Source organism: Eriocheir sinensis, chromosome 57, assembly GCF_024679095.1.
Source record: "Eriocheir sinensis breed Jianghai 21 chromosome 57, ASM2467909v1, whole genome shotgun sequence".
Taxonomy (NCBI): domain Eukaryota; kingdom Metazoa; phylum Arthropoda; class Malacostraca; order Decapoda; family Varunidae; genus Eriocheir; species Eriocheir sinensis.
Genome location: NC_066565.1, coordinates 6,078,930 through 6,150,323, shown reverse-complemented (window position 1 = coordinate 6,150,323; position 71,394 = coordinate 6,078,930). Strand labels below are relative to the sequence as shown.

At 46.4% G+C, this 71,394-nt stretch overlaps 1 protein-coding gene, 13 non-coding genes and 2 pseudogenes across 14 annotated transcripts; all 16 read right to left on the bottom strand.

Moving 5' to 3' along the window:
• Positions 1-3,106: 3,106 nt before the first annotated feature.
• LOC126984345 (uncharacterized) lies at positions 3,107-5,779 on the bottom strand. Its single transcript, XM_050837959.1, has 4 exons — positions 4,899-5,779; positions 4,267-4,750; positions 4,001-4,204; positions 3,107-3,127 (listed from the first exon to the last, which is right to left on the bottom strand). The coding sequence occupies exons 1-4, from the start codon at positions 5,777-5,779 to the stop codon at positions 3,107-3,109; spliced, it is 1,590 nt and encodes a 529-aa protein (XP_050693916.1).
• Positions 3,290-3,482, bottom strand: LOC126984942 (U2 spliceosomal RNA). The gene has a single exon (XR_007738242.1). It is a non-coding gene; the product is annotated as a U2 spliceosomal RNA (small nuclear RNA).
• A 7,326-nt stretch (positions 5,780-13,105) lies between the features above and the next one.
• Positions 13,106-13,298, bottom strand: LOC126984941 (U2 spliceosomal RNA). The gene has a single exon (XR_007738241.1). It is a non-coding gene; the product is annotated as a U2 spliceosomal RNA (small nuclear RNA).
• Positions 13,299-18,652: 5,354 nt separating this feature from the next.
• Positions 18,653-18,768, bottom strand: LOC126984906 (U5 spliceosomal RNA). The gene has a single exon (XR_007738207.1). It is a non-coding gene; the product is annotated as a U5 spliceosomal RNA (small nuclear RNA).
• Positions 18,769-23,868: 5,100 nt separating this feature from the next.
• On the bottom strand, positions 23,869-24,048 carry LOC126984954 (U2 spliceosomal RNA; annotated as a pseudogene).
• A 133-nt stretch (positions 24,049-24,181) lies between these two features.
• LOC126984894 (small nucleolar RNA U3) lies at positions 24,182-24,379 on the bottom strand. The gene has a single exon (XR_007738196.1). It is a non-coding gene; the product is annotated as a small nucleolar RNA U3 (small nucleolar RNA).
• An 11,721-nt stretch (positions 24,380-36,100) lies between these two features.
• On the bottom strand, positions 36,101-36,293 carry LOC126984940 (U2 spliceosomal RNA). The gene has a single exon (XR_007738240.1). It is a non-coding gene; the product is annotated as a U2 spliceosomal RNA (small nuclear RNA).
• Positions 36,294-42,484: 6,191 nt separating this feature from the next.
• LOC126984908 (U5 spliceosomal RNA) lies at positions 42,485-42,600 on the bottom strand. The gene has a single exon (XR_007738209.1). It is a non-coding gene; the product is annotated as a U5 spliceosomal RNA (small nuclear RNA).
• A 2,607-nt stretch (positions 42,601-45,207) lies between these two features.
• On the bottom strand, positions 45,208-45,370 carry LOC126984928 (U1 spliceosomal RNA). Its single transcript, XR_007738228.1, has one exon. It is a non-coding gene; the product is annotated as a U1 spliceosomal RNA (small nuclear RNA).
• A 1,991-nt stretch (positions 45,371-47,361) lies between these two features.
• Positions 47,362-47,554, bottom strand: LOC126984930 (U2 spliceosomal RNA). The gene has a single exon (XR_007738230.1). It is a non-coding gene; the product is annotated as a U2 spliceosomal RNA (small nuclear RNA).
• A 2,739-nt stretch (positions 47,555-50,293) lies between these two features.
• On the bottom strand, positions 50,294-50,473 carry LOC126984956 (U2 spliceosomal RNA; annotated as a pseudogene).
• Positions 50,474-50,648: 175 nt separating this feature from the next.
• Positions 50,649-50,846, bottom strand: LOC126984896 (small nucleolar RNA U3). The gene has a single exon (XR_007738198.1). It is a non-coding gene; the product is annotated as a small nucleolar RNA U3 (small nucleolar RNA).
• A 4,479-nt stretch (positions 50,847-55,325) lies between these two features.
• On the bottom strand, positions 55,326-55,488 carry LOC126984927 (U1 spliceosomal RNA). The gene has a single exon (XR_007738227.1). It is a non-coding gene; the product is annotated as a U1 spliceosomal RNA (small nuclear RNA).
• A 5,708-nt stretch (positions 55,489-61,196) lies between these two features.
• LOC126984939 (U2 spliceosomal RNA) lies at positions 61,197-61,389 on the bottom strand. Its single transcript, XR_007738239.1, has one exon. It is a non-coding gene; the product is annotated as a U2 spliceosomal RNA (small nuclear RNA).
• A 1,266-nt stretch (positions 61,390-62,655) lies between these two features.
• LOC126984904 (U5 spliceosomal RNA) lies at positions 62,656-62,771 on the bottom strand. Its single transcript, XR_007738205.1, has one exon. It is a non-coding gene; the product is annotated as a U5 spliceosomal RNA (small nuclear RNA).
• A 6,484-nt stretch (positions 62,772-69,255) lies between these two features.
• Positions 69,256-69,418, bottom strand: LOC126984910 (U1 spliceosomal RNA). Its single transcript, XR_007738211.1, has one exon. It is a non-coding gene; the product is annotated as a U1 spliceosomal RNA (small nuclear RNA).
• Between the last annotated feature and the right edge of the window lie 1,976 nt (positions 69,419-71,394).

The following is a 71,394-nucleotide window of genomic DNA, read 5'->3' as shown; positions in this document are numbered from 1 at the left end:
GGAGGAGGAACAAGGGGTGCAGCTGGCGCGATCACGGGGGGGCGCGGCCCGCGGTTCCTCCGACGCCTTACGCGCTGGGGGAGGGCCGGTGGAGGCACTGCGGGAGTGAGCTGCGTGGAGGGGACCGAGGCGGATGCCGGGCGTGGGGGAGGGGCTTGTGTTGAGGAGGAGGCCGGGTGGGGTTGCGTGGCAGGCGGTGGAGGAGGCGTAGCTGGCGGCGGCACAGCCGGAGCAGCGTTGCCGCGAGACGTGGCCGGTGGTGGGAGGGCCGGGAAGTGCTCCCGGGAGGCGAGCGTTGTCTGACCGGGTGGGGCAGGCCGACGCTGGGACCTCGAGCGGGAACGCCCGGTCCACGCCGGCCGAGAGGGGTTGTGGGCCGCACGCCACTCCTCCTGACGCTGGATTCCCCGATCCACTATGTTCAACCGGGAGGGGCAGCGCCGGCTCCACGCGTGGTGGTGCTGGCGGCAGTTGGGGCAGAGGGCGGTCACGCTCTCGCCGGCCTTGTATTTCGCAAGGCAGGCCTCCGTCATGTGCTGCCCCGAGCACATGCCGCACACTGCCTGGCGATTGCAGCGGGAGCGATGGTGGCCGTATTGCTGGCAGCGATAGCAACGGAGGGGCTCGGCGTTGAAGGGGCGCGTGTAAAATACGCCCCAGCTCCCCAGGTCGAGCATGCCTGGCAAGGGGCCCCTCACCGAGATGAGGACCTGCCTCGTGGCAAGGTTGTCGCGCGTCATACAGCGCTCTGCCGTGACGACGCTCGGGTGGCGGAGGAGAGCCTTGAGAGGCATGGCAACCGGGTAAGTGGTCACCACCCCCTTGGTGGTTGCGTCGCCCATCAGCCGCAACTGCACCGCCTTGCCATGCACCGACGTGGTGTTCATGAGGGCACGGAGGGCTTCCTCGGAAGGCGGGGTGACCAGCACGCTGCCGTTCTCCAGGAAGCGCATCTGGAGGCGTAGCCCGAGCTCCTCCTCCAGGGCCTCCGCCAGGTCGAGGGCAGTCTCGAACCCCGGTGTTGGAGGGACGACAACCTTGGGGTTGGCAGGAGATGCAGCAGCAGCGTGGCGGGCAGCCTGCTCGGGGTGCGAGACGGCACCGAGCAGGTTGGAATGGGCAGCGGCGGAGGCAGATGTAGGAGCAGCGGTGGAGGCAGTAGAGGTGGCAGCAGTGGGGGCAGTAGCAGTAGAACGGGGGAACGGCGTCGGGCGTGAGCCGCTGGGCAGGGTGGGGGTAGCGGAGGTGCCAAGTGGTGAACGGGAGCGGGGAGGCGAAGGTGGCGGAGGTGGGTGGGAGCGGTGGGCACGGTCACGCACCCTTCCCACTACCACCCAATCCTCATCAGAAGAGTCGGGGAGTGGGATAAGGGCCGCCTCATCACTCTCACTCCCCGACTCAAGGCGTAGCTGCTTATCAGCTGGCGACTCGGAGTCGGAGCTCTCCGAGTCGCTAGCGGGGCGGACACGCTTGTCCGAGGACATCCTAGCAACAAGACAGCACTCGGGCTGGACCACAGCTAGACATTGAACAAAAAATAAAATAAAAAAGTAACAAAATCTAGCCTACGAGGAGCCGGCTTGCCTACGGCAGCGGAGGGCTAAAGCCTGCCCACCCTCTAAAGGGCTCGGCAGGCGCTGTCGCCCCTTGCGGGTCTTGGGGGACCTAACACTAACCCTGGTTGTTCCTCTAACCACCCCTTTATCCTAAGGGGCCCCCTCGTGGCACTGCCCTCGGGGTTCGGCGTCGTACTAAACCAGGGTCTAAGGCTCAAACACACAAACAAAAGACAAAAAAAAGCACAAAAACAGAGCAGCAGGAAGGCTGCAGTCGCGTGTAACGAGCGACGCCAAGTCTGGACCATGGGGTCTGTGTGGTCTGATTTTCTTTGTAAATCTATGTAAATCTCATGAGAAACCCACATACATATATAACTGGTTGCGCAAACACCCCAGGTTAACTCTATTTACATGGGGAAAAATACCATTACAATTGTAGTACATTTCGGGCCATTACACGACCTTCCCCTTCGATTTGGTATTTTTTCCCATAAGTAAATCTAGAACATAGCCATAAGGTGTCAGGGGTCAAAACAGGGTATCGTTGCCAAAAGTGGTCAATCTGCCTATTAATTCTTTTAATTATTGCGCGAGAACGGTAAATATTTATAATGGAAATAAAATACCAGAGACCTTATATTGATATTGGAGGCCTACCAAGGAAATCTCAGGTCTCAAGCAGGCCTAACCTGCGGTCAGTTTGTCACTCCGTGACGTCACACCAAGGCATTTTGGGGCCGAGACTAACGCCCCTGCCTCGGTGGTAGGTTGTGGAGCGAGCTCATTCTCACGAGCGACATCGCCCCTTTCAGGTGAGGAAAGAACTGTTCACGGTCTTCAACTCACTTGGCTATAATACTATAACTGAGACTGCATTCTCACGAGCGACATCGCCCCTTTCAGGTGTGCCAAAGGCAAGCCTGACAGATGGGAAGCTGGGCGTCGTCCAGACCAAGGCCAACATGCAGCAGTAAACACTTTTGAAGCTGCGTTGTGGGGGATTACCTGTGGCAGGGTGTGAAGAGAGAAGGAAGGAGGAGGCCAAAAGGGTGGTATGTGTGTTGTCCTCAGGGGTAACAATGGATAAGCGCAAACACTCACTAGTTTAGTTAGGACTTAATTAAGGTGTGGAATGGTGGAGTCTGTGTTTCCCCGTGTGGGCGGAAACAATTATGTTGGTGCTACTTATTGCCATGTGTGCATGCTAGGTTAAGGTGTTAATGTCAACCTGTGTTCAGGGTATTTACAAGTGTAATTAGTGATGTAAGCTAACCTCTAATAAGGGAACCCTGTCCTATGACCCTTAGTTCACCATCAGAATCCCTAAACAATAATTACCTCAAGTAACTTTCTTAAAGTCGTGTTACCTATATCACTTGGACAGGTGATGATCCTGTGTGCGATAATGGTGCCTTATAAGACTGGGTGAATAAACTACTAATTTTACTCTGTGGTTTAAATGATCAATAATTAATTCTACTTTGAGGTATAATGAACCCACATAATTAATTAAAAAGAGTGCCCATGAACGGCACGACACGGTCAGGTCACACCACACGCTCCGCTCCCTGCAGAAGGGTGTGCTGCAGCGTGTGGTCAGCAATAAGGAGGAGCGGTCTGCATCATCTTCAGGAGCCGTGACATGGCCTTCTGAGCCCGCCAGAGCACGAGGGCGGTACCTAAGAACATAGCCTTAGGCAACTATCATGATCGAGTTTATTCCTCCCCTGGGGGAGTGGACCGATCCCGGAGGTACTGCAATACCGGGCCGATCCGCGGCAAAGGTGGAGCAAGCCCCTAGCACTTCGCCATAGTCCAAAAATCAGATTAATATCGTAGATCCCACATGGGGATCGTATCAGATATTAAGCTGATAAGAACAGATACTACACTTTGATCTTAGCCAAAAGGCCGAGAAGCGATGCCGCCCACCTTCCTCCTTCCTTTAAGATTAACCCCTAAGAAGGGGAACGGGCCTTTGTCGACTACGACGGCCCGTCGCAGTCATGGCTGGGGCTATATATGTGCATACACGGCACGCCGCGCGCACGTGTGCAGGTACAGAAATACATACACACGCGCACACACACGCCAATGTACGCACATATAGACATTTACCCTTCCACTAAGTGGTTATTGTTAACACCCCTTCCCACTAAGTGGGTTGGGGCACAGGCGCACCAGGCGTCCTGTAGCTGACTTAAAAATTCATTCACGCACATACTCACACACAAACACCCACACATACATACACGCACTAACACGCCCATATATACAGAACAGAGAGCCTACCTGGGCGGCTCATATGCCCGCACTAGGGCAGTAAGCGCCCTGTCGTCCAGGGCCCCCACCAAGGCTGGCGCTGAGAGCCCCTCCCGGTTTTGAAGCAGGTTGCGCGTCGCACCGCACTCGAGGAGGTAGTGGAGGAGCGGCTGGAGGACCTCCTCCTCGCAGTACGGGCACTCGACAGGGACAGGGTCATCCGGGTGAAGGACCGACGCACATTTGTAGCCGAGACGGAGGCGGCGGATGTTGGATGCCTCCCGTCTCGGCAGATTTGGCGGCAGCTGGCGGGCGCCGGTGTTAGTGGCCGCCGAGTACCAAAACGCGGACGGCGAGCCCGCAGCCAGGGCCTCCTCCAGCTCCTGACGACCCCAGTAGCAGATCGTGCGGCCATGGCCCTCTTCACTTGGGCAAGGCTAACCACAACAGGCCGCGTGACAGCAGGCAGGAGCGTTGCCTCAGCAGCAGCGCCGTCCGCCGCCTCGTTGCCTGCCACGCCCGAGTGGCTGGGCAACCAGTTAACTTTTACAGGGCGCCCCGCTCCTCTCAACTCTGCCAGCCTCGCAAGGATGGAGGTGAGGAGAGACACGTTGTCGCGCGGGGGGTCCTGTAGCAGAGAGCGGATGGCAGGGACTGAATCGCAGTGGATCAAGACAGGGCCCCGACCCCCTTCCACTGCATGATCCAGCGCCCCGCCAATGGCTGCCAGCTCAGCCTGGGTGGAGGAACAACCGTCTGGCAGACGAAAAACAGCAGTGACCCCACCGCACACAAAAGCAGCGCCGACAGCCCCCGTCTGGTGGTTGACGGAGCCGTCCGTGAAGTACACGGAGGCTCCAGGGTGCGCTGCTTCCCGCTCTCTGCTGTCTGCCTCCCTGGCCAACTCCAGAGGGGTGAGGAGGGCCGTCCTGGTGGCGAGCGGGCGTATGGTGGCTGGTTAGGCCGGCGGCTCCACGGGGGCGGCCACCGTAGGTGGGGTGGGGGGCGTCCACAGCCGTCACAAGGGCGTGGGGGAGTTCGCTATTGCGAATCGTGGCCGCCGCCACAGTCGCCCACGTTCTCTTGCGGAACAGGAGAGGGTCCTGCAGGAGGGCCTGCCCGACGGAGGCACGGAGCTGCTCCGCCCCCATGCATCTGAGCAGCGCCGCCAGATGCCCCACTGAGAGTTGGGTGACTCTCGCGGCGACGCTGCACACGCGTGCCTCCGCCCGGAGGCACACGCATTTCGTCCACATGGGGGCGCCAATGATGACGCGGAGGGCGGCGTTCTGAGCTGTCTCCAGCGGCCTAAGCGCCGCCGGACCCACCGTCAGCAGGCACGGCGTCCCATAATCAATACAGGACCGAACGCCCTGGATGTAGAAAGTCCGCAGGACCCTGTCCCCAGACCCACCAGCTGTTCTGGCAAGGGCCCTCATCACATTAGTGCGCCGCCGGACCTCGTCCCGCACACGGGCGATGTGCGGGCCAAAGGACAGGCTGGAGTCAACAGTGACCCCGAGGTACTTGTAAGTGTGCACCCACGGCACGGGCGTACCCTCGAGGTCGAAGGGCTCAGGAAGGTGGCCGTGGCGGAAGGCCATGGCCTTTGTCTTAGTCCTGTTGACGACCAGCCTAGGGCGGCGCACGTCTGAGTCAGCCGGCGGAGGAGCTGGCGGGCGCAGGCCACCTGGTTGGGGCCCCACCACCAGGGCCACATCGTCCGCATACGATAGGACTCTGGCGGTTCGGCTCGTCGGAAGGGACGTGCCCTTCGCGACGAGCAGATGGAACAGCCCGCGGCTCAGGACGCCACCCTGAGGCGTGCCGTTCTCAAAAGTCTCTATCGCGGACGTATGGCCCTGAAATCGGACGGCCGCTCTCCGTCCCTCCAGATAATGGCCCACCCACGCCAGCAGGCGGCCACGGACGCCCCGTTCAGCGAGAATGGAGAGCATGGCTGGGGCTGAGGCGAGCTCAAAAGCTTTCTCGAGGTCGAGAAATACCACCACCGCCCGTCTCCCCAAGACACCAGAGAGGAGGTGGAGATGCAGTCCCTGGTGCCCCTGCCCCGGCGGAAGGCAAAGAGGTGGTGATGGAGGGGCCCATCGCCCACTGAAGGCGCGGAAGCAGGACTCGCTCCATACACTTGCCGAGGCAGCTTAGGAGGAGATCGGGCGATGTTGGAGCCCGTCTCCACTCTTGGGGATGGGAACGATGGTGGCCAGCTTCCAGGAGGCTGGCAGTGCTCCGAGCTCGAAGGACCTGTTAAAGAGTCCCAGAACCTCCGCCAGCATGTCCGGGCCAGCGTTCGCCAGGAAGGAGTAGGGGATCCTGTCGACTCCGGTGGCGGTGTCCTTCCTGGGGATGGCCCGCTCCAGCTCCCAGAGCTCTATAGGCGCGTCAGTGACATGCGCCTGTAGGCAGGCCTCCATGAAGGCGGCTCATCTCCCGGGGTTCACCTCCCTCAGCAGGTCGCGAGTGTGGGCCGGAAGCCGGGCGGAAGCAGCACGGGAGGAGAAGGTGGCAACGAGCCGCTCCGCCTCGGCCTGGGGCTGTGGGTGTAGAGCTGGGCGCGCAACGGCACCCCCGGCGACGGCCCTCAGCTTCCGCCAGAGGACTGCAGCGGACGTACAGCCGTCAAGTCCTCGCACCACGCCAGCCAGTGCTCCTCCTGCACCCGGTCGGCGGTTTCCCTGGCGCGACGGACAGCAGCGCGCAGCAAGCCTCGCGTCGCCTCCGTGTTGACTCTCCTGTTAAGCTTACGGGCCTGGTTGACTCGGTGGTTCGCCTCCCTCACCTCCTCGGTATAGTACCACCTGTCACGGTGGACCACCGCCACAGGCCGGAGGAGGGGGATCGCCTCATCAGCAGCTGCTGTGAAGGCGTCAACCAGTCGCTAGTCCGCCGCCTCGAGGTCGTCGGGTCGGATGGTGGCGGCCAGACGACGGGCGACGGCCCCGCGGAACCGAGGCCAGTCAGCCCGGCGCAGGTTCCAGCGAGGAGGCCGCTGTGGTAACACAGGCGGCGGGACAGGGAGTGCAACAACGGAGGCGAAATGGTCGCTCGCGAGGTGCGGGTGGAGGGTCCACGTCGCGTCGACTGCAAGTGGCTGCGACACAAAGCTGAGGTCCAGGACGCCACCAGCCATGTGCGTGGGCACCCCGGTGTTGAGGAGCGCAACCCCAGGAACGTCCTCCAAGGCCGAGGCAAGGTGGCGCCCTGCGCGGTTCCTCCCCCTACTCCCCCACCTTTCATGGTGGGCGTTGAAGTCACCCCCGATGAAGATGGGTTCGTCATTAGCCAGGGAGAGGAGTTCAGTGTAGTCGGGCTCGGCCCGCGGCCCACTGTACACGCAGTAGAACGCGACACACGCGCTCGGCAAGGTCACCTTGACTGCCAATACCTCCACACCGGCACCGCACAGCACGGGGCGATGCACTCGAGAACAGGGAAGTACATCCCTGACCAAGATACAACACCCACGCGCCGCACCGGCGACGGCAGGGAGGTAAAAGGCCCTGTAGCCCTTGAAGGGCACCGACTGGCCCTCCCGAAGGAGCGTCTCCTGTAATAGGATGACGTCAAAGCCGTCGGTGCCGATCGCAGCTCGCAGGAGGTTAACCTTGCCGCGCACGCCGCACACGTTCCACTGCAGAACACTTAGCGGTCGGTCGCCGAGGAGGTCCCCGGGGCGATCACAGGGGCCGCCGCGCGCGAGGGGGCCGGCCCCCGGCGCTTCGGGGTCACAATGCCTTTGGGCTGCGGGATGCGGGAGCGGGTCGGAGCCACCTGCACTGGGATGTGTGAGCGGGGCTTGGCTGTCTGGGACGCCTGCGCTGGCTGGGCCACCGAGACGGCAGGTGCCACTGCTGCCCGGGAGGGCGCGTCGACCTCCATGTCGTATTGCAGTTGTTGCTAGCCTTGTACTCCCAGGGTAGGTGTGTCACCAATCTCCTGTACTTAGTATTATTCCTTATGGCTATGTTCTAGATTTACTTATGGGAAAAAATACCAAATCGAAGGGGAAGGTCGTGTAATGGCCCGAAATGTACTACAATTGTAATGGTATTTTTCCCCATGTAAATAGAGTTAACCTGGGGTGTTTGCGCAACCAGTTATATATGTATGTGGGTTTCTCATGAGATTTACATAGATTTACATAGAAAATCAGACCACACAGACCCCATGGTCCAGACTTGGCGTCGCTCGTTACACGCGACTGCAGCCTTCCTGCTGCTCTGGCGCGTCAGTGACATGCGCCTGTAGGCAGGCCTCCCTGAAGGCGGCTACTCTCCCGGGGTTCGCCTCCCTCAGCAGGTCGCGAGTGTGGGCCGGAAGCCGGGCGGAAGCAGCACGGGAGGAGAAGGTGGCAACGAGCCGCTCCGCCTCGGCCTGGGGCTGTGGGTGTAGAGCTGGGCGCGCAACGGCACCCCCGGCGACGGCCCTCAGCTTCCGCCAGAGGACTGCAGCGGACGTACAGCCGTCAAGTCCCTCGCACCACGCCAGCCAGTGCTCCTCCTGCACCCGGTCGGCGGTTTCCCTGGCGCGACGGACAGCAGCGCGCAGCAAGCCTCGCGTCGCCTCCGTGTTGACTCTCCTGTTAAGCTTACGGGCCTGGTTGACTCGGTGGTTCGCCTCCCTCACCTCCTCGGTATAGTACCACCTGTCACGGTGGACCACCGCCACAGGCCGGAGGAGGGGGATCGCCTCATCAGCAGCTGCTGTGAAGGCGTCAACCAGGCGCGCGTCCGCCGCCTCGAGGTCGTCGGGTCGGATGGTGGCGGCCAGACGACGGGCGACGGCCCCGCGGAACCGAGGCCAGTCAGCCCGGCGCAGGTTCCAGCGAGGAGGCCGCTGTGGTAACACAGGCGGCGGGACAGGGAGTGCAACAACGGAGGCGAAATGGTCGCTCGCGAGGTGCGGGTGGAGGGTCCACGTCGCGTCGACTGCAAGTGGCTGCGACACAAAGCTGAGGTCCAGGACGCCACCAGCCATGTGCGTGGGCACCCCGGTGTTGAGGAGCGCAACCCCAGGAACGTCCTCCAAGGCCGAGGCAAGGTGGCGCCCTGCGCGGTTCCTCCCCCTACTCCCCCACCTTTCATGGTGGGCGTTGAAGTCACCCCCGATGAAGGTGGGTTCGTCATTAGCCAGGGAGAGGAGTTCAGTGTAGTCGGGCTCGGCCCGCGGCCCACTGTACACGCAGTAGAACGCGACACACGCGCTCGGCAAGGTCACCTTGACTGCCAATACCTCCACACCGGCACCGCACAGCACGGGGCGATGCACTCGAGAACAGGGAAGTACATCCCTGACCAAGATACAACACCCACGCGCCGCACCGGCGACGGCAGGGAGGTAAAAGGCCCTGTAGCCCTTGAAGGGCACCGACTGGCCCTCCCGAAGGAGCGTCTCCTGTAATAGGATGACGTCAAAGCCGTCGGTGCCGATCGCAGCTCGCAGGAGGTTAACCTTGCCGCGCACGCCGCACACGTTCCACTGCAGAACACTTAGCGGTCGGTCGCCGAGGAGGTCCCAGGGCGAGCACAGGGGCCGCCGCGCGCGAGGGGGCCGGCCCCCGGCGCTTCGGGGTCACAATGCCTTTGGGCTGCGGGATGCGGGAGCGGGTCGGAGCCACCTGCACTGGGATGTGTGAGCGGGGCTTGGCTGTCTGGGACGCCTGCGCTGGCTGGGCCACCGAGACGGCAGGTGCCACTGCTGCCCGGGAGGGCGCGTCGACCTCCATGCGGGACTCCGCCGCGGGAGGTGGAGCGTCCTCGCGGACAGGGGCCCGCACAGCTGGAGGCGCAGCAACTGGAGTTTGCAGCGGGGTGGCGGGAGACGCGACCGGACTGTCGATGGTGGGGAAACACTCCTCCACCGTCGCCTTCGCGATGACTCGCAGCTCCGCCTCGTCCGGTGTTAGCTTTAGGAGGCCGGTTAGCGCCAGAGCGAAGCTCGCCAGCATCCTCTAGTGCAGCCCTGGTGACCAGGACATGGCCGGGAGGAGGAACAAGGGTGCAGCTGGCGCGATCACGGGGGCGCGGCCCGCGGTTCCTCCGACGCCTTACGCGCTGGGGGAGGGCCGGTGGAGGCACTCCTGAAGAGAGCAGCGTCGAGGTGACCTAGGCGGATGCCGGGCGTGGGGAGGGCTTGTGTTGAGGAGGTGGCGGGGTGGGGTTGCGTGGCAGGCGGTGGTGTAGGGGTAGCTGTCGGCGGGTCAGCCTGAGCAGGTTTGCCGCTAGACGTGGCCGGTGGTGGGAGGGCCGGGAAGTGCTCCCGGGAGGCGAGCGTTGTCTGACCGGGTGGGGCAGGCCGACGCTGGGACCTCGAGCGGGAACGCCCGGTCCACGCCGGCCGAGAGGGGTTGTGGGCCGCACGCCACTCCTCCTGACGCTGGATTCCCCGATCCACTATGTTCAACCGGGAGGGGCAGCGCCGGCTCCACGCGTGGTGGTGCTGGCGGCAGTTGGGGCAGAGGGCGGTCACGCTCTCGCCGGCCTTGTATTTCGCAAGGCAGGCCTCCGTCATGTGCTGCCCCGAGCACATGCCGCACACTGCCTGGCGATTGCAGCGGGAGCGATGGTGGCCGTATTGCTGGCAGCGATAGCAACGGAGGGGCTCGGCGTTGAAGGGGCGCGTGTAAAATACGCCCCAGCTCCCCAGGTCGAGCATGCCTGGCAAGGGGCCCCTCACCGAGATGAGGACCTGCCTCGTGGCAAGGTTGTCGCGCGTCATACAGCGCTCTGCCGTGACGACGCTCGGGTGGCGGAGGAGAGCCTTGAGAGGCATGGCAACCGGGTAAGTGGTCACCACCCCCTTGGTGGTTGCGTCGCCCATCAGCCGCAACTGCACCGCCTTGCCATGCACCGACGTGGTGTCCATGAGGGCACGGAGGGCTTCCTCGGAAGGCGGGGTGACCAGCACGCTGCCGTTCTCCAGGAAGCGCATCTGGAGGCGTAGCCCGAGCTCCTCCTCCAGGGCCTCCGCCAGGTCGAGGGCAGTCTCGAACCCCGGTGTGGGAGGGACGACACGCTTGGGGTTGGCAGGAGATGCAGCGTGGCGGGCAGCAGCCTGCTCGGGGTGCGAGACGGCACCGAGCAGGTTGGAATGGGCAGCGGCGGAGGCAGATGTAGGAGCAGCGGTGGAGGCAGTAGAGGTGGCAGCAGTGGGGGCAGTAGCAGTAGAACGGGGGAACGGCGTCGGGCGTGAGCCGCTGGGCAGGGTGGGGGTAGCGGAGGTGCCAAGTGGTGAACGGGAGCGGGGAGGCGAAGGTGGCGGAGGTGGGTGGGAGCGGTGGGCACGGTCACGCACCCTTCCCACTACCACCCAATCCTCATCAGAAGAGTCGGGGAGTGGGATAAGGCCGCCTCATCACTCACTCCCCGACTCAAGGCAGCTTATCAGCTGGCGACTCGGAGTCGGAGCTCTCCGAGTCGCTAGCGGGGCGGACACGCTTGTCCGAGGACATCCTAGCAACAAGACAGCACTCGGGCTGGACCACAGCTAGACATTGAACAAAAAATAAAATAAAAAAGTAACAAAATCTAGCCTACGAGGAGCCGGCTTGCCTACGGCAGCGGAGGGCTAAAGCCTGCCCACCCTCTAAAGGGCTCGGCAGGCGCCGCTGTCGCCCCTTGCGGGTCTTGGGGGACCTAACACTAACCCTGGTTGTTCCTCTAACCACCCCTTTATCCTAAGGGGCCCCCTCGTGGCACTGCCCTCGGGGTTCGGCGTCGTACTAAACCAGGGTCTAAGGCTCAAACACACAAACAAAAGACAAAAAAAAGCACAAAAACAGAGCAGCAGGAAGGCTGCAGTCGCGTGTAACGAGCGACGCCAAGTCTGGACCATGGGGTCTGTGTGGTCTGATTTTCTATGTAAATCTATGTAAATCTCATGAGAAACCCACATACATATATAACTGGTTGCGCAAACACCCCAGGTTAACTCTATTTACATGGGGAAAAATACCATTACAATTGTAGTACATTTCGGGCCATTACACGACCTTCCCCTTCGATTTGGTATTTTTTCCCATAAGTAAATCTAGAACATAGCCATAAGGTGTCAGGGGTCAAAACAGGGTATCGTTGCCAAAAGTGGTCAATCTGCCTATTAATTCTTTTAATTATTGCGCGAGAACGGTAAATATTTATAATGGAAATAAAATACCAGAGACCTTATATTGATATTGGAGGCCTACCAAGGAAATCTCAGGTCTCAAGCAGGCCTAACCTGCGGTCAGTTTGTCACTCCGTGACGTCACACCAAGGCATTTTGGGGCCGAGACTAACGCCCCTGCCTCGGTGGTAGGTTGTGGGAGCGAGCTCATTCTCACGAGCGACATCGCCCCTTTCAGGTGAGGAAAGAACTGTTCACGGTCTTCAACTCACTTGGCTATAATACTATAACTGAGACTGCATTCTCACGAGCGACATCGCCCCTTTCAGGTGTGCCAAAGGCAAGCCTGACAGATGGGAAGCTGGGCGTCGTCCAGACCAAGGCCAACATGCAGCAGTAAACACTTTTGAAGCTGCGTTGTGGGGGATTACCTGTGGCAGGGTGTGTGAAGAGAGGAAGGAAAGGAGGAGGCCAAAAGGGTGGTATGTGTGTTGTCCTCAGGGGTAACAATGGATAAGCGCAAACACTCACTAGTTTAGTTAGGACTTAATTAAGGTGTGGAATGGTGGAGTCTGTGTTTCCCCGTGTGGGCGGAAACAATTATGTTGGTGCTACTTATTGCCATGTGTGCATGCTAGGTTAAGGTGTTAATGTCAACCTGTGTTCAGGGTATTTACAAGTGTAATTAGTGATGTAAGCTAACCTCTAATAAGGGAACCCTGTCCTATGACCCTTAGTTCACCATCAGAATCCCTAAACAATAATTACCTCAAGTAACTTTCTTAAAGTCGTGTTACCTATATCACTTGGACAGGTGATGATCCTGTGTGCGATAATGGTGCCTTATAAGACTGGGTGAATAAACTACTAATTTTACTCTGTGGTTTAAATGATCAATAATTAATTCTACTTTGAGGTATAATGAACCTACATAATTAATTAAAAAGAGTGCCCATGAACGGCACGACACGGTCAGGTCACACCACACGCTCCGCTCCCTGCAGAAGGGTGTGCTGCAGCGTGTGGTCAGCAATAAGGAGGAGCGGTCTGCATCATCTTCAGGAGCCGTGACATGGCCTTCTGAGCCCGCCAGAGCACGAGGGCGGTACCTAAGAACATAGCCTTAGGCAACTATCATGATCGAGTTTATTCCTCCCCTGGGGGAGTGGACCGATCCCGGAGGTACTGCAATACCGGGCCGATCCGCGGCAAAGGTGGAGCAAGCCCCTAGCACTTCGCCATAGTCCAAAAATCAGATTAATATCGTAGATCCCACATGGGGATCGTATCAGATATTAAGCTGATAAGAACAGATACTACACTTTGATCTTAGCCAAAAGGCCGAGAAGCGATGCCGCCCACCAACCAAACGCCCCCTTTATCGCCGCCAGCTACACACACGCTCACCACAAAATATTCCTCATGCTCTAGACTGTTACACTGCAGACACCGGCCTGAGCGCTGCTACCCTACGCCTAGACTCGAAATTCAGATTTGGGGTATTGTCAGAAAAATTTAAACAAACCCCGCATGAGTGCTCAAGACACCCAAAACCATCTAAAGACGGCTCCGTCGGCCACCAGAGACCTGTCACCAACAAGCACGCCCTTTACGCCCCAGAAGCGGCAAACACAGGCTTGCACCTCCTACACAAAGATCGCAGCTCAAACAAGAATTTATCGGGAATCTACCCATTACTCGAGAACTACATAGCACAATCAATAGGTAAATAATATACATGTTTGTGAGTAATACCCACTTAAATCATGACGAAAAATGAAGAAAACTTTTTAGTTGAGAATACCATAAAGTTATTTAATAAACAGAAAACTTTTGAAAGAGTAACTGAACATTTAGGGGGATTAAATCGATCGATCGACGATGGTGTACGTAATAAAGCAAGAGTAATTAATTTGGTAAGTCACATTGTAGTTCTGAAGTCTACGTAAATGTTATCTGTTCTCAGACGAATATGAACAATTTTAATCTCTGGCAACACTCTAACCCCCTCCCCCCCTCTCCCTCGAGATCTAGCCAGGTGATATGACTGCGCCATCCCTCTTCTATTTACAAGGACCCGTCTTAGATCACTGATCTGGCTGGAGAACCCGCGTTCTATTCACCATCGAGATCTGGATCCTCGTGATCTGGGTGATTGTTGATATCCTAGTTATATACATAAATGCTCATCATTTGCTTTTATAATAAAATAAATAAACTTGGGTGGGATACATCTCGACAAGCAGTCGACGACAGACACGGTACTGTGTCGAAATTCATGTATGTATTCAGGATGGGATGTCTCACGGTACCCAGATGTCTCATATGACACCACACCGGGCCAGTGATCTATATATCGACAGAGCAAAGTAATCATTCAGTACTCGGTTTTGAAGAGTAATCACACCCGAAGTACTCGATTTGCAGGAAGTACTCGGTTCCCCCTTCCCTACCACAGACTATTTAGTATTTGACTGCAGACTATTTGAAACTGGGAAGGATATCAGAAATTATTAGACTTTGGAACCTAGTACACTAAATCTCTACAAAAAGACTAATTAACACGTACGATCGAGGCTATACAAGGGATACAATTTACAGTCTGGCATCTTCCAATTGTGTGTTGAAGAATTAAACCTCACACGGACAGGGTTGGCATTGTTTTATATACTATTGATAAATAAGGTCCATATAATTATGTGCATGAAATAAAAAAAAGTAAAATCCATAAAGACCTTCCAAAAAAAATATAAATAACATTAGTTTTTTTCTTCATCTTATTTGCTTGTGTTCTAGTTTTTGCTTTGACACACCTGACACATCATCACACAACCACCACGCTACGACACGGTTTAACCAAGCCAAACCAAACTCGGATACTCCACACAACACCCAGCCATATCACACAGACGCACCACAAATCACACTTAAAATTAAGGCCATCTTACTGTCTTACATCGTGACTATACATCGCCGCTATAGTAAATCGTTTCGCACAACACATCTTCGTACACATGAAAAACTAGTGTTTTCTTTTTCATCAACCTTTCCATTAAGAATAAGTCAGAGCTAAATCTTATACTTGCCAATGCCACACAGTTTGCGATAATCATGTTACTGAAATCGACACAGCATTCCGAAATTAATATATCAGTAAAGACAATTAATAGCCACAAAGGGACCAACCTGCCAAAATGCAGCAACACCAATCTCCAGTTCACCGTTTACGACTGTCAAGTGGTGCGTGCCCGACCACACCTCGCACCTCTCTCCCCGTCCAGTACGCGTACAGTACAAGTCGGTGTGCGGCCAGGCCTCTAACCCTAGCGACCCATGGGGAGAGCATACCCCCTGACAGACCCTTGGCGTACCCCCAGGGGTACGCGTACCCCAGGTCGAAAACCCCTGGTCTAAATGATAACACACACACACACAGGGAACAACACTATTTTTCTTTTCTCTGACTCACAACTATAATTTGTACTAAATATATATTAGGGTAACTACTAACCACACCAGGGTGCCCCGCTAAGCACAACAATTAAACAGTGTGATCCTCTCACTCACGACAAAGAGAAACTGAGGAACTGCGGAGTGCTGAGTGACGGATAGTCAAGCCTCACCCATTCGTTTCCTGTACAAGTTAACAACCTGTATCAACAGCACCTAAACAAGTGTCTATCCTTTAGATCAGGGGTGCTCAACCAAGGCTCAACCCACTGTTTGAGGGCCGCATGCGACCCTCAATAAAGTTGAATGCGGCCCTCGGCAAGTAACCAAAAAATAACCTACTTATCACTATCATAATACGTATACTATTAGTTCATTTAATTTTAATGATACGCAGCAGTAGAAATTATATTATAATTGATATTAATGAATATCTTATTATATGTGAACTTTATAATGTTATAGTATTAAAATGATAAAAAGGCTATTGCTCATCTGGCAGCCTGAATGCTGGCTAGCCTCCCTGATTTTGTTGACTGAGTCCAGCATTGCCACTCCTTGGCATTTTTTACTAGATCTTGGCTTTTGGGCTGGGACCTTCGGCCGTAGTATTAATCTTCCCCGTTCCCTTTCCGTCCCCATCCCCATACGCGGGTCTGGGGTATGTGTAAACCGCCCCATCCCCTCCCCGTCCCCGGCGGGCCAGACAAGACCAACCCGCAGGTCATAATAATGTTGGCAGCACTTTCAAACCAATAATTACAGAAAACGAGATAAATAATGCATTTTTCACACACCATTGTATTCATATGCATTATATATCATAAAACAAAACAATAGGGTAATTGATCTACATGTAAATAACAGGTAACGCGGGTAAGTTCATTTATAAGACAGGTTGGTATCCATGAATGGTCACACACCCGGCCAGCCATGGGGCAGCCGGGTTGTCAGGTCGTGTCATTGGTGGCATTTTTGTCTTAAATCAAGGTGGTCACCAAGAAATGCCCTTTTTTATGGTATATGTTAAGTATTCCCATAATAATGCCATATTTAGTCATCTATCTGCCGTCTTTTGCCATTTTTGGGGCAATTATAAAGGAATCTTCAGGAATAACTGTATGTTTACAATCAAATGGAAACACAAGAGTCTTTACAAACTAAAAGAAATATATTAACTTCAGCAAAGTTTGCGATACAATATCAGTCATAGAAATATTCTGATACTTTTCAATATATTTTCTTCTATAACAACAAACAGAACACTATTTATTCATGAAATATACGAAGGGGAACCTAAAGGTGTCCTGCCTCGCACCCCGCGGAGTGAACACTTTTTCCACCCCATCCGCTCTCCCTCCAGGTAGTGTTAATCAACCCCAACCGCCCTGGGACGCTTAAACTGCGGGTCACAGCAAGGCCTTGGTCACAGCCAAGGAAAAGGGATGGGATGGGAACGGGAATGGGGGAGATTAATACTACGGCCCCTTGGCTTTTTCCCCTTGAAAACAGGCGAATATAGGCTTTTTTTGAAAATTCCCTCCTGCTTGGCTATTCCCTTCGCTCGTGTCCCTGCCCTCTCATCCTCTCGATCAGTCTGGTCTCTGGCTTTGTACCCCTCTCCTGCTCAACCACTCCCTTCCGGGCCTTTCCCACCATTACCCATCCACTCTTACAGCCCTCTCCCCTTACCCGTCGTCTACCAAACCACCTCCCCTGGACCCCTACCCAATAAACTTCCCCCAACCTCCCTGCACACGGGTATAGTTTCGACTCCACAGCGATAGGCAGGTCTGAGTGTGAAAGGGATTTGGGAGTGTTAGTGAACTCTGACCTAAAACTAAGGAAGCAATGTATTAGTGCGAGGAGTAGGGCTAACAGGGTATTAGGCTTTCTTAACAGGACGGTAACCAACAGGAGTGGTTTTTTTTTTTTGTGTGTGTAGAGGTTTATTGTGCAACTATACAATATATGTGATGCCCGTGATTTGCATCCATTACATGCACATGCTCGGATACATAATAGATACACGTAAACAATATTATATAGTTGGACAAAGCGGGCATCGGCCCGCCGCTGTCGGGGGTGTTCGGCATCCTCAGACTCTATTTAGCGTTAGTTACGCCACACATAGATTATGCTGTCCAGTTTTGGTGCCCAAACTACAGAATGGACATCAGCTTGCTAGAATCAGTTCAGAGGAGGATGACCAAGATGATGCAGGGGCTGAGGAACCTCCCATATCAAAACAGGCTGAAACATCTAAACTTACATGCACTAAAAAGACGAAGCGTGCGGGGAGATCTGGTAGAAGTATTCAAATGGGTCAAGGGTTACAACAAAGGCGATAAAAGTAAAGTACTGAGAATTAGCCAGCAGGATAGAACTCGCAGTAATGGATTTAAATTAGAAAAGTATAGATTTAGGAGAGATATAGGCAAGAATTGGTTTAGTAATAGGGTGGTGGGGGAATGGAATAGACTCAGCAATCACATAGTGCAGGGACGACAGCTTGTTTTAAGAGTAGACTGGATAGCTACATGGACGAGGACGACAGGTGGCAGTGAGGTGTGGGTGCAGTAAGGTGACAGGGTACTGGTGCGTGCATAGTACCGCCTGTAAAACGAGGATCAAGCCTCTACCTGTAACCCCTGAAACTACACCTCACCCATCGTGAGTAGTGGGGGGGATTCTGGAGCAGCCCTGTGTAGGCCACCCGGCCTCTTGCAGTTTCCCTATGTTCTTATGTTCACACCGCAGCCGCTCCACGTTTCCCCTCTCCCTGCCCAACAGCAAAATGTTGTCGCTCGCATATAGGTCTTCACTTTATTGTAGCTTATAATAGCCCATTTCCCCATGACCTGCAATTTATATGAAAAGTGTTTTGATTACGACCGTATCAGGCAAGTTACAATATGTACACAACATTATCAGTGTTATGTGTTATATCAATTACTATGCGTATTCACATTGCAGGCAATATAAGGCCCTTATCACACGTTGCCCATCTAATGTGGCCCTGCCACCCAAAAAAGGTTGATCACCACTGCTTTAGATAACACTTCAAACCTTTTATTTTACCCTTGGCTACTTTTCAATTGTTTATTTAAATTGATTTACATATAAATACGAAGAATAAAAAAAAAGAATAAAACCTCAAAAATTACCCCCCCCCAAAAAAAAAAAGGGGGTTGGGTGATGTTTTTTTCCAACCCTGCACACGGAGGATAATTCGTATATAATCATGGCGTAATATTAGGCCCACTAGGTGGGCCAAGAAAAAATTATGTAAGACTCATTGAGTTGTTCCCCTCCACGGAAATCTTTAGTAAAAGGCGAAAGATTTATGCGTTTTGAAGGGAAACCAGAGTTGCCACATCGTTTCGTTCGTTTAAAGGTTTATTGTACAAAAGATATACAAATACATATACTACAATAAAAAAATATATATACATACATTTGTTATAAAAAGTGTACAAAGCGGGCATCAGCCCGCCGGTGTTTGCTTGGTCAGGTGCGCCTCATGTGGGTGTGGTGGCGGTGACGCATCTGTGTTCTTCGTCACTATGGGTGCGAGGAAGGGGTGACGGGTCATCGGGGTGGAGGTGCCGCCCTGAGCACCTCGAGCAGCAGGTCTGGTGGCGAGCGCTGGACCAGGAGGGCAGCCTTGACCTCCCGGCTGCTCAGCAGGCCGCCGGGTGCAGGCTGGGTGTCGGGCTCTGGGGCTGGCCTGAGTCGCGCGGTGGCCGGGCACGACAGCAGGTAGTGCACCAGCGGGCGGCGGCTGTGTCTGCCGCAGTGGGCACACTCCTGCCCCTGGAAACCGTCCTGGAGCTGCTCCCTGGTGCTGTAGCCCAGCCTGACACGCTGCAGCAGAACACCGTCTGCCCTGGGATGCTGCTGGGCGTCATCCAGGGGGTGGTAGCCGGTGGCGATGGAGTACCACGCCGCCTGCTTCTTCCAGCCTTCTAGCTCCCGGTGGCTCTGATGCGCCTGCCAGGATGCAACGTGCCTCGCCTCAGCCTTGGTCTGCTGCAGGCTGAGCGGCACTCGTCTGGTGATTGTGGGGCCCGCAGCGGCCCTCTCTTGGCGGCCTCGTCCGCAGCCTCGTTCCCGCGTACCCCCACGTGGCTGGGGATCCAGTGGAGCCTGACGCACTTTCCCTGCGCGGCGAGGCTCTGCAGGCTGCCAAGCACGGAAGTGACGAGGCCCACGTTGTCGGTGACGCGCGGACGCTGCAGGGCTTCCAGCCCCGCCCGGGAGTCTGTGTGTATGACGACGGTCAACTCCGGGCGGGCCTGGGCGTGTTCCAGGGCGAGGAGGAGGGCGGCCAGCTCCGTCTGGAGGGTAGAGCAGTGGTCAGCCGTCCTACACAAGAGCCTTGTCTCCGGTGATGGCAGCAGCGCCAGTTAGGCCGCTCACCGGGTCCACCGAGCCGTCCGTGTAGTATACGGCGCTGCCTGGCTCGGTGACCTGCGCCATGGACATAAGGGCGCGCTGCCGCAGCTCCTGGGTGATGCAGAGGGCCTTGCTTGCTGGCATCGGCGTGGCGGTGAAGGGAGCGATGGACGGTTCCCACGGGGGCGGGGGGTGGAAGGAGGGAGCGGGGACATCGGCCTCCCGCCACCAGCCGAGTGTGCGGGTGAGTCCGTGGACGGCTGAGGTGGTATGGATGAGCCACGTGTTGTTTCGGAGCACCTCCCTGCCTTGTGCCATGGCCGTCCGCAGTCTCCGCTGCGCCACGCCCTCCTTGTCTCGGAGGAGGATCCTGGCCACGCTGCAGGCGACGACGTACTCCACCCTGGAGGCGAGGGGCACCAGTCCGGCTTCGCTCTGCATCACGCACGCGCTGCACCATCTCGGCGCCCCCAGCATGACCCTCAGGGCGGAGTTCTGTGCGACCTCGAGTTTCTTTTGTTGGCTGTAGGAGAGGGAGACGAGGACAGGGGCGCAGTAGTCCACCAGGGGCCGTACTGCCTGCACATAGAAGAGGCGCAGGACGGAGAATGTGGCTCCCGCACCAGGCCTCGTCATCGCCCTCATGACGTTGAGCCTGGCGCGGAGTCTCTCACCCACGTAGCTGGCTTGGGTGGTGAAGGACAGTCGTGAGTCCAGCCACACTCCGAGGTACAGGTACCTGTTGACCCACTCTAACCCTATGCCCTGGGCCTGCAGTTGACCGGCTGGAGTGGCTGCCCTGATTGCCATGGCCCGGGACTTTTGTGCCGAGATCTTGAGGCCGAGTGCCTCGCACTTCTCGGTGATAAGGTCCAGGGCCTGCTGAGCTTTGTCCATCCTGTTGCCCCGTCCCGTGACAACAAGAGCAAGGTCGTCAGCGTAGCTCAGCAGCACGGTGCCCTCACGGAACGGCAGTGCCACCAGCTGCTCCATGAGGATGTTGAATAGGAACGGGCTGAGGATGCCGCCCTGTGGAGTCCCGTTCTCAAGCTCCCTGAAGCTGGACTTGTGGCCCTGAAACCTGACCCGAGCCCGGCGGCGGTGGAGGTAGTCCCGGAGCCAGGCGAGCAGCCTTCCCCGCACCCCCTTCTCCACGAGGGCGATGAGGATGGCGTCGGGGCTGGCCAGCTCAAAAGCCTTCTCCAGGTCGAGGAAGACTACGAGTGTGGGGCGATGGTTAGCCTGCGTCAGGAGGGTGATGATGCTGTCTGCTGTGCTCACCCTGCGTGTGTAGCCAAACACGTGAGGATGGAGGTTCCCCACGCGCCACTGCAGGCGAGACAGCACCATTCTCTCGGCGGTCTTGGCGGTGCAGCTGGTGAGGGAGATGGGTCTCAGCTTCCCGCATAGTGGCACTGTTTACTGTTGGACGTCATTTCCCGACACACTGACGGAAGCGGCTAATTCGTCATCAAGACAACAGAGGCGCCCTTCATCCCCGCAAACCCGCCGCCACTCCAGCCGCCCGCTGTTATACACAACTACGGTCTCAACATGCAGGCCATACTTCGGGTGGAGGGTTTTATTGTTGTTGTTTCATTAGTAGTTATCTATTATAAGACGGTCTATCAGAAAAAAAATAATAATAATACACGAGACTGGGGGTTCCAGAGAAAATTAGACACTCGTAGTATCAATAACATATAATTAAATCTGGATCTGGATCTGGTTAATAATGCACAGGGCACCTGTATGGTGCATAACACGCATATTTGTTGGCTGTTGGGGGGACGGGGGAGCCGAGTGTGCAGGGGAGGGAAGTGAATCAAGTGTAATTGTTAGTGTTGGTGTGTTGTGGTGACAAGTGAGTATGTATTTGTTTTTTGAATGAGTCTATTGTATCGCAGTCTAAAATCTGTTGGGGGAGGCTGTTCCAGTCACGTATGGTGCGTGGAAAGTATGCGTGCTTGTATGCGTCAGTGTTAGTGTGATATGTTTGCTATTTATGGATGTGTGTGTTACGAGTACGTTGACTGTTTGCCTTGTGTAGGTATGTTTGTGGGTCAATGTCAATGTGAGTGTTTGTGATCTTGTACATAAGTGTGCTCATCCCCCAAAATGATATAAGCGCTCCGTGAAACTACTGAACTTCGTGTAGCAAAACATGCCGGTTGAATCCAAAAAGCCGTAAAAAGGAAAACGATATTGATTGCCATAATGAGATGATTGACATAATGAGAGACTGTTGGTGGAGACTGTCGCGAGGCAAATTCAATTTGTGCGTGCGCTCATCGACATGATTGTACATGTACTATGTAAGATGAAAAAAAAAAAAAATAATAATAATAATAATGTGGGTGTGTTAAACTTTCTGAAATTGTCTTTGGCGAACCATTTCAATAGTAATTCTCTATTTCTTCCTTTCTTACTCTCTTCCTCTCTTTATTTCTTCTTTCCTTTCTCTTTCTCCTTTTTCTCTTTCAATCTTCTTCTCTTTCTCCTTCATTCGTGTTTCTTTTTCTTTTTTCTTCCTCTTTTTTTCTTTTTTTCTTTCTTTCTTTCTCTTTACTTTTTGTTTCTTTCTCCCTTTTCTCTTTTTCATTCTTCTTCCTTCTTTCTCTCTTTCATTCTTCTTCTATCTTTCAACCTTTTCTCTCTTTCATTTTTCCTTTTTCTTCCTTTCCCTTTTTTTCTCTATTTCTCCTTTATTTATTTATTTATCTTTCATTTTTTCTTTTTCTTTCTCTCTTTATTTTGCTTTCTTTATTTCCGTTTTCTTCCTTTCTTTCTCGCATTCTTCTTCTCTTTTTTCTTTTTCTCTTTCTCATTCCTTCTCTCTTTGTTTGTTTCTTTCTCTCTTTATGTCATTCTTGACATCCCTTTTCTTTCTTCCTTTCATTCTTCACATACGCAGGATATTTTGAGGAGGGAGGGAGGAGAGGAGGATGGGGATAGATGGGAGAGGAGGAGTGGAGGTCATTATGGAAAGGAACGCGCTCTCTCCCGCCATTCTGCCAAATCAACCTTCGTACATGCGTCTCTCTCTTATTTCCCATCCATGTGCTATTTGAAAGTGATATTTTATATATTCTGTATATAGTAAAGGAAGCTACATAGTACAATGAGTGTCGATGTTTAGGATTATAACAACGATTTGTATAAATTCTGACATGTGGCAGCGAATTTTTCCCATGTTGCCAAGTTGTGGTGGCTGTGAGACATCGACTCGGTGACTTCAATAAGCGCGACGATGCTGTTGGAACTAGACAAGGGGATAAGAATAAATTTACTACTACTACCCCAACTTTACCCTGCTTTCTGACATGGTGGCATGATACATCAGTAGGTTCAGGCGAATTTATCCTATTACCTCCTGGAGATGCTGAGTAGACTGCATCTGCCCGCCGACATATGCTTCCATACAACGTACCATCATGGGGTTATTAGGGGGATGCGCGAACGCAATCCCCCGCTATCAAAAATATCGCACTCGAGTTAACCACATTTGGGTTAATCGCTCAATCTAGCAATACCCAGAGATTAACTATACTGAGTTTGCTCTAATCGGTCAGAGACAGGCCAGTCCTCGTCGACAGACCAACTTGGACGGCTAGATTTCGATCGCCGATAGAATCGGTCTGTCGGCACCCTTGCCTTTGGCAATGGCCCGTGATCCTCCGTGCAAGGGCCTGTTTCCCCTAGTGATAATAAGGGTAAATCTTTGAAGATGCTCTAATCGGGAGGGTGGTAACGATAAGTCTAGTTCGTGATCAGGCCGTGGTGAAAAACACACTATGGACTAATACCCGTATTGATCTTGTTTCTTCCACCCCTGGGGAAGTGAAAATGATCCCGGAGTTGCGAGAAGATCGGGCTGATTCCTGACAAAGGTGAAGCAACCTCACAGCATATGGCCCTCATCTTAGCATAATATATGTCAAGTTTCTGGCTATCCCAGACACACGAAATTACAGAGCTGATCCGTGCAAGGCAAAGCTCAAGCACTAACGCATGAATCATGCCTCCTTCATCCACCTTATAACATTATCTTTATCGTTTATTGATTCCTCCCCTGGGGGAGTAGACCGATCCCGGAGTTACTGCAATACCGGGCCGATCCGCGGCAAAGGTAGAGCAGGCCCTTAGTCCAAAATTCAGATTAATATCATAGATCCTACATGGGTATCGTATCAGATATTAAGCTGATAAGAACTTTTACTACACTTTGATCTTAGCCAAAAGGCCGAGAAGCGCTGTGCCCGCCAACCGAACGCCTCCCTTACCGCCGCCAGCTCATAACACCCAAATTGGGAAGTCGCAGATATTAGGTATTATTTCCTCTCATTAGGGAGGAGTATCAAAAAAAGGAAGATCCTCTATAGTCCTCCACCACTCAGCCTGTGCTCGGCCCGCCACGCCCCGCGAACGGGTGGTGGACGGTCCTCAAGCCCCTGGCCAGGCCACGGGGCAGCTTCCCGCTCAGGGCCGGACACTTAGCCTCGTCATCGTGGCGTGAGGTCACTCCAAGTTTCGGTCAGGGAACTTGGCTGTCATACTATAGAAGTGATCCTATGAAGTATGATCATACCTTCCCCGGGCCGCGGCGGCCCCCAATACGCTACGGCGCAACAGGTGGCAGGTGAAAATAATTACCTGTGTGCGTTATAACCCCAAGCCGGTGTTGAAGCGGACTTGTGGGGATAAATTATGGAACTAAAGTGGACTTGCTGTATTATCATAAGCAGATTTTGGAATCTTGAGCACTGATTTGCAAACAAATCAACATTTTTCGCAAAACATATTATTTAAAAGACTTAGTTACCCTGAGAAGCGCAGGTTTTCTGCCATGGTTGTTAGCTACAACAAAGAACTTTCCACCGCAGTCTGTGCTGTTGTGCAGGTCCGCCGTTCTCAACGCCTAAATCATGAATAACTTTCAATCTGAAATGTATAAAGTATTTCTATTGGTTAAAATTATGATATAACAAGTGTGTATGTGTGTGCTGACGCCGCCAGCTCCACACACGCTCATCACAAAATATTCCTCATTCTCCTGACATTCACTTTTCATTCAACGGGTCGCGCGGCGCAACCAGCCGCCAGAGATATAATTCGGCTCAGTGTGTCTGAGAGGAAAAGGTAAAGAAGCCCAGCAGGAGTGTTCGCAGCATCCCAAAGCTCCAGAAGGACGGCTCCACGGGCCAGCCGAGAGCCTCTGCGCCCGCTGTATACGCGCTGAGACGAGGATGACTTTTCACCCCAACCTTCCTTGTCACTCAAAGAAAGTTTTCATAGGAACCTACTCGCTGAACGCTGAACTGAGGTACAGGGAACACCTCTTTTTGCTCATCTGCATAATCGTATTTGTTTGTTTGCACTATGTAAGTTGAAAAGAAATTTACTACTTTTGTAAATGCAGTAAATTAATTCACTACTACTACCTACCCAAACCTGGAAAATATAGTCTCAACCAGCCTAACCTGCCCTGGCCACGCTGGCTTATACCCAATGATTAGTATACCAAAATCTCCCTGGGTGAATATAAATACATGCAATTGATATAATAAGAGAATGGTATTAAAGCTTACAGGAAACTAATACTGATTATTCTTTTTTTAAAGTGTCTGCTTCCTACACTGTAGTATTTAGTGTTCTATAATTATTAGTCTTTAAATTATGATTTTATTTGTCATTATTAGTGAATAATCTTTGCTAAATATATAGCACAATGTATATTTTGCAGAATGCAATATTGAATCCTACCTTCCCTGTAAATAGAAAATCAATTGTTGTAACAATACTAAATAAATCAAACAAATCAACATTCCTTAGTGAACTAAATAAAAAAAAACAAAAAAATCTCCAATGAAAGGTAGGTTAAGTTGGCCTCAGTGTTCATCTCTGTCACACTGGCCTTTGACCCTGTAACTAACTAACTAACAAGGAGCATATGCCAGGCTGTGCGCTGCTTCACTCACCCTCCGGCTGCTGCTTTCACTCCCGACAGTCCCTCTGAGTGGACCTCCAAGCAACACTACCCCTTCAGTTAAAACCCCCACTTGGCAGGATCGATCAACTTGTCGAACCATGAGTTATGTGGGCCCCAGACCCTTGGTTTCCTCCACTCAGTGTTGTCTTGTACGTACAAAAACTACCTTACTGGAAAGAATGACGTCCTGGAAGTGTGCCACATGCCCATAATGCCGGACTAAACAGTGACAGGCCTTGATTCAGTTTCATCAAATAGTCTCTGGTTCGGCATATCATTTCAGAGGTACCCCATGAGGATAAGCTATCCCAGTAAGAGTGTTCCCAGCATCCCAAAGCTCCGGAAAGACGGCTCCACAATCCAGCCGAGAGCCTCTGCGGCTTGGCCTGCTGCCCGCTATATAGGCGCTGAGACGAGGATGACTTTTCACCCCAACCTTGCTTGTCACTCAAAGAAAGTTTCCACAGGAACCTACTCGCTGAACAAGTGCTACATGGACACTGAGGTTCAGGGGAAGTCTCTTTTTGCTCAGCTGCATAATTGTATTTGTTTGTTTGCACTATTTTAAGTTGAAAATAAATTTACTACTTTTGTGAATGCAGTAAATAAATTCACTACTACTACCTAACCAAACCTGGAAAATAGTCTCAACCAGCCTAACCTGCCCTGGCTATGCTGGCCTACCCAATGATTAGTATAACCAAAATCTCCCTTGGTGAATCTAAATACATACAGTTGATATGATGATTAGAGCTTAAAAGAAACTAATACTGATAATTCTTTCTTATTGTGTCTGCTTCCTAAACTGTAGTATATATTTAGTGTTCCATTTTTATTAGTCTTTAAATGATGATCTTATTTGTCAATATTAATTTATTACTGTATAATCTTTGCTAAATATATAGCACAATCACTACACCCCTGGCACAATGTATATTTTGCAGAATGCAATATTGAATATTCCCAGTAAACAGAACATCAATTATCAATTATTGTAACAATACTAAATAAATCTAACAAATCTACATTCCTTAGTGAACTAAAATAAGGCTAATATAAAAAATTAAAAAAAATAAAATCCACTAAAAGGTAGGTAAAGTTGGCCTCAGTGTTCATCTCTGTCACACTGGCCTTTGAGCCTGTAACTAACTAACTAACAAGGAGCATATGCCAGGCTGCGCGCTGCTTCACTCACCCTCCAGCTGCTGCTTTCACTCCCGACAGTCCCTCTGAGTGAGCCTCCAAGCAACACTACCCCTTCAGTTAAAACCCCCACTTGGCAGGATCAATCAACTTGTCGAACCATGAGTTGTGTGGGCCCCTCTTGATCTCCTCCACTCAGGGTTGTCTTGTATGTACAAAAACAACCTTGTTGGAAGGAATGATGTCCTGGAAGTGTGCAACATGCCCATAAAGCCGGACTAAACAGTGACAGGCCTTGATTCAGTTTCATCAAATAATCTTTGGTTCGGCATATCATTCCAGGGATACCCCATGATCCTGTGAAGGCACTTCATACCAAAGGCATCAACACATCTCTTTAATTCACGTCACTATTCGCAGTGCCCATGTCTCACAGCAATAAAGTAAGAGGGAGACCATAAGCAACTTGAAAATTCAGATTTTTTTTCCTTCTGCATAGGTAACGGCAATGGCACGGCATGTATACTTGTGTTGAGTGAGTCCATAACACTATGGGCCAGGTCAATCCATTGAGTGATTTCCTGGTAAGTCCAACCATTGTTATGCAACACGTTACCAAGGTAAGTGAAACTTTTGGTGAACTCAATCCTCACCACATGCATGGACAGACTGAACTGTGTCATCCATAGCAGAGACATCCACTACGGGGGGTGGGGAGGAGGAGGTGAAGTTTGACTAACTTAACAGGGAATATGGAGATGAGCGCAGCCTTCTCTGCCACTATTGGACACGGAAATGCGCAAAGCATATGACAAATCTAACCTAATATTCCCTAACTATAACTAACTGAACACAATCTGGCCTGATCCCCCCCCCCTGCCAAAATACAATGTGATAGACTGCACTCAAACTTTATACATACATCAATATTTTGAGATTTTTTTGTGGAAGGCATAACTCGAGAAGTTGACATTTGCAACAGAAATGAGGTACAAAATCATGCAATTCACAACATCTATCACCAGAAAACATGAACCACGTGAGAAAATCATTGGTTGGGTGAAACTGTAAATTGTCCCAATTTTCTTGTATGCTTCTGGGAGGCTCCAAGCTGACAGCTGCCTCATCAGGGGCTGTGCTGCATGGCCACTTCACCTTGTGGGTAGGTGAGTCCTTCCCTCGCCTTCAATGATCCCCGTGGCACCATCAAGGTGGAGGCTCCGTGCCTGGGGTCGTCCTACAGCGGTGGTGCCTTTTATGGGATGAGGCTCAAACCTAACCCCTGCCTTGCGAGGCGCTGCTCGGCCTGGCGACTGTGTGTGTGTGTGTGTGTGTGTGTGTGTGTGTGTGTGTGTGTGTGTGTAGTGCTGCCTGCCAACACCAGCTCCATCAGGCTGTGCAGCTCACCCACGGCTCGCCTCAGCCACCGCCACAATAACCATGAAACGTATATTTACCCGTCACGTAGGGACCTTAGGGGGGCGAGGGGCCAAGCTCCACTAGAGGGAGTTAAGTGATCAATCCTTCAGGGATCTGCTGAGCCGCTGTGGACCACGGCACCCCGCCGCGCGGCTTGGCACACATTTTACTATTATTATTCCTCCTTTGGTGTGCATCACAGGCAGACTTTCTTGATGGGGCAGGCCAGCACGAGGGTGGCCGCCGCCGCCACCTACCGCCCCTCTGTTTGGAGGCGATCCTCCCTCCATCTTCCCTCCCACGAACACTATTTACCGCCTGACCTTAACTGTGTCATCTAACAAGTGTCCAGGCAGCGGGGCGTCCCTGGGGGTGACCAAATATACGAGTAATGGGTGAAAATATGTCTGGCTTACCCTCGAGGCTGGCGGTGTCTCGAAGCGGCGGAAGAGACAGGGGCTACGAGGCTACACTTTCTTCTTCTCTCTGTGCGACTCTTTAAAGCTTTATTATTACCAGGGAAAGGAGTTGTTTTGCATATTTAATGTTAAACGATAGTGCTCTTTTAAATTATTCTACTCGACAACGCCAGGATTTTGTATTTCTCTGTTATCCCTAAATTTCTCTCACTCCTTTCTCAGCATTTTTTCCTTCTTCATTTACCTTTCCTTATTATTTTTTTCCTTTATTCCTGTCTCCATTTTTCTTTCCTTCCTTTTACTATTTCTTTCTTCCCTCCTCTTCATTTATCTTTCCTTATTACCTTTTTCTTCTCTATTCCTCTCTTCCTTTATCCTTCCTTCTATCAATTCCTCCTTCCTTCCTTCCTTCCTCTATATTTATCTTTTCTTACCATCTTTATTTTCCTTTATTCCTTTTTTTTCTTCCTTCCTCATTTATCTTTTTTCTATTCCTCTCTTCCTTTATCCTTCCTTCTATCAATTCCTCCTTCCTTCCTTCCTTCCTCTATATTTATCTTTTCTTACCATCTTTATTTTCCTTTATTACTTTTTTTTCCTCCTTCCTCATTTATCTTTTTTCTATTCCTCTCTTCCTTTATCCTTCCTTCTATCAATTCCTCCTTCCTTCCTTCCTTCCTCTGTATTTATATTTTCTTACTATCTTTTTTTCCTTTATTCCTTTCTTTTTCTTCCTTCCTCATTTATCTTTTTTCTATTCCTCTCTTCCTTTATCCTTCCTTCTATTATTTCTTCCTTCCTTTCTTCCTCTTCATTCGTCTCTCCCTTAATTTATTCTTATTTCTATTATTTCTTCCTTCTCTTCCTTCCTTCCTCTTCATTATTTCCTTACTATCTTTTTTTCCTTTATTCCTCTTCCTTTATCCTTATTTCTTCCTTTTCTTCCTTCCTCTTTATTCACCAAAAGGACCTACGAGGCGATACAGGTCAAAGGAGAAAAAAAAATAGCCCCTGTATCAAGAGACTCTACAAGTACACCCACTCTGGAACACCTGGAAAATGCAAATCAATGAACTGGAATGCTCGTTTTATTCTTCTTATTGTGACTTTTGATCTAGGTAACATTTCTCTTTCAATTGTACCCACTCTGGAATGCCTGGAAAATGCAAATCAATGAACTGAAATGCTTGTTTTATGCTTCTTATTATGACTTTTGATCTAGGTAACATTTCTCTTTCAATTGTACCCATTCTGGAATGCCTGGAAAATGCAATCAGTTAACTAGAATGCTTGTTTTCTACCTCTTAGTGTGACCTTTGATCTAGGTAATATTTTTCTTTCAATTCTACATTACTCTGAAATACCTGGAAAATGCAAACCAATTAACTAAAATGCTCATGTTTTACATCTTTTTGTGGCTTTTTATCTAGCTAACATTTTTTTTCCAGTTGTACCTACTCTGAAACACCTGGAAAATGCAAATCAGTTTACTAGAATTCTCGTTTTCTTCCTTTTATTGTGACTTTTCCTGTAGCTGATGTTGTTCAATTCTTCAACCACGCTCAACTACACCTTAGCCCCGTAGACATCTCTTTGGTGTGGAGAAACATTACATTTACAAGATTAAACTTGACTTTATTACTTTTTATACACCTCGAGAAGCCCACGGCTGACTAGTAGTTAATACATAAAAGGAAAAATATTCTCCATGGCTAAGGCACCATACCCACGGCCTCGTCAGGACACACCAAGCACGGGCTGATAACAGTGTGAGCAAGGCCGGCCTTCCTTCGCAGCCTCCACCACCCTAGGGCTGACACGTGTTCTCCATTTAAATAGAATGAGTATTAATTCTTTCGTAGCCTTGATCTTCAGACACTTACTTTCGACAACTTTAAAACATGTTGTAACTCATTTATTTTTAGTATACCATTTACTACACATTCGCTTATTGACTGTGACTAAAATGACGAGTGTTAGTAATTATTTGGTAACCTTGACCTTCAGACACTTGCTTTCAATAACCTTAAAACATGACTCATTTCTTTTTACTAAAATGTTTACGACTCATTCACTAATCGCCTTCAACTAAAATGATGAGTGTTAGTATTTGGTAACCTTGATTTTCAGACACTTGCTTACAATAACCTTAAAACATGACTCATTTCTTTTTATTATAATGTTTACGACTTAATTATTCACTAATCGCCTTCACCTAAAATGATGAGTATTAGTCATTATTTGGTAACCTTGATCCTCAGACACTTGCTTTCAATAACCTTAAAACATGACTTATTTCTTTTTAATATAATGTTTACGACTTAATTATTCACTAATCGCCTTCAACTAAAATGATGAGTATTAGTCATTATTTGGTAACCTTGATCTTCAGACACTTGCTTTCAATAACTTTTAAACATGTTGCGACATTTCTTTTTACTCTAATGTTTATGACTCATTCACTAATCACCTTCAACTAAAATGATGAGTATTAGTAATTATTTGGTAGCCTTCATCTTCAGACACTTACTTTCAAAAACTTTAAAGCATGCTTTGACTTTTCTTTTTATTATAACGTTTACAACTTATCTGCTTATCGACTTTGACTAAAATGACGAGCGTAAATTCTTATCCAATATTGATCTTTGGACAGACTTACTTTAAACAACTTTCTAACCTGCTTATTTTTACTATAACATTTACGACAAATCTGCTTATTGACTTCAACTAAAATGACGAGCATAATTTCTTTGGAAACATCGCTCTATGGACATCTATTTTTAACAACTTTTTTAATATGTTGTGTGACTCATTTCATTACAACATATTTACTTACTTTTACTTTAACATTTATGACAACTGCATCTTGACTTACTAAAATGTCGAGTATTGATTCTTTGGTAATATATGTCTCTGGACACTTGCTTTAAACAACTTTTTAGCCGGTTCTGATTTTTATTTTCTTCCGACTTCTTTGCTTTTACTTTTCAACGCTTACAGTTTATTCATTTACCGACTTTGACTAAAATGCTGAGCATTAATTCTTAGGTAGACTTGATTTTTTGGACACTTCAAAAAATTGACAACTTTTTCATGTGACTCATCTTTACAACTTACTCATTTTTACTTTTCAATGCTTAAAACTTATTCGCTTATTGACCAACTAAAATGATGAGTACTAATTATTTGCTAGTCTTGATTTTTGGAGACTTTAAAAAAAATGTTAACCTTTTTCGTGTGACTCATATCCTTACAACTTACTCATTTTTATTTTCCAATGCTTAAAACTTATTCGCTTTTTGACCAACTAAAATGATGAGTACTAATTATTTGCTAGCCTTGATTTTTGGACACTAAAAAAAATGTTAACCTTTCTCGTGTGACTCATATCCTTCCGGCTTTCTCATTTTTAGTTCACTGCTTATGACTTATTCACTTATCGACTTTAAGACATTTACTCATCGACTTTATGACATTTGCTTATCGACTTTATGACATTTACTTATCGACTTTATGACATTTACTTATTGACTTTATGACATTTACGTATCAACTTTATGACATTTACGTATCAACTTTATGACATTTACTTATCAATTTTATGACATTTACGTATCAACTTTATGATATTTACTATCAACTTTATGACATTTACGTATCAGCTTTATGACATTTACGTATCAACTTTATGACATTTACTTATTGACTTAATGACATTTACTTATTGACTTAATGACATTTACTTATACACTTATGAAATTTACTTATCGACTTTATGACATTTACTTATCGACTTTATGACATTTACTTATCGACTTTATGACATTTACTTATCGACTTTATGACATTTACGTATCAACTTTATGACATTTACTTATCAACTTTATGACATTTACGTATCAACTTTATGACATTTACTTATCAACTTTATGACATTTACTTATCGACTTTATGACATTTACTTATCAACTTTATGACATTTACTTATCGACTTTATGACATTTACGTATCAACTTTATGACATTTACTTATCAACTTTGACATTTACTTATCGACTTTATGACATTTACTTATCAACTTTATGACATTTACGTATCAACTTTATGACATTTACGTATCAACTTTATGACATTTACGTATCAACTTTATGACATTTACTTATCAACTTTATGACATTTACTTATCGACTTTATGACATTTACGTATCAACTTTATGACATTTACGTATCAACTTTATGACATTTACTTATCAACTTTATGACATTTACTTATCAACTTTATGACATTTACTTATCGACTTTATGACATTTACGTATCAACTTTATGACATTTACTTATCGACTTTGACATTTATTTTTCAACTTTATGACATTTACTTATCGACTTTATGACATTTACGTATCAACTTTATGACATTTACTTATCGACTTTATGACATTTACTTTTCGACTTTATGACATTTGCTCATCGACTTTATGACATTTACTTATCGACTTTATGACATTTACTTTTCGACTTTATGACATTTGCTCATCGACTTTATGACATTTACTTAACGACTTTATGACATTTGCTCATCGACTTTATGACATTTACGTATCAACTTTGACATTTACTTATTGACTTAATGACATTTACTTATTGACTTAATGACATTTACTTATTGACTTAATGACATTTACTTATACACTTATGACATTTACTTATCGACTTTATGACATTTACTTAGCGACTTTATGACATTTACTTATCAACTTCATGACATTTACTTATCAACTTTATGACATTTATATACATACGGACGATGTGTTCACATGGCGACGCCATTGCAATATGAGCAGCGTTGCCAACGATCCGGTTAGCAATGATACGCTAGGTGAGACCAGGTCCACCACGCGTGGGTTTTTTTTTTTTTTTTTTTTTGGAACACGCACCTTAACCTAATACTATTTCCGATGGTACAATAGGTTAGCGATGGTACGCTTAGTTAGCCATTAGCCCACGCATGTGAGACCAGGTCCACCACGCGTGGTTATTTTTTTTTTTTTTTTGAACACGCACCTTTACCTAATACTATTACCGATGGTACGCTTGATTAGCAATGGTACGCTTAAATAGCCATTAGCCCACGCATGTGAGACCAGGTCCACCACGCGTGGTTATTTTTTTTTTTTTTTAGAACACGCACCTTTACCTAATACTATTACCGATGGTACGCTTGATTAGCGATGGTACGCTTAGTTAGCCATTAGCCCACGCATGTGAGACCAGGTCCACCACGCGTGGTTATTTTTTTTTTACAACATGCACCTTTAAGAGGGGGTTAGGGGGTGGGAGGGAGGAAAAATTCCCTAAATTTAGGGAATTTCCCTAGATCTAGGGAGTTTTTATCCCCCCCCCCCCCCACACACACACACACTAATACGCGAATGCGACGGATTTCGTGTCCCCCACCCAAACCCCGCATTCCCACCAGGTCCCCAGGCTTGTATGGGGGGGAGGGGGGAGTATGGGCAAACACTAGAATATTACCATAAAATATAATGACTAATATGTATATAAGTGAAATAAGTATTTATATTTATATTGCTGTAAGATTGTAAGTAGAATAAAGTAATTTAGAGTTAATATGTTCTTTGACCAGAGTGTTTAGGAACTATAGTTAAAATGAGATCATATGAAACTATATACGAGAATACATTGGCATTAGTATGTAGGGGTTAAAATTCGTATAGCCTTTGACCAAGGTACTCTGCTAGTTTTCTCTTAAATACTGTTAAGGATGTTGACAGGATAACTGTGTCTGGCAGGCTATTCCACAAAGCAATCACTCGGACTGAGAAGTATCGCCTACGTATTTCTGTGTTGCTGTGGGGTAGAAATATGTAACAGTGAAAGAGTTCTTGGAGGGCATGTGGCGTGCAAGATGTAGGGAATGATATCTTGCCCCGAGAACATAGCCTTTCCGCATGTTTTGTTTTCTTTTTACAGGAGCTGCCGATACAAAGGCCTGGCTGGTGAGAAATCCCGAGCCACCTGTGACATCAAGATCAATATCAAGATCAACTGTTAATTTCTGTTTCCAATGAATACACAATTACATATTTTAATTTTTATAGCTTCTATAATATAAACAACCTAATAAACATATATTTCACTCGTTATCTCATGAATTACCACGTATTTTTAAAAGATAATGATCGTGCAATGTTTCGGACACTGGGCTGGACGCTAGAAGAAGAATTATGACTAATTTTATGACAGAAAACGTCTCCTCCGTATGACACCCGTAACTTATTATAAATAAGGCCCCAAGAGTCTGACTCACCGAGTTGCCACTGGCCGGTGTGGAGGGTCCAGATTGATACAGGCTTATTGAAGTTATTGTAGAATTTTTCTCTATCCTATTGACCATGGGACATGGGACATGTAGATAGCTGTCATTAGTTATGTAGCATTGATTTTTTTTTTCTTCTCACCCCCTCAAAAAGATTAATCGCGACGTCCGTCATGGAGCTTTGGCTCGACGGACCATAGCTATTGTATTTACCGTTGAATGATTGTAAAACTTTCTTTCAAATATGTTAGCAATAAACCTTTACTTACTTACTCACTTACTTACTTACTTACTTACATTTATGAGTACAGTAGTGCGGCGTCTTCCGGAGTCATGAAGGTATTTTTCAATGAAAAATATTCATGAATACTTTCAAGAAGTATTCGTATTTCTATTTGATTTAAAACCTTTTCAGTGTATTAGAATTCGTATTCGTGTTCGTTGGAATTTTAAGTATTCGAACACAACTTTTATATTGACTCCACCCTTGATTACACGAGCCATGATTGATTATAAAGCCGATTCGTGCAAGGCCAAGACACTCACACGGATTACATACCTCCCAGATCCACAGTATAACATTATAACGAGTGTTTATTCTTCCCCTGGGGGAGGGGGCCGACCCTGAAGGTACTGCAACACCGGGGCGATCCCCGGCAAAGGTGAACTGATCTACGGCAGATGGAGCATGGACCCAATATTTAGGCAAGGGTTATAAATACCGGGCCGATCTCCGGCAAACTTTCTTCTTCAGTTTACATCTTGCATAGTGCAAATAATTTACAATTATGTTCACGAGTGGGCAGCGGCTCGCCGCTGTGGGTGTCAGGGTGCCACCCTAAAGTCTGGTCAACTCACACCACACGCTCCGCTCCCTGCAGAAGGGTGTGTTCAGCGTGGAAAAGAGCTGTGTATCACCTCCAGGAGCCGTGACACGGCCATCTGTGTCCGCCACACCACGAGGGCGGCTGATATTTATATTGAGTTTATTCCTCCCCTGGGGGAGTGGACCGATCCCGGAGGTACTGCAATACCGGGCCGATCCGCGGCAAAGGTGGAGCAAGCCCCTAGCACTTCGCCATAGTCCAAAAATCAGATTAATATCGTAGATCCCACATGGGGATCGTATCAGATATTAAGCTGATAAGAACAGATACTACACTTTGATCTTAGCCAAAAGGCCGAGAAGCGATACCGCTCACCAACCGAACGCCCCTTTTACCGCCGCCAGCTACACACACGCTCACCACAAATTATTCCTCATGCTCTAGACTGTTACACTGCAGACACCGGCCTGAGCGCTGCTACCCTACGCCTAGACTCGAAATTCAGATTTGGGGTATTGTCAGAAAAATTTAAACAAACCCCGCATGAGTGCTCAAGACACCCAAAACCATCTAAAGACGGCTCCGTCGGCCGCCAGAGACCTGTCACCAACAAGCACGCCCTTTACGCCCCAGAAGCGGCAAACACAGGCTTGCACCTCCTACACTAAGATCGCAGCTCAAACAAGAATTTATCGGGAATCTACCCATTACTCGAGAACTACATAGCACAATCAATAGGTAAATAATATACATGTTTGTGAGTAATACCCACTTAAATCATGACGAAAAATGAAGAAAACTTTTTAGTTGAGAATACCATAAAGTTATTTAATAAACAGAAAACTTTTGAAAGAGTAACTGAACATTTAGGGGGATTCAATCGATCGATCGACGATGGTGTAATAAAGCAGGAGTAATTAATTTGGTAAGTCACATTGTAGTTCTGAAATCTACGTAAATGTTATCTGTTCTCAGACGAATATGAACAATTTTAATCTCTGGCAACACTAACCCCCTCCCCCCCTCTCCCTCTAGCCATGTGATATGACTGCCGTCCCTCTTCTATTTACAAGAATCCATCTTAGATCACTGATCTGGCTGGAGAACCCGCGTTCTATTCACCATCGAGATCTGGATCCTCGTGATCTGGGTTGATATCCTAGTTATATACATAAATGCTCATCATTTGCTTTTATAATAAAATAAATAAACTTGGGTGGGATAGATCTCGACAAGCAGTCGACGAAAGACACGGTACTGTGTCGAAATTCATGTATGTATTCAGGATGGGATGTCTCACGGTACCCAGATGTCTCATATGACACCACACCGGGCCAGTGATCTATATAGAGAGCTGATCAGTGTTCTAAATAGAAGACGCTTAATTAGCTTGTCGACAGAGCAAAGTAATCATTCAGTACTCGGTTTTGAAGAGTAATCAAACCCGAAGTACTCGATTTGCAGGAAGTACTCGGTTCCCCCTTCCCTACCACAGATTATTTAGTATTTGACTGCAGACTATTTGAAACTGGGAAGGATACCACAAATTATTAGACTTTGGATCCTAGTACACTAAATCTCTACAAAAAGACTATCTAATTAATACGAGGCTATACAAGGGATACAATTTACAGTCTGGCATCTTCCAATTGTGTGTTGAAGAATTAAACCTCACACGGACAGGGTTATTGACATTGTTTTATATCCTATTGATAAATAGGATATATAAATAAAAAAAAAGTAAAATCCATAAAGACCTTCCAAAAAAAATATAAATAACATCAGTTTTTTTCTTCATCTTATTTGCTTGTGTTCTAGTTTTTGCTTTGACACACCTGACACATCATCACACAACCACCACGCTACGACACGGTTTAACCAAGCCAAACCAAACTCGGATACTCCACATAACACCCAGCCATATCACACAGACGCACCACAAATTACACTTAAAGCTAAGGCCATCTTACTGTCTTACATCGTGACTATACATCGCCGCTATAGTAAATCGTTTCGCACAACACATCTTCGTACACATGAAAAACTAGTGTTTTCTATTTCATCAACCTTTCCATTAAGAATAAGTCAGAGCTAAATCTTATACCTGCCAATGCCACACAGTTTGCGATAATCATGTTACTGAAATCGACACAGCATTCCGAAATTAATACATCAGTAAAGACAATAGCCACAAAGGGACCAACCTGCCAAAATGCAGCAACACCAATCTCCAGTTCACCGTTTACGACTGTCAAGTGGTGCGTGCCCGACCACACCTCGCACCTCTCTCCCCGTCCAGTACGCGTACAGTACAAGTCGGTGTGCGGCCAGGCCTCTAACCCTAGCGACCCATGGGGAGAGCATACCCCCTGACAGACCCTTGGCGTACCCCAGGTCGAAAACCCCTGGTCTAAATGATAACACACACACACAGGGAACAGTATTTTTCTTTTCTCTGACTCACAACTATAATTTGTACTAAATATCTATTAGGGTAACTACTAACCACACCAGGGTGCCCCGCTAAGCACAACAATTAAACAGTGTGATCCTCTCACTCACGACAAAGAGAAACTGAGGAACTGCGGAGTGCTGAGTGACGGGTAGTCAAGCCTCACCCATTCGTTTCCTGTACAAGTTAACAACCTGTATCAACAGCACCTAAACAAGTGTCTATCCTTTAGATCAGGGGTGCTCAACCAAGGCTCAACCTACTGTTTGAGGGCCGCATGCGACCCTCAATAAAGTTTAATGCGGCCCTCGGCAAGTAACCAAAAAATAACCTACTTATCACTATCATAATACGTATACTATTAGTTCATTTAATTTTAATGATACGCAGCAGTAGAAACTATATTATAATTGATATTAATGAATATCCTATTATATGTGAACTTTATAATGTTAAAGTATTATAATGATAAAAAGGCTATTGCTCATCTGGCAGCCTGAATGCTGGCTAGCCTCACTGATTTTGTTAATGATAGGGTTGCCACTTCAAAATTGCCAAATTCCCATAGATGGGCTCCATTTCTCCCACAGATTTCCCACGTCATGAAAACAATTCCAACAAAAAAATCCACAAATTTAATTAAGGATAGAGAAAGTTTAACATGTTACTTTACACATTATTTAGGTAGCATATATCAGTACATGTACATTAAGGGGCCTATAGCTTGCATAAACATAAATAAACAGGTAATGTTGATTAATTTACCCACAGTTAAGGGGCCTATAGCTTGGATAAACATAAATAAACAGATAATGTTGATTAATTTACCCACAGTTAAGGGGCCTATAGCTTGCATAAACATAAACAGATAATGTTGATTAATTTACCCACAGCTGTGATATATTCAATGTAAGCCTATCTGTTACATTGTTACTTTCATCATATGTTTACCTCACTATTCCTACTAATCTATCAGCCATTCATCTTCTTCCACTTCCTTCCAACCAGCATCTTTGGCATCACCCAACCCCCCCCCACCGCGCCCCCCCCCCACCCCATCCATCCCTCACCACCACTCTCTCTCTCTCTCTCTAATAATTATGATATTATGCATTATTTAACATTTTTGTAAAATTCCCATAAATTTACCAACATTTCCACAAAATTCCCACAAAATTTTAGTTCCCACGACACCTGATTGATTGATTGATAGTTTATTGTTGCAGGTAAACAACAAGGGAGAAGGGAGGAACATGCCATCCCTACCCCCAGGCAGGACAGAGTGAGATTATACAAATATTAATACATGTGAAGGGAGCACCAGGAAATTAAAAAGATACAATGGTAGGAAGGAAAGCACAACAAGGGAGGGGGCAGTACCTCCCCCTGGACAATAAGACAATAAAATGTGGGGACGGAGAACATTGCCCAAGCACTAGATGGGAATGAATACAGAGACACCTTCCACGTAGCCCTGTTTCTCCCACAGATTTGTGGGAAAATCCCAAAGTGGCAACCCTGGTTGATGAGTCCAGCGTTGCCACTCCTTGGCATTTTTTTACTAGATCTTGGCTTTTGGGCTGGGACCTTCGGCCGTAGTATTAATCTTCCCCATTCCCTTTTCGTCCCCATCCCCATACGCGGGTCTGGGGTATGTGTAAACCGCCCCATCCCCTCCCCGTCCCCGGCGGGCCAGACAAGACCAACTCGCAGGTCATAATAATGTTGGCAGCACTTTCAAACCAATAATTACAGAAAACGAGATAAATATTGCATTTTTCACACACCATTGTATTCATATACATTATATATCATAAAACAAAATAATAGGGTAATTGATCTACATGTAAATAACAGGTAACGCGGGTAAGTTAATTTATGAGACAGGTTGGTATCCATGAATGGTCACACACCCGGCCAGCCATGGGGCAGCCACATAGGGGTTGTCAGGTCGTGTCATTGGTGGCATTTTTGTCTAAAATCAATGGTCACCAAGAAATGCCCTTTTTTATAGTATATGTTAAGTATTCCCATAATGATGCCATATTTAGTCATCTATCTGCCGTCTTTTGCCATTTTTGGGGCAATTATAAAGGAATCTTCAGGAATAACTGTATGTTTACAATCAAATGGAAACACAAGAGTCTTTACAAACTAAAAGAAATATATTAACTTCAGCAAAGTTTGCGATACAATATCAGTCATAGAAATATTCTGATACTTTTCAATATATTTTCTTCTATAACAACAAACAGAACACTATTTATTCATGAAATATACGAAGGGGAACCTAAAGATGTCCTGCCTCGCACCCCGCGGAGTCAACACTTTTTCCACCCCTTCCGCTCTCCCTCCAGGTAGTGTTGATCAACCCCAACCCCCCGGGGACGCTTAAAACTGCAGGTCACAGCAAGGCCTTGGTCACAGCCAAGGAAAAGGGATGGGATGGGAACGGGAATGGGGGAGATTAATACTACGGCCCCTTGGCTTTTTCCCCTTGAAAACAGGCGAATAAAGGCTTTTTTTGAAAATTCCCTCCTGCTTGGCTATTCCCTTCGCTCATGTCCCTGCCCTCTCATCCTCTCGATCAGTCTGGTCTCTGGCTTCGTACCCCTCTCCTGCTCAACCACTCCCTTCCGGGCCTTTCCCACCATTACCCATCCACTCTTACAGCCCTCTCCCCTTACCCGTCGTCTACCACACCACCTCCCCTGGACCCCTACCCAATAAAGTTCCCCCAACCTCCCTGCACACGGGTATAGTTTCGACTCCACAGCGATAGGCAGGTCTGAGTGTGAAAGGGATTTGGGAGCGTTAGTGAACTCTGACCTAAAACTAAGGAAGCAATGTATTAGTGCGAGGAGTAGGGCTAACAGGGTATTAGGCTTTATTAACAGGACGGTAACCAACAGGAGTGCAGAGGTCATCCTCAGACTCTATTTAGCGTTAGCTAGGCCACACTTAGATTATGCTGACCAGTTTTGGTGCCCACACTACAGAATGGACATCAGCTTGCTAGAATCAGTTCAGAGGAGGATGACCAAGATGATGCAGGGGCTGAGGAACCTCCCATATCAAAACAGGCTGAAATATCTAAACTTACATTCACTAGAAAGACGAAGCGTGCGGGGAGATCTGGTAGAAGTATTCAAATGGGTCAAGGGTTACAACAAAGGCGATATAAGTAAAGTACTGAGAATTAGCCAGCAGGATAGAACTCGCAGTAATGGATTTAAATTAGAAAAGTATAGATTTAGGAGAGATATAGGCAAGAATTGGTTTAGTAATAGGGTGGTGGGGGAATGAAATAGACTCAGCAATCACATAGTGCAGGGACGACAGCTTGTTTTAAGAGTAGACTGGAAAGCTACATGGACGAGGATGACAGGTGGCAGTGAGGTGTGGGTGCAGTAAGGTGACAGGGTACTGGTGCGTGCATAGTACCGCCTGTAAAACGAGGATCAAGCCTCTACCGGTAACCCCTGAAACTACACCTCACCCATCGTGAGTAGTGGGGGGGATTCTGGAGCAGCCCTGTGTAGGCCACCCGGCCTCTTGCAGTTTCCCCATGTTCTTATGTTCACACCGCAGCCGCTCCACGTTTCCCCTCTCCCTGCCCAACAGCAAAATGTTGTCGCTCGTATATAGGTCTTCACTTTATTGTAGCTTATAATAGCCCATTTCCCCATGACCTGCAATTTATGTGAAAAGTGTTTTGATTACGACCGTATCAGGCAAGTTACAATATGTACACAACATAATCAGTGTTATAAGTGTGTAAAATATATCAATTACTATGCGTATTCACATTGCAGGCAATATAAGGCCCTTATCACACGTTGCCCATCTAATGTGGCCCTGCCACCCAAAAAGGTTGAGCACCACTGCTTTAGATAACACTTCAAACCTTTTATTTTACCCTTGGCTACTTTTCAATTGTTTATTTAAATTGATTTACATATAAATACGAAGAATAAACAAAAAATAATAAAACCTCAAAAATTACCCCCCCCCCCCCAAAAAAAAAAAGTGGGTTGGGTGAAAAAAGGTTTTTTTCCAACCCTGCACACGGAGGATAATTCGTATATAATCATGGCGTAATATTAGGCCCACTAGGTGGGCCAAGAAAAAATTATGTAAGACTCATTGAGTTATTCCCCTCCACGGAAATCTTTAGTAAAAGGCGAAAGATTTATGCGTTTTGAAGGGAAACCAGAGTTGCCACAACGCAGCAGAATCTCCGCCAAACTGTCTCGCGCTGAACACCAACAGCCGGGTCACATCCGAGCTAGAAGGCCGTGGCGCCTACTGCACATGCTGGCCTGTTCTCCAGGGGTGCCCTGTCCCCTTGGCAGGCTGCTGCTTCACGCGGCGCATAGTGGCACTGTTTACTGTTGGACGTCATTTCCCGACACACTGACGGAAGCGGCTAATTCGTCATCAAGACAACAGGCGCGCCCTTCATGCCCGCAAACCCGCCGCCACTCCAGCCGCCCGCTGCTATACACAACTACGGTCTCAACATGCAGGCCATACTTCGGGTGGAGGGTTTTATTGTTGTTGTTTCATTAGTAGTTATCTATTATAAGACGGTCTATCAGAAAAAAATAATAATACACGAGACTGGGGGTTCCAGAGAAAATTAGACACTCGTACCATCAAGAACATATAATTAAATCTGGATCTGGATCTGGATAATAATGCGCAGCTAGGGCACCTGTATGGTGCATAACACGCATATTTGTTGGCTGTTGGGGGGACGGGGGAGCCGAGTGTGCAGGGGAGGGAAGTGAATCAAGTGTAATTGTTAGTGTTGGTGTGTTGTGGTGACAAGTGAGTATGTATTTGTTTTTTGAATGAGTCTATTGTATCGCAGTCTAAAATCTGTTGAGGGAGGCTGTTCCAGTCACGTATGGTGCGTGGAAAGTATGAGTGCTTGTATGCGTCAGTGTTAGTATGATATGTTTGGTATTTATGGTTGTGTGTGTTACGAGTACGTTGACTGTTTGCCTTGTGTAGGTATGTTTGTGGGTCAATGTCAATGTGAGTGTTTGTGATCTTGTACATAAGTGTAAGTTTGTGTGCTTGTCTGCGTATGTGAAGAGGGTCCATGTTTATCTGTTGTTTGATCCGTGTTGTGATTCCAGGCGTTCGAGTGTAATTGTTTGTAATGAACCTAGCCGCCTTGGTGTTGATTTGTTCTAACCTATCAATGTTTGTGTGTGTGTAAGGATCCCACACCGTGGAGCAGTATTCCAGTGTTGGTCTCACAAGTGTGTCATAAACTATGGGTTTAATGTCAGGTGTGCAGTTATGTAAATTCCTCCTCAGGAACCCCAGTGTTCTGTTGGCTGTGGCACTGATATGGTCTATGTGAGTGTTGAAAATCACAACTACATCCTGAAGCTCATCCCCCAAAATGATATAAGCGCTCCGTGAAACTACTGAACTTCGTGTAGCAAAACATGCCGGTTGAATCCAAGAAGCCGTAAATAAGAAAACGATATTGATTGCCATAATGAGATGATTGACATAATGAGAGACTGTTGGTGGAGACTGTCGCGAGGCAAATTCAATTTGTGCGTGTGCTCATCGACATGATTGTACATGTACTATGTAAGATGAAAAAAAAAAAAAAAATAATAATAATAATGTGTGTGTGTTAAACTTTCTGAAATTGTCTTTGGCGAACCATTTCAATAGTAATTCTCTATTTCTTCCTATCTTACTCTCTTCCTCTTTTTATTTCTTCTTTCCTTTCTCTTTCTCCTTTTTCTCTTTCAATCTTCTTCTCTTTCTCCTTCATTCGTGTTTCTTTTTCTTTCTTTTTTCTTCCTCTTTTTTTCTTTTTATCTTTCTTTCTCTCTCTTTACTTTCTTTGTTTCTTTCTCCCTTTTCTCTTTCTTTCATTCTTCTTCCTTCTTTCTCTCTTTCATTCTTCTTCTATCTTTCAACCTTTTCTCTCTTTCATTTTTACTTTTTCTTCCTTTCTCTTTCTTTTCTCTATTTCTCCTTTATTTATTTATTTATCTTTCATTTTTTCTTTATCTTTCTTTCTCTCTTTATTTTGCTTTCTTTATTTCCGTTTTCTTCCCTCTTTCTTCCTTTCTTTCTCGCATTCTTCTTCTCTTTTTTCTTTTTCTCTTTCTCCTTCCTTCTCTCTTTGTTTGTTTCTTTCTCTCTTTATGTCATTCTTGACATCCCTTTTCTTTCATTCTTCTTCTCTTTATTTCCTTATTTCTTGCTTTTTCCCTTTCTCCTTTCTTTCTTCCTTTCATTCTTCACATACGCAGGATATTTTGAGGAGGGAGGGAGGAGAGGAGGATGGGGATAGATGGGGGAGGAGGAGGGGAGATCATAAGGAAAGGAACGCGCTCTCTCTCCCGACATTCTGCCAAATCAACCTTCGTACATGCGTCTCTCTCTTATTTCCCATCCATGTGCTATTTGAAAGTGATATTTTATATATTCTGTATATAGTAAAGGAAGCTACATAGTACAATGAGTGTCGATGTTTAGGATTATATATAACAACGATTTGTATAAATTCTGACATGTGGCAGCGAATTTTTCCCATGTTGCCACGTTGTGGTGGCTGTGAGACATCGACTCAGTGACTTCAATAAGCGCGACGATGCTGTTGGAACTAGACAAGGGGATAAGAATAAATTTACTACTACTACCCCAGCTTTACCCTGCTTTCTGACATGGTGGCATGATACATCAGTAGGTTCAGGCGAATTTATCCTATTATCTCCTGGAGATGCTGAGTAGACTGCATCTGCCCGCCGACATATGCTTCCATACAACGTATCATCATGGGGTTATTAGGGGGATGCGCGAACGCAATCCCCCGCTATCAAAAATTTCGCACTCGAGTTAACCACATTTGGGTTAATCGCAGGGGTCAGCACCGCCGGAGTGCAATGGCGGGCCTCGCCCTGGGAAAACCGCCTTTATGATCACGGTATCTCCTGTGCCAGGTAAGCCATGAAGTTCATGACAGGACAGAAAACCTTTGAGGAGAGACTTAACTACTGGTAAATATTTCCAAAGGAACTTAACTGCTGATAAAGAAAAGATCATATCTGAACATTTGAGCTAAATGTAGTATGATGGGAGTCAGTGTGAACACCGAAATCATTCTTGTATCCAGTATGAGTGAAACAGACGGAGGAATCACCACTCGAAAAAGGAAAAGCCCTTTTTCTTTTTTTTATGCACTGTTTGTTGGTTGGTGTAACAAGTTCGCAGACTGACATCGCAGCGTCTGACTCACAAAGTTACCACAGGCCAGCGTGGACGGTGACTGATAGTCCAGATTGATACATGCTTATTGTAGAATTTTTATCTACCATCCTAGCTATTGCCCACAGGATATAAAGAGTGCAGTGGTGAGGCGTCTTTCGGAGTCATGAAAGTATTTTTCATCAATCAATGAAAAGTATTCATGAATACTTTTGAAGTAATCAAAATCGAATTACTCGGTTTGCAGAAAGTATACTCGGTTCCCCCATCCCTACTAGTCATATCACACAACACGCTATAGCTCCCTGCAGAAGGGTGTGTTGCGGCATGTGGTCAGTGCCGAGTATGATGTGTGGGATGGAGGTGATTACAAGGAGTTAATTGGAAATGGATAAATTGGAAGTAGGGCAAAATAGGATCGGTAGGTTAGCTTTGAATGCACCAAGGTATGCAGCGGTGGAAGCTTTGAGGGGTGATATGGGGTGGAGTACCTTTAGGGAAAGATTTAGGAAGGCTACCCTTAGATACAAAGTCAGATTGGAACGAATGGATGACGCGAGACTGGCACGGAAGGTTTACTTGTGGAGTGTGCATGAGGGCAAATGGATTAAGAACTGCATGAGAATGGTTGGTGACAGTGGTATGCGAGTCAGGTGGGTGAGCAGAGAGAAAGGGAGGCGTTTCTTTGAATGGAAGGTGACTGACAGGAATAGTGAAGGTCTAGAATGGGATGTGAGAAAGTGAAAGAGAGAGATAGACAGTGCAGTGAAAGGTGACGGTCTGAGGAGGTGGAAGCATGCGATGGAACGAATGACTACTTTGGAGTGGTACAAGGAAAAGGAAGCCCCGCATTGTGTCAGCTGGTATGATGGAAGCCTGGGTGATGATCTTCTCTTCTAAGCTCGAGCGCAGTGTATGAATGTGAATGCAAGAAATTACAGGTGGTCTGAGTCCCGCAGCAAAGTGTGTCAGATGTGTGACAGGGGTATGGATGAAACTGTTGTGCATGTGATACTGGTGTGTGGGAGGTACCGGAGAGAAAGGACGGAGATGATGAGGGTGGCACTGAGTGAGATGGGCTGGGATGTGAATGGGAGGATTGCAGGAGCAGAGAGGGAATGGATGCTGCTGCTGCTGGGACTGAGTGCTGAAGCAAATGATAGAATTGTAGAAGCCATGAAGAGTTTTCTGAAAAAGATGTGGTGTGCAAGAAATAGGCATTGGAAGATTTGTAATGGATACTGCTTGTTTTGTTTTTATTTTTACAGGTTGTGCCGATGCGAAAGCCTGACTCTCCAACGGGTCACCTGTACAGCAAGAGCAAGAGCTGGTTGATGTAACAAGTTCGCAGACTGGCATCGCAGCGTCTGGAGTCTGACTCATAAAGTTGCCACTGGCCAGCGTGGACGGTGACTGATAGTCCAGATTGAAACATGCTTATTGTAGATTTTTTCTCTACCATCCTAGCTATTGCCCACGGGATATGAAGAGTAAAGTGGTGGGGCCTCTTTCGGAGTCATGAAGGTATTTTTTAATGAAAAGTATTCATGAATACTTTTGAAGAGTAATCAAAACCGAATTACTCCGTTTGCAGAAAGTTTACTCGGCATGCCTCCAGGAGCCGTAACGGAACCTTCAGAGCCCGTCAGAGCACGATGGCGGCTGATACCCAAGAACACTGCCTCACTGCGTTAGACAGCATAGCAACTATCATGAGAGTTTACTCCTCCCCTGAGGGAGTGGACCGATCCCGGAGGTACTGCAATACCGGGCCGATCCGCGGCAAAGGTGGAGCAAGCCCCTAGCACTTCGCCAAAGTCCAAAAATCAGATTAATATCGTAGATCCCACATGGGGATCGTATCAGATATTAAGCTGATAAGAACAGATACTACACTTTGATCTTAGCCAAAAGGCCGAGAAGCGATGCCGCCCACCAACCGAATGCCCCCTTTACCGCCGCCAGCTACACACACGCTCACCACAAAATATTTCTCATGCTCTAGACTGTTACACTGCAGACACCGGCCTGAGCGCTGCTACCCTACGCCTAAAATAAAAATTCATATTTGGGGAATTGTCAGAAAAAGTTAAACAAAGGCCACATGAGTGCTCAAGACACCCAATACCGTCTAAAGACCCGTTACACGAGCACTACATAGCACAATGAATAGGTAAATAATATATATGTTTGTGAGTAATACCCACTTTAATCGTGACGAAAAATGAAAGCTTTTTAGTTGAGAGAACCATTTACTTATTAGACAAAACTTTTGAAAGAGTAACTGAACATTTAGGGGGATTCAACGATGATCTAAAGGAGCAGGAGTAATTAATTTGGCAAGTCACATTATAGTTCATCAGTCTGCGAAAAGAAACTCATCACAGTTGAAAACCATGAATTCTGTGCAACAGTGGTGGCGCGGAATATATTTATGTGTATTCTATAGCTAGCTGCCTCGATCATGTACCAGCAGATGTTTTATCATCTGTGAACCTTGCCCCTTCTGCTGTATCTCGAGCAGGTACTATGGCTATTAGAAAATAAGAAGAAAAATATAAATTTCACAAATTCACATGGCATGAACAATTTTCAACTCTGGCAACATCAAATGAAAACTTGACAGGTGTTTCTTAAAACTGTACATCTAATCTATGTTCCTACTTACTATGAAAATCAGAGCCAGCGTAACACTGATTTTTGTTAATAACTTTTTAACAAAGCGTCGCATGGAAATGACGTTTAACCAGGGTATGTTTTATACACCTACCTAATTACTGCCAATATGCTTTTGTGCTGAATGTTGATCATTCAGGTCGATTATTCATAGGTGTAAAATAAGTAGGCGATTCCACAGCCGCTACACTAACCGTGATGGGTACCAGGGTTGTATATATATATATATATATATATATATATATATATATATATATATATTATATATATATATATATATATATATATATATATATATATATATATATATATATATATATATATATATATATATATATATATATATATATATATATATATATATATATATATATATATATATATATATATATATATATATATATATATATATATATATATATATATATATATATATGTATATATATATATATATATATATATATATATATATATATATATATATATATATATATATATATATATATATATATATATATATATGTGTGTGTGTGTGTGTGCTCCCTGCCTTAATGTCTGGCTGAGACATGGACACACAGTGACTTCAAGAAGCGCGACGATGCTTTTAGCATTATACAACCCTGAGTGAAGGAGACCAAGGGGATATAAATAAATTTACTACGACTACCCCAACTTTACCTTGCTTTCTGGCATGGTGGCATGATACTTCGATAGGTTCCAGTCCGGTTTAACCTTTTATCTCCTGGGGGGATGCTGAGTACACTGTACCCACCCACCCATACTACCTATAATAATGTAATATCAAGAGGTTATTAGGGGGATGCGCGAACGCACTCCCCCGCTATCAAAAATTTCGCACTGGAGTTAACCACATTTGGGTTAATCACAGGGGTCAGCACCCCCGGAGTGCAATGGTCAAGAAACATTGAAAAAGCTCCGCAGGAGTGCCTACGGGACCCAATAAGGTCAAAATGGGGTTTCATGGGACAAGTGAGGCCCACTACCTGTCTGCACACCCTCTACCGCCAGAGCCAACTAAGGTATATTTATATAATTCGCCTCTTAAACAAGATTTCCCAGAATCTACTCGCTAAACGAGCACTAAGTGGGGCTGTAAAAAGAATATATTTGTGTCTGAACCTACAATATTTTAACTTTACTCATGAAGAAATAAAAACAAAACATTTTAGTTGAGCATACCCTGAAGTTGCTGATGGGACAAAACTTTTGAGGAGTATCTTAGACATGTGAACATTTCCAAAGGTATTACTTGAACAAAAAAAGATGGCACTTGAAAAATGAAGCTAAACATAAAGTGATGAATCAGTAGGAACACAAAGAACACTTGTAGTATGAGCGAAGCGCAGGGAAGGAATTAGCACTTAAAGAAAAAAAATCCCTGATGCAGCTTCAAGGTTACTCTGTCTCTAGACACTCACACCTACACATCTAGCAATACCCAGAGATTAACTATACTGAGTTTGCACTAATCGGTCAGAGACACGCCAGTCCTCGTCGACAGACCAACTTGGACGGCTAGATTTCGATCGCCGATAGAGTCGGTCTGTCGGCACCCTTGCCTTTGGCAATGGCCCGTGCAAGGGCCTGTTTCCCCTAGTGATACTAGGGGTAAATCTTTGAAGATGCTCTAATCGGGAGGGTGATAGCGATAAGTCTAGTTCGTGATCAGGCCGTGGTGAACAACACACGATGGTCTAATACCCGTATTCATCTTGGTTTTTTTCCACCCCCGGGGAAGTAAAAATGATCCCGGAATTGCAAGACCGGGCTGATTCGTGACAGAGGTGAAGCAACCCCACAGCAAATGGCCCTCATCTTAGCATAATATATGTCAAGTTTCTGGCTACTCCAGAGACACGAAATTACAGAGCTGATCCGTACAAAGCAAAGCCCAAGCATTAACGCATGAATCATGTCTCCTTCATCCACCTTATAACATTATCATTATCGTTTACTGATTCCTCCCCTGGGGGAGTAGACCGATCCCGGAGTTACTGCAATACCGGGCCGATCCGCGGCAAAGGTGGAGCAAGCCCTTAATCCAAAAATCAGATTAATATCGTAGATCCTACATGGGTATCGTAACAGATATTAGGCTGATAAGAACTTTTACTACACTTTGATCTTAGCCAAAAGGCCGAGAAGCCCTGTGCCCGCCAACCGAACGCCTCCCTTACCGACGCCAGCCCAACACAGGCTCACCACAAAATATTCTTCATGCTCGACTGCTCGTAACACCCAAATCGGGAAGTCGCAGATATTAGGTATTATTTCCTCCCAAACGGGAGGAGTATCAAAAAAAGGAAGATCCTCTATAGTCCTCCACCACTCAGCCTGTGCTCGGCCCGCCACGCCCCGCGAACGGGTGGTGGACGGTCCTCAAGCCCCTGGCCAGGCCACGGGGCAGTTTCCCGCTCAGGGCCGGACACTTAGCCTCGTCATCGTGGCGTGAGGTCACTCCAAGTTTCGGTCAGGGAACTTGGCTGTCATACTATAGAAGTGATCCTATGAAGTATGATCATACCTTCCCCGGGCAGCGGCGGCCCCCAATACGCTACGGCGCAACAGGTGGCAGGTGAAAATAATTACCTGTGTGCATTATAACCCCAAGCCGGTGTTGAAGCGGACTTGTGGGGATAAATTATGGAACTAAAGTGGACTTGCTGTATTATCATAAGCAAATTTTGGAATCTTGAGCACTGATTTGCAAACAAATCAATATTTTTCGCAAAACATATTATTTAAAAGGCTTAGTTACCCTGAGAAGCGCAGGTTTTCTGCCATGGTTGTTAGCTACAACAAAGAACTTTCCACCGCAGTCTGTGCTGTTGTGCAGGTCCGCCGTTCTCAACGCCTAAATCATGAATAACTTTCAATCTGAATTGTATAATGTATTTCTATTGCTGTTAAAATTATGATATAACAAGTGTGTATGTGCGTGCTGACGCCGCCAGCTCCACACACGCTCATCACAAAATATTCCTCATTCTCCTGACATTCACTCTTCATTGAACGGGTCGCGCGGCGTAACCAGCCGCCAGAGATATAATTCGGCTCAGTGTCTCTGAGAGGAAAAGGTAAAGAAGCCCAGCAGGAGTGTTCGCAGCATCCCAAAGATCCGGAAGGACGGCTCCACGGGCCAGCCGAGAGCCTCTGCGCCCGTTGTACACGCGTTGAGACGAGGATGACTTTTCACCCCAACCTCGCTTGTCACTCAAAGAAAGTTTTCATAGGAACCTACTCGCTGAACACTGAACTCGCTTAACTGAGGTACAGGGAACACCTCTTTTTGCTCATCTGCATAATTGTATTTGTTTGTTTGCACTATGTAAGTTGAAAAGAAATTTACTACTTTTGTAAATGCAGTAAATAAATTCACTACTACTACCTACCCAAACCTGGAAAATATAGTCTCAACCAGCCTAACCTGCCCTGGCCACGCTGGCCTATACCCAATGATTAGTATACCAAAATCTCCCTGGGTGAATATAAATACATACAACTGATATAATAGAGAATGGAATTAAAGCTTAAAGGAAACTAATACTGATTATTCTTTTTTTAAAGTGTCTGCTTCCTACACTGTAGTATTTAGTGTTCTATAATTATTAGTCTTTAAATTATGATTTTATTTGTCATTATTAGTGAATAATCTTTGCTAAATATATAGCACAATGTATATTTTGCAGAATGCAATATTGAATGCTACCTTCCCTGTAAATAGAAAACCAATTGTTGTAACAATACTAAATAAATCAAACAAATCAACATTCCTTAATGAACTAAACAAAAAACAAAAAAAACAAAAAAAAAATCCAATGAAAGGTAGGTTAAGTTGGCCTAAGTGTTCATCTCTGTCACACTGGCCTTTGACCCTGTAACTAACTAACTAACAAGGAGCATATGCCAGGCTGCGCGCTGTTTCACTCACCCTCCGGCTGCTGCTTTCACTCCCGACAGTCCCTCTGAGTGGGCCTCCAAGCAACACTACCCCTTCAGTTAAAACCCCCACTTGGCAGGATCGATCAACTTGTCGAACCATGAGCTATGTGGGCCCCAGACCCTTGGTTTCCTCCACTCAGTGTTGTCTTGTACGTACAAAAACTACCTTACTGGAAAGAATGACGTCCTGGAAGTGTGCCACATGCCCATAATGCCGGACTAAACAGTGAGAGGCCTTGATTCAGTTTCATCAAATAGTCTCTGGTTCGGCATATCATTTTAGAGGTACCCCATGATCCTGTGAAGGCACTTCATACCATCAACACACCTCTTCACGTCATAATTCGCAGTGCTCATGTCTCACAGCGATAAAGAAAGAGGGGGAGCACAAGCGACTTGAAAATTCGGATTTTTGTCCTATATACTTGTGTTGAGTGATTCCACAACACTGTGGGCCAGGTCAATCCATGGAGTGACTCCCTGGTAAGACCGACTATTGTTATGCACTATGTTACCAAGGTAAGTGAAACTTTTGGTGAACTCAATGTCCTCACCACATGCATGGACAGACTGAACTGTGTCATCCATAGCAGAGAAATCCACCAGGGGGGGAGGGGTGAAGTTTGACTAACTTAACAGGGAATATGGAGATGAGCGCAGCCTTCTCTGCCACAACTGGATACGGAAATGCGCGAAGCGTATGACAAACCTAACAAAACTAAATCTAACCTAATATTCCCTAACTATAACTAACCAAAAACAATCTGGCCTGATCACCCCCTGCCAAAATACAATGTGATAGACTGCACTCAAACTTTATACATCAATATTTTGAGATTTGTATTGTGGAAGGCATGTGTTACTGCACTGCATTCAGAGAAAAAACAACAACAATGCAAATTGTCAGTATTTCTTGTAAGCTTCTGGGAGGCTCCTAGCTGACAGCTGCCTCATCAGGGGCTGCATGGCCACTTCACCTTGTAGCTAGACGAGTCCTTCCCTCACCTTCAATGATCACCGTGTCACCATCGAGTAGTCTAGTCTGGTCTGTTAGGGGGATTTTAAGGACGGATTGTGAAAATTCTTCTACAAGCATGAAATTCGGCACACTTGTAGTTTTTGACATGCTGAATTCAAATCTGCCGGGAGTCAAAGCCAATTCTCAACAGGGTCGCCATATTCGACAATTCAAAATGGCGGGCACTCAAAAACTGACTTTTTCGTTACTAGCCAACCAAAAGTCACATAATTACTATTAAAGGCACTTTTCTGGGGTTTTAGACCTCGCTGATTCAAAATCTGATGTCTATTTGGCGATAGCATTGACAAGGGACGCTTTCCAATAGGGCGGCCGCTAAAAAAAAAAAAAAAATTCCATAACTTTGACACTTTTAGCCATAGAACCACAAGTAAAACCTATTTTCATAGCTTATGTTTGTATTTCATTCTCTTTTCAACACATAAGCCTTATATCCGAGATCAAGGTATCAATTATTGATCAACAAAATCGGCTAATAACCATCAAGACAAACACTATCCAATCAAAAAGCCAGTAAATTAAATTAATCAACCAACCAGTGTATCAATCAGACCACTTCCTGTGACTGTATAACACCGATTCATGAATCCTCATTGTTCACACATCCACCTTCGCATTTACACAGACCTGTGCAACGAACGCCAGCTCTGCAGCATTTGCAGTTCCCTGTACATGACTTCGCACAGCCACACTGCAAAAGGATGGAACAGGCCTTACTGCTGTCCTCAAGGGTTGTCCAAAAGGGCAACCATCCACCACTGCTGTCCTTGTGCCACCCCAGTCATGAAAGTCAGGAATGTCCTGGTGGACAGACGTTGCCTGAATCCAAAAGAAGCTGGGCTGCAGCATTGCTCTGCGGATGTGTTAATACAAAGCAGCTTGTCTTGGTGGTAAGGCCTCTAATGTCTTTTTCCCACTTGTGAAGAGTCGAAGCCTAGCCTCACTGACTCGTTCCATACCACAGCTCTTGCTGTACATGACTACAACGAAGCGCTCTAGAGTGCGCATGTGCCGAGACTGTGGGCTGAGCTCTTGGGGTTCACTGGTGAGGGCAACAAGGGTGTCCGTCAGTCCTGGTGTGCTCTGCCAGTGCCAGGCTGACTTCTTGCCACATCCCAGAAACTGTGACACGGTGTCACAGCCAGTGACCGCGTGGAATAGTGGCAGTGCCAGGCACCTTGATGGTCCCAGCTGGGCAGAGATAATGTGGATAGGAATGTCACGCATCTTTTTCCCACTGCCGAAACACACCCACAACTCGGACAGCCCAAGTGATGAAAAGAAGTGAATGGCCAGGATGACCACATCACTGTCGACTGTGCGAACCAAGACAACCTGGTGGCGCTGCTGTGCTGCATGGGCGAGATGGAGCAGTATCCTAGTATCAGCCTCGGTGTGGTTACATGGCTGAAGATCAGACACGTCATGTTGTTTGTTCGAGAGGAAACTCTCCTTGTTGGTGCTGAGGAGAAGTCTTACACCCAGATCCTGCTTCACAAGCTGTGTACTCCATGCAAACTAGCCAAAAACTAGCGCTACGAAATTATTCACGTGGAACAAGCATCAACGAAGAAAGAACACCAAAATGTAACGCTACGAAATTATTCAAATCCGTGGCTGAGTAACAAGACAATAAGTTATCCAAATGCAGACACTAAGTACTTGAATGTCCATGGGGAACCTAGATGTAGCTAAGAGGCTCTACTAATAGCGCAGGAGATTCACCACAAATCGTGTTCTGAATGAAACTCAAAATCGTATCAGCAAAATACAATAATTTATTTTTCCAAACGAACATTTGATTATCAGAGGAAAAATATAATTTAGCTTGCGAAATGCATTCTCCTTATATCAAAACTGGCATATTTCAATATCAAAGGACAATTAGACAAGAGCTTGTAAAATGCAAAGCCACTTAAAGCAAAACTATCACATTTAAACATCAAAGGAAAACTTGACAAGTGTTTCTTATCGCTGTACACCTATATTCCTACCTAGTATATAACTAATGTGGATTAGGAAGGGGGATGCGCGAACGCAATTCCCCGCTATCAAAAATATCGCACTCGAGTTAACCACATTTGGGTTAATCGCAGGGGTCAGCACCGCCGGAGTGCAATGGCGGGCCTCGCCCTGGGAAAACCGCCTTCATGATCACGGTATCTCCTGTGCCAGGTAAGTATGCTTTCCGCAGCAACCCGGCCACCCACATCTCTGCAGGCTCCACACGCGCACTCCACAAAATTATCCTTATGAACAAATAAGTTATTCTTCAATCACTAGGCCGCACGCTACTACCCTTCGAATAATAGCAAAGTTCAGAGTTTTATTACCGTCAAAATCATCATAAAGCTCTGCAGGTGAGTACATGAATCAATAATGTAAAAAGTTCCACGGGCCAAGTGTGGCCCGCTGCCTGCCTGTACGACCTCTACCGCCAGAACAAACCAACACAGGTTTATCATCCCGACATTTAATTCGCGTCTCAAACAAGATTCCCGAGAATATACTCCTTACACGACCATCAAGTGAAACTGTTAATTGGAAAAGCATATATTTGAGTCGAAACCTACCATAGGGGAACTTTACTCGTGATGGAAAATAACAAAACATTTAGTTGAGAACGCCATCAAGTTCATGACTTGACAGAAAACGATTGAGGAGAGACTTAACTACAAGTAAATATTTCCAAAGAAACTTGCTGATAAAGTTCGTTTTTTTTTTTTTTAATTTGAGCTAAATGTAATGTGATGGGAGTCAGTGTGAACACCGAAATCACTCTTGTATCCAGTATGAGTGAAACGCACGGAGGAATTACCACTCGAAAGAGTAAACGCATTTTTCTCTTTTTTTTTATGCACTGTTTGCTGGTTGGTGTGTAATGCCCCGCGAGCTTATTTTTCCATCCTTCCTATTTCCCAACACGGCCTCTGCGTGTATCGAAATAACACGAGAAATTAATCACAACAAGGAGAGGGTATTCCCCGGCTGCCTGGGATTGAACCCGCGACCAGCGTGACGGAAGAGCCACTCCTTACCGAGTCGGCCAAAGAGGTACCCCACTGGCTAAGTGGGTTATGGGAGGCTCGTTCATCAGGCCGTCGCCGCACTACACGGCTTTCCCCCCTATGTAGATTAATTTCTGTGTGTTGACAATGTCCCTTTGAGACATAACTCCACAATGTCCCTTTGAGACATACCTCCAACTCTTCCCATTTTCTATTACCCTCGGAGCATGGGCCATCCTACCTGTTACCCCTTCGGGGAAACTCAACAGAACTGCAGAAGAGGATGCCCACCGCTATGCCACCACTGTAATGCCCCGCGAGCTTATTTTTCCATCCTTCCTATTTCCCAACACGGCCTCTGCGTGTATCGAAATAACACGAGAAATTAATCACAACAAGGAGAGGGTATTCCCCGGCTGCTTGGGATTGAACTCGCGACGGGAGAGCCACTCCTTACCGAGTCGGCCAAAGAGGTACCCCACTGGCTAAGTGGGTTATGGGAGGCTCGTTCATCAGGCCGTCGCCGCACTACAGGTGTATGTAATAAGTTCGCAGACTGGCAGCACAGCGTCTGGAGTCTGACTCGCTGAGTTGCCACTGATAGTCCAGATTGATACAGGCTTTGTGGATTTTTGTCTCTACTATCCTATTGCTTATGGGATATTGTGAGTACAGTGGTGCGGCGTCTTCTGGAGTCATAAAGGTATTTTTCAGTAAAAAGTATTCATGAATACTTTCAAGAAGTATTTGTATTTCTATTTGATTTAAAACCTTTTCAGTGTATTAGAATTCAATTCGTATTCGTTGGAATTTGAAGTATTAGAATACATACCTTTGTATTCACTCCACCCTTGATTACACGAGCCGTGATTGTTTATAGAGCCGATTCGTGCAAGACGAAGACACTCACACGGATCATATACCTACCCGATCCACAGTATAGCATTGCAACAAGTGTTTATTCTTCCCCTGTAGTCCATCTTCCAAGGGGTCTGTTGGTATACATTCGGGTGGCAAATTCTCATATGAATTTTTAGTAACTTTAGAGTCCATAGATGAAAAAAAAATTATGATAACAGTGCGGCTCAGGTAGCTTTTTGTGTGTTATCACGTGACCTTTTATACTGTGTGCGACGACGATAAATTTAGGGGGTAGGGAAGATAAGGTGCACAGTGTAGCTTAAGTATCAGCAATAACTCATAAATCTTTCATTGTAGTTTTAGCTGGAGACCTGTCTGCCTTCTGGATGACCTACGTGGACATCGTTCAAGATGTTCTCCTTGGGCTGATAAGGGCTGCTCGTGAGGGAAACTGGGACCTTCACCTTCACGCTATTCGCCAGATGATCCCTTGGTGCTTTGCATATGACAGACTTAACTATGCAAGGCACCTTCCAGCGTATTACGCTCAAATGACCAATCTTGCTGTTGATTACCCAGAGATCTACCAAGCATTCCAAGATGGAAACTTTGCTGTTCAACTCACTGACCAAAATCCTTTTGGGCGCATTCCCGTGGACCAGACCACTGAGGTAACTGTGAACAGAGATACACAAACAGTTGGTGGCACCACCAAGTTCAGCCTGAAACCTGGAGCTGTGAGCCGGTACTACCTTACGGCCGAACAGAGGAGTGGCTTTCTGACAAAGCTCAGGAACATTGTACAACTGAACAAACATGGCTCAGACCATCCTGATCTCCTGGACTCAAGGCGGCAAAAAGACGAAGAGTCTGTAGCAGCAGTGGAAGAAACCCTTGAGAGCTGGACCAATCCCTTTGAAGAGAACCTTGAGTTGATGAGCATATCAACAGGGACTGCTGCACCAAAGGATGTTGCTCAGGATATCAAAATTGCGCAGACAAAAGGAGAAAATGTATATGCGGCATTCAAGACTGAGAGACTGGCAACAGATCCACCTGCAAAGAAGTTTCATGACCCTTTGAAAAAAAGCTCTTTGAAGACTTTTGGATCAGCTGCAAAGAAGCAGCAGACAAAATGTGGGGATGGCAGGTCGCTGATCCTAAGAGCAGACAGATGGCTTTTTGGGCGGATGATCGTCATGGGACAGAGCAGAAATCTTAACATGAAAGACCTCATGTGTTACCCCCTGGGTCCACTTCCCTGGTCACTTGCTGCACCTGATGGTAGTCTCAGAAAAACCAATAAAGCTGCCCTGGCTAACAGCATCAAGAAGAACGCTCCACTAGCTGACTCTCTTCCAGACCATTCAGTTACAATTATTGATGGAATGGGTCTTGTCCAGCGAGCAAAATTTGATGGCCAGCAGCCCACCTTTGCTGAAGTTGCTGAACGCATTTTCTCTATGGCTGTCAATGAAGGGTCAGCAAGTGATCGAATTGATGTTGTTTTTGACTGTTACAAGAAACTCTCCATCAAATGCAATGAAAGGGCCAACAGAAGCAGAACACCCGGACTGAGTGTCCAGAACATAACACCAGGGCAAAAGATCAAACAATGGCGCAAGTTCTTGCAACAGGAAGACAACAAAACCAACTTGGTACAGTTTCTTGTCAACGAGTGGAACAGTGAGAAGTATCTGAAAAAGCTTGGCCAACTCCACAAGATCCTCTACGTCACCTGTGAGGAGAAATGCTATCGTTTCTCTGCTGTCAGACGTCGGGATGTGGCAGAGCTTCAGTCCTTCCAAGAAGAAGCTGATGGCCGGCTGCTGCTGCATGCTTCTCATGCTGCTCAGGATGGCTTTGAAGCTGTGATGATCAGCTCCAACGACACTGATGTCATGGTCTTGAACCTGGCTTTCTGTGGTGTCATCAAAACACCGATGCACCAGAAGTTTGGATCAGGCACCCGCACGCAGCTTGTAGACATCACCAAAGCAGCAGAAGCTCTTGGACCAACCGTCTGCAGTGCTCTTCCTGGCATGCATTCATTCACCGGGTGCGACTCTGTGAGCTCTTTTGCAGGAAAAGGCAAGCTTGCAGCAATGAAGATGCTCAGATCTGACAAAGAAGCACAGGAGACATTTTCGGATCTGGGTAAGAACTGGGAGCTGTCTGATGAACTGTTTGACAAACTGGAGAGTTTCACCTGTCGGATGTATGCCCCAAAGCAACCAGCGTCGGGGGTAAATGAACTGAGATATCAGTTGTTCTGTGCTAAAAGCGGTGATACAGAGTCTCATCAGCTACCTCCCTGTCAGGACTGCTTGCAGAAATACGCCCAGCGAGCCAACTACCAAACTGCCCTGTGGCAACGCTGCCTGTCTGGTGACTCTGAGATTGCAGACCCAACTAAGAGTGGATGGAAAAAGGAAACGCAGGATGGGGAAGAAATCCTTGCGGTGGATTGGATGTCTGTCAAGCCAGCACCTGATGCTGTATTGGAGCTGTTGGCCTGCCAGTGCCCGAGGTCATGTACCTTGCCTAACTGCATCTGCCTTCAGAATGATCTCAAGTGCACAGACATGTGCAGGGCGAAAGACTGTGAGAATCAGCCTGGAGAAGATGACACTGAAGTCTTGAGAGGAGATGTTGTCATGGATGAAGACGAAGAAGATGAGAACTAGTTCTGACCAGAAAGCATAGACCTAGACTCAAGATTCAGAGACAGTGCTGCAATTCTTTACCTGTGACTGTCTGAGATGACAACTTCCTTTTCCCCAGACACAATAATACACACATGTAAGACATTATCACTGTTGTGCTTGCATCCTGAAATCTATGTGTGTTGGTTGGTCTTATCATTGGCTTTACTGTTTATTTCTTTTATCATCTATTTTGATGTTTGTATCTTTTTGTTTGTTTGTTAGTTTGTTTGTTTGTTTTCTGTTGGTATATTTGCTGGTTGTTTTTTTTCTTTTCTTAAAAATTCGTTCTTTGGTTATATTACATCATGCAGGAACCTGCTTAACGTCAGTTGAACAGTCTCTTGGAAAAGAAACCAACATGGTGATGGTCAAAGTTATTCATTTTCAAAAGACACTTTTTGTGTGAAAAGTAAATTCGTATGCACTGTGCATTAGTGTTTGCAAGTTAGTGCACCTGCAAAAAATGAATGTCATCAAAGCAATAAATGCTTGGCTGTTGTCATTAAGTTTTCTTTGAAAATGCAAAAGGAAGATAAAACTGAATGAATTAATATTCTTTTGGAAACACTCAATTGTGTAATTATGGTTTATTTACTTCAATCTATGCCTAATATCAACAAATGTCTGAAATAAATGCCAATTTAATTACGAATTCCATCAAAATGAATCATTAGTCTTCCCTACCCTCGAAAATGATCGTCGGACGGTAGCGTTATAGATCGTATGATAACAGACAGAAAGCTACCTGATCCAGACTGTTATCATAATTTTATGGCATCTACAGACATTGTACTTATCAAAAATCTATATGAGCAATTGCCACTAGAGGGTATACCAATGACCCTGAATTAAGGAATTGGAAGAAAGACTACTGGGGGAGGGGACCGACCTTGAAGGTACTGCAATACCAGTGCGATCCCCGGCAAAGGTAAACTGATCCATGGCAGAAGGAGCATGGACCCAACATGAAGGCAAGGGTTATAAATACCGGGCCGATCTCCGGCAAACTTTCTTCTTCAGTTTACATCTTGCATAGTGCAAATAATTTACAATTATGTAGATGAGCGGGCAGTGGCCCTCCGCTGGGGGAGTGTCATGGGACCACCCAAGTGTCTGATCAGGTCACACCACCCGCTCCGCTCCCTGCAGAAGGGTGTGTTGAGACGTGTGGTCAGCATGGAAGAGGAGCTGAGCTGTCTATCACCTCCAGGAGCCGTGACACGGCGTCTGAATCCGTTACACCACGAGGGCGGCTGATACCTAAGAGCATATAGCCTTAGGCACCATAATTATATCGAGTTATTTTCTCCCCTGGGGGAGTGGACCGATCCCGGAGGTACTGCAATACCGGGCCGATCCGCGGCAAAGGTGGAGCAAGCCCCTAGCACTTCGCCATAGTCCAAAAATCAGATTAATATCGTAGATCCCACATGGGGATCGTATCAGATATTAAGCTGATAAGAACAGATACTACACTTTGATCTTAGCCAAAAGGCCGAGAAGCGATGCCGCTCACTAACCGAACGCCTCTCTTATCGCCGCCAGCAACACACACGCTCACCACAAAATATTCTTCATGCTCTAAACTGTTACACTGCAGACACCGGGCTGAGCGCTACAACCCTCCGCCTTGAATCAAAATTCAAATTTGGGGTATTGTTAGAAATAGTTAAACAAACCCCGCATGAGTCCTCAAGACATTCAAATCCGTCTAAAGACGGCTCCATCGGCCGCCAGATATATGTCACCTACAAGCGGTAACCTACAAGCGGTAAATACAGGCTTGCACCTCCAACACTAAGATCGCAGCTCAAACAAGAATTTATCGGGAATTTACCCGTTACACGAGCACTACATAGCACATTCAATAGGTAGCCTAAATAATATGTATGTTTGTCAGTAATATCCACTTTAATCGTGGCGAAAAATGAAGAAAGCTTTTTAGTTGAGAATACCATTGAGTTACTTATTAGACAGAAAACTTTTGAAAGAGTAACTGAAGTTTTGGGGGATTTAATCGATCGATCGACGATGGACTAATAAAGCAGGAGTAATTAACTTGGTAAGTCACATTATAGTTCAGCAGTCTGCGACATGAAACTCATCATCGCAGTTGAAAACCATGAATTCTGCGCAACACTGGTGGCGCGGAATATGTTTATGTGCATTCTATAGCAAGCTGCCTCACCTACCGAGAGATGTCCTAATATCATCTGTAGACCTTGACCCTTCTACTTTTTCTCGAGCAGGTATTAAGTACTGTGGCTCTTTGAAAAGAAGAAGAAAATTTAATATTATTTGAATTTCACATGGCTTGTTAGACATTATCTTTTCTCACACGAATATGAACAATTTATCATCTCAGGCAATCCTTTGACCCCCCCCCCCCCCGACCCCCTCTCTCCCTCTAGCCAGGTGATATGACTGCCATCCCTATGATCTGCAAAGTAATCATTCAGTACTCGGTTTCGAAGAGTAATCAAAACCGAACTACTCGGTTTGCAGGAACTACTCGGTTCCCCCTTCCCTTAGTTCCCTACCACTGACTATTTAAGCATTTGACCACAGACTATTTGAAACCAACAAGGATATCAGAAATTATTGGATTTTAGAACCTAGTCTACTAAATCACTAAATCTCTACATCTTCATACAAGACTAACATAAGGTTACACAAGAGATACAATTTACATAGTCTGGCCACCTCTTATTTTTTGTTGAAGGATTAACCTTTCCTTACGGAGGTTAATACGATATATTCATCACGTTATATTAGGCCCACTAGGTGGGCCAAGAAAAAATTATATAAGACTCATTGAGTTGTTCCCCTCCACGGAAATCTTTAGTAAAAGGCGAAAGATTTATGCGTTTTGAAGGGAAACCAGAGTTGCCACAACGCAGCAGAATCTCCGCCAAACTGTCTCGCGCTGAACACCAACAGCCGGGTCACATCCGAGCTAGAAGGCCGCGGCGCCTACTGCACATGCTGGTCTGTTGTCCAGGGGCGCCCTGCCCCCTAGGCAGGCTGCTGCTCTACGCAGCGCATAGTGGAACTGATTACTGTTGGACGTCATTTCCCGACACACTGACGGAAGCGGCTAATTTTGTCATCAAGACAACAAGCGCGCCCTTCCTGCCCGCAAACCTGCCGCCACTCCAGCCTCCCATTGCAATACTACCACCATGGACACAAATCATTTGCGTCGTACGCTTACATACATGCACAAGTCAATCTGATATGTAGGAAACTGTACGGGAAAGCGGTTTTCACGATGCACTTTTGTAAATCTGAAATTTCGCAAGGCAAATTACAAATACACTCTGTAGGGTACTTATATTTTGATTGCTCACACTTCTTATACCTCTCAAATCGTGTAAACCCCGCAGAGACACGCCAGTCCTCGTCGACAGACCGACTTGGTCGGCTAGATTTCGATCGCCGATAGAGTCAGTCTGTCGGCATCCTGCTACGGGCCGCCATTTGGCTTAGCCCGTGCTCCCCCACGCAGGGACGGAGCATTTTTGCACTCTTAGGACAAGGGCCAGTTTCCCCTAGTGATACTAGGGGATAAATCTTTGAGGAGGAGGAGGTAAACCCCGCCCCCCTCCCCCACCAAAAAATAATGATAATAATAATAATAATAATAATAATAATAATAATAATAATAATAATATAGGCATTTTCATGCAAATAAGATACTCTTTAAACGTTGACTAATCCTCTGGAGCGAATCCTTGGTTTGGGCATTTTGGAGCTTACTACGTCGTGTGGTAATGAAGGCGTGTGTAGGTATTGGTGGATAGTCTGGTAAGGATGAGTGTTTTAACCTTGTGTGTCATCATTGTAGTGGTCATATTGTTGAATTTATAGTTTTGACAGGGTCCAAAGTGCGATTGTTCTTCTTGTGTCCCGAGCATCCTGTTTTGGATATGCAAAGGCCTAAGATTTTGCCTATGTTTTATGCATAATTTGCTATTATTTGTTCAATATTACTTGCACCGAGTCTGATGATAGTAAATTTCCCTGTTTGATTTTAATTGTCCACATTTTCTCGTAGGCGTTGTCTTGTTTTGTGTTTTCGTTGCTACTCATGAGTTAACCACATGTGATGTTCTTCTGGGGGACCGGCACGAGGCAGCTGTCGTAATGATGTCTTATTCGTTCACAACTTGTTAACTAAGATTTCCCTTGGGCGGCTCATAGATGTCTCTTAAAAATAATGGATGAAAAAGCATCACACATTCAACGCTAAGTGAAGCTCAGCAAAACATTCAACATTATATAGGATGGCAAAAGTAACATGCGTGGTGCGAGCGGTACTTGCCTCGAAGAAGAATGGAACATATTTCTCCTTATCGCAGTTTCCTTTTACTCGGCAGCCCCTAAAAGGACCCTCCTAGAATGATAAGAAAACAACGTACTTAAACAGGCAAGCAAATATATTCACAAGGTTGTACACACCATCAGATGAAATAACAAATCACGTGCTATACATACCTCAACCAGTGCCGGATTTACCAAGTGCGGGGCCTGTAGCAGATTGATTTGATGTACAGATAATGACCGGGAAGTAATTGAATATTTTATAGATTTGATCTACATTCTACAACAACAAAAACAAAAACAACAAAAGTCTAATGTAATGTTTTATTTGCAAGGAGAAATATAAAATAAAAACTTCAAACAATGACATTCAAAGGTCTTTTCGACGCATTTTGATCTCTGCAAATTTGGCAATTATTTCAGAGGAGTTCAGTGACTTCAGAACGTCATTTTCAACATTCAGAAGAGTTAAATAGTGTAGCCGCTCTTGCCCCATCGTGTTTCGTAGGTAGTTTTTAATCAACTTCATTTTTGAAAATGATCTCTCTCCAGTACAATTAGTTACCATCATACATAGATAAATGCGTAACAAATTGTCAATGTTAGGAAACGTGGTATCAATATTGTTTTCTTTAATCAAAGTGAAATAGTTGAGTTCTGGAGAGGAGCAATCAACACCAATGTGCTTTACAAATTCTGAAAACTGAGGTAGTTCATCTTTCAATCCGTCTTCCAAATCATGGGGATATGCTTCTAAAAGTCTGTCAGCACTTTCTTGGATCTGCGCAGGTGTTAGGTCATGCAGATTTCGCAAAAAACTAAACCGTGTGTTCAATTGAGTGTATGCCTTGCGACGTTGCTCCAGCGCAGATAGTAGGCTGTCCATTACTGCAAGAAAAACTTCCACCCGGAATCGGTCTTTAGGTGATTGATTATCTATTGCATCTGGAACTGAACGGCCACTGCCTACATCCTCATCGCGCCTTCGATTTCGAGCAATTCTTCTTGTTCTTGTTGGTCGGTAATCCTGCACTTGAGTCAGGTTCTGCGCCTCTGACTCAAACGTATCGAATTGTTCTCTGAAATTCTGTAGAGATCCTGCCAAAGAGGCACACAATGCTGAAGCAATGTTGAGATCTTGCTGCTTTGCTTGAAGAGAGGCTTGAGTTGCCTGGAAGCGCTCCAGTAAGCTATTCCAAACAACCACTAAGATTCCAGTTTCCAACAACTCCATTTTCTCGAGGAGTCCATTTGCCTGCTGTCGACATTCTGCCTTTTGCTCTTGGTCATTCGCAAGTTTCTCCAGTGCCTCCTTTATAAAGGAAAACACTCTTTAATAACCTTAATGGCATCAGCTCTTGCGGACCACCGTGTTGCAGAGAGCCTCTTTAGCACTCCACCACCTGCACGCTCCAGAATGGACCACCGGTGTGTTGAAGCAGCAAAGAATACATAGATATTTTCAACAAAGTCAAAGAACTGAACTACTTCTGGACACGCTTGTGCAGCGCATACACCAACTAAATTCAACGAATGAGCATAGCATGGAACATATTCTGCAGCAGCACCAAATTTTTCTTTGACAAGTGCCTGTACTCCATTATATTTCCTGCTCATGTTGGACGCGTTGTCGTAACTCTGTCCACGGCAATCGGCAAGATTGATACCCTTCTCACTGGTGTACTGTACGAGGCTGTCGAAAATCTGCTGAGCAGTATGGCCTTCCATTGGCAGAAATGCCAGAAACCTTTCCACAGGCCCTGTTGGCTTGACATATCTTACTGTGAAACAAAGCTGGTCCGTGTGAGTAATGTCCGGGGTTGAATCTAGTGATATGGAAAAGTATTTAGCTTCTTTCAGTTCACTGACGATTGTATCTTCAGCTGCTTTTCCCAATATCTCGACTACCTCTTCGCAAATGGTCTTTGATAAGTAGGAAGTGTGCCCTTTTCCACGGTTCGCATGCATCTTGATGTGTTGGCACAAGAATGGATCTACAGTTGCAAGAAGCTCCAACAGTCCCAAATAGTTTCCGTTGCTAGGAGACCCTACTGTTTCATCTGTTCCTCTGAAGGCCAACCCTCTTTCACACAAGAACTTTATGACATTTATGATCCTCTCCAGTAGGGAACCCCAGTATTTCTTCTCGTCCTCAAGTTGTTTCGTCAGGGCAGCATCAATTTTTTCTCCATCTTTTCGGAGATTGATCAGGTACAGGACCGCAGCTTTGTGCCTCGAACTTAACTCGTGTCTCTCAATGAGCAACTGTGCATTTTTCCAGTCATTGAAACCTTCACAAAATACGTGCAATTCAGTGTTTGATGAGGCTTCTAGTTTGCAGATAAAACAGTACAAATTGCCTTTGGTCTCGCTGTAGCATAACCACTCCCTAAGCCGCTTTTCATTTGTGGTTTTATGTACATGAGTAAAATATTGCTTTTTACAATATCTATTGCAACCTTCAGCCCCATAGAATCTCTTTGATTTGGTAAAGTCACTGTTCATGTGTTGACATTCTGAGCTGCCTCTTGCTGCCCATTTCCTTTTTTGTTCATATGTAAGAATTAAAGGCCACTCCCCAAATCATTGGATTGAGCTGCCAGATCTGGAATGATAGGTGTTGGTGAGTAGCAAGGCTGTTGAGTTTCTATTGCCTTGGTTGGTTCCTGTTGTTCTTGCTCTGTAGTACTTGAGCTTGAGCAAGGCTGCTGAAGTTCCAGCATAGTATCATCATCATAAGTAGTTGAACCAACAGCAGATGGTGACGTAGTAGAAAAAACGTTGTGAGTTTAGGCATTTTTGCAGTAATGTCTGTGGCTCTTCTGATGCCTCTCTCTTTCTTCTGGCTTTCTCTGCTCCGGAAAGATATTTCCTTCCCATATCTCTGGCTCGTGAAGTCATTGTGAAGTCAGTCCTAAACAGTGCTTAAACAAGCACAAAAGGGAGGACACACTGGTCACCCCACAGAGCTTCACACAGCTCAAAACACCACCAAAAATAAACAGAGTAGTCCCCAGGGCCTGTCTTGCTCCTTCAAGGAAAACAACGGCGGGACACTCTCTCAACACCCACAGGTCATACCCCAGGTCCACTCCACCAACACCAAAAAAAACACAGGACCATCAGGAGAGAAAATAACAGCAACACACTCCTCCTTCTACTCCTCCTCGGACTCCAAACACTCCTCACAGACTATGTACACACACAAAAGAAAATAAACACGGGCTTTAACTGGTGTAGGGCAAGACTCAGCCACTACAGGCCCTCTCAAAATAAAATAAAACACACCAATCTCACTCACACACAGACAGACAGACAGTCAGCACCCTCATGGTGCCCAAGAACAAAGGGAGGTCAAGCAGCCCCCTTAAGGCCTCACAAAAGCCTATACAGTGCAAACAACAAGCACTCAAATAAGGGAGGATCTCTCTATCACTCCCAGTACCCCTAAGGGCAACTGCTGGCGTCAACACGCCCTTAGCAGCTCTCACTCCAAACTATTAACCGCCACCCACGGTTGACTTATACTCCCATCAACACAGGGGAGGAGAGACACCACCATCAACAAGGGCCAAAACTACCACAAATACTACTGTGTATGAGGCCTCAGCCAGCTTGTGTCACTGTTTACTGAGGGGGGAAAAGCACACAAAGGCAAGAAAGCCCACAACATTTACGTTAAGATTCCCCACAACAGTAAAGCAGAGAGCACAAGCCATACGTCTATCTAGAGTGGTGGTAAGCGCGTCTCTGCCTGCCAGGCCTCTGCCTAGCTCGCTGCTCCCTCGCGGGTAGCCACATCGTGACATTACTTCACTTTCCTTCTTGCTCTCTCAATACACTCGCTACTAATTAGGTTCTATCATCACACACAGCCAAACACTTCTACACAACCCTCAACACTCTTACACGCACTTCAAATCCCCCAACAACACTACACAGCCACTAAACAGTTCACAAATTATCATACGCAGCATCCCACTTACACTCCCTATCCTCCTCCAACGCTGTCGCCTTTACAACTTCGTCATAAGGACTCACCTCACTAGCTACTCAACAAACACACCCTCCTCATCACCCACTCTCTCATCATCAACTACACACAATCCCCACCACTATTCAACTCCCGTAAACAACCTACAATACATACATGAAGGGTGCGAAGGGATGAAGGACCGGGGTCCCTAGTCCCCCTCACGGGCCTCACGACAGCCCGCGACAGCACACACACAAAGAAATATTTTCTTCCACATAACAAGTCCCCAATTGTTACAATTTATTTATTTATTTATTTATTTATTTATTTATTTATTTTTTTTTTTTTTCTCAACCAAGCGCGGGGCCCTTGTGAAGCGCGGGGCCCGTAGCAGCTGCTACATCTGCTACTATGTTAATCCAGCACTGACCTCAACGAAGAAAGGAAGAACGCTGGCCGGCGGTGTCCCATGCCATCCAGGCAGCTGCAGACAGCCAAAAACTCGCGCTACGAAATTACTCACGTGGTACAAGCATCAACGAAGAAAGAAGAACGCCAAAATGTTACGCTACGAAATTATTCAAATCCGTGGCTGAGTAACAAGACAATACGAATCCTAAGAAGTTATCCAAATGCGAATGTCCATGGGGAACCTAAATGTAACTTAGAGCCCCTACCCATAACAAAGGAAATTCACTACAAATCGTGTTCTGAATGACACTCAAAATCATAGCTTGCGAAATACACTCCCATTTTATCAGAACTAGCATATTTGACTAGCAAAGGAAAATTAGACATTAGCTTGCGAAATATACTCCACTTTTGTCAAAACTAGAATATTTGAATATCAAAGGAAAATTAGACATTAGCTTGCGAAATACACTCCCCTTTTATCAAAACTGGCTTGTTTGAATATCAAAGGAAAATTAGACATTAGCTAGTGATATGCAAACCCTCTTGGGCCTCTTTATATCACAACTGTAACATTTAAACATCAAAGAAAAACGTGAAAGGTGTTACATATAACCGTAGACCTATATTCATGCCTACAATATAATTAAGATGTGTATTAGGAAGGGGGATGCGCGAACGCAATCCCCCGCTATCAAAAATTTCGCACTCGAGTTAACCACATTTGGGTTAATCGCAGGGGTCAGCACCGCCGGAGTGCAATGGCGGGCCTCGCCCTGGGAAAACCGCCTTCATGATCACGGTATCTCCTGTGCCAGGTAAGTATGCTTGACGCAACAACCCCGCCACTCTAGTGCAGCCTGGCACAACACCTTACGTAACTGATATTTTTCTTATGGAACATCTCTTTATAATGTATTTGATAAATCCATATTTTCTATTATTCCTTTAAAATTAAAAAAAAAAATCATATATACTACTGAACAATTCCTTGAATGTGTACCAATCTTCCTTATTGGTCCCAAATAACATTTGACCTAACACTTACCTAACATGCTACTTTCTCATTTTACTGTTATCTCTTGAATATAGATTCTTTCTGGACTTTTCAACCTAACTTTACATGCGACTCAAAGAAGACTTTCACAGGAACCTACTCACTGAACAGGAACTTAGTGGACTTCTTTATAAGCTTTTTCTAATGACAACTGCAACAAATCTCTTTAGTTCAGTCTACAGTGAAGAGACGATGAACGTAGCAGAAAACTTTGGAGGACTGACTCAGCTGCAGGAACTCATTATTTCCCGATAAACTGCCAAGATGTGAAATACGTCCGCCAGCCCAAAACACTGAGAACAATTATGTCAGTGACAACACGCAGACCACCAGAAGAAAGGGCAGAGTGCACTGCTGGACACTGGAGAAAAGAAAAGTGAAGGAAACAACGAAACCAAACCAAGCACCAACATTATCAACTCATACATGACGAAAACATCAATGTGACTTACTATAACATCATTATGAGGAATGAATCCAGCTTTATTCAACCTACCTATGCATATTTTACCCTGCTTCCTTGCGTCTAGCCTTGTAAGGAAATAATGCTATCCTAACCAAACGAAGAATACAGCCTTGTCCACCCTAACCTGCCCTGGTCAGGCTGACACACAAAACGATTAGTATGACCAAAATCCCCAAGTAAATTTTAATACCATTTAAAAACGGTATACAATACTTAAATAAACTAAATGATGGTGACTTTTCTTATAGTATCTGCATGCTTCCCATATTGCAATATTTAGGTTTATCTTTTGTTTGTTTTTGTTTTGTATTTCGTGGGGGATATACCCCAAGGGAGGAAGGCGGTGCATGCCGCGCAACCACCCAGGCGGCAGGTAGAGAGGTAGAGGAGGCCCATCTGGCAAGTACCGAACTCGTGATAAGATATTTAAAAGGCCGAAACCAGCATGCTGGCGAAAAGAGCCGCTGAGCGGCTGAACTCACCCTGACCGAGACCAACCAAAACAGTCTCCGTGACGGGCAGCGACTGCAAGCAACCTAGCCTCCTCTCAAAATACAGACCTCGCACACACCACACACTATGCTTCAACATCCACTCACTCCCGGCACAGCTGACCTCCGGAGGCAGAAGGGTCCACCTTCAGCCGTCACACTGCAGCTCTACGAAGCTAACTCCCCTCTCTGGACGTGGTCACCTGTGACCTGCCCACGGTGCTGGCGGCGGCAGGTGTCCACCCCTCACGACAAGAAGCTGTCATCCGTCTCACCTGGGCCTTCCTCAGAAGGACAGGGTACCTGACGCGGCTGTGAGGCCCTCACTGGACGACACCAGGGCTCATGTGAGCGACTAACTCGCCGCGACCCATAACAACAACAAACACAACAGTGACTTACTGACACACCTTAGACAGATTTCCAACAGACACTGGGGCGCCAGACTGACAGCCAGCTCAAAATCACAATCCTGGAGGCAGTGCACTTTGCCATCAAGGAGGGCCCCAACGCTGCCACAACACCCCCAAACACTTGCCTGTCTTTCATCACATTCTCCGTCACTGCCCTCAGATTCCTCTCTGTATTATTTCTATTTCATATTAGTTCATTTGAGTTTTGAGGCATCATCATTGTCAGAATTAATAGTAACCATAACCATGTGAATGTTATCCCCCCCCATTAGATTACATATACTAAGTAAATATTGAATTTATGTTTCAGAACAGGTTAAGTTAGGTTTGATATAGTTGGTTTAGATTGAGGACTTACTTTTTTACACGTAAAAT

Bases quoted from the DNA above. Each gene is read 5' to 3' on its own strand.
- LOC126984345 (XM_050837959.1), bottom strand. From the start codon at position 5,779: ATGCTCTCCATTCTCGCTGAACGGGGCGTCCGTGGCCGCCTGCTGGCG. The intron at 4,751-4,898 runs GTGGGCGACTGT...GCTCGCCACCAG, and splicing joins CTCCTGTTCCGCAAGAGAAC to GACGGCCCTCCTCACCCCTC. The intron at 4,205-4,266 runs GTGGTTAGCCTT...TGGGGTCGTCAG, and splicing joins CTGCTGTCACGCGGCCTGTT to GAGCTGGAGGAGGCCCTGGC.